The following is a 72,089-nucleotide window of genomic DNA, read 5'->3' on the forward strand; positions in this document are numbered from 1 at the left end:
AAAGTATAGAAAGAATTGTAAATAGCAATGAATGCATGCGAATAACTTGAATTGTGGCAAAAGGAATGATTAGGGATCAGAGAGAGATGAAAAAAGGTGACATTTCAACCAAGAACAGAAGATGTGTAGTGATGGGGAAGACCAGATGTCAGGAGGAATATTCTAGAATTAAGAAGCAAGAAGGGAAAAGCATGAAAGCGAGAGGGGGCACCGTGAGGATTAAGGACAATGAGCGGATGTAGATGTTGGCAATGTAGAGAATGAGAAGGACAGTAAGGAGATACTAAAGAGCAAACGTAGGGTGGGGCTTGGTCGTGAAAGCATTTAATAAAAATGGTTTAAAAGGTTATTTAATTTAATGGTTTGGTTCCCCAACTTTCAAACTGTATCCTGTGGAGACCCTATGGGCCTTTTGGACAACCTGCACACTGACCCCTGTATGTGTACATAGTTTTTGTACCCATTGCCTAAGGCAGTGATCCCCAACGTGTAACTCGGGAGCAACATGTTGTTCACTGCACCCTAAAATGTTGCTCGCCAGTTGCTCTGGGCGACGGAGTGGAGGCCAAGAAGGAGGAGGCACTGCACGAATGAGACTGAAATGGCAACGTAGGCTGTGCTAGGACTGAGCGGGAAAGCTAACCCCACACCCTCCTCTGGAAGACAAACCTGATGGTATGCCATTAGTTGTTGAAGCAACAGCAGCGTGGGCTAAGGGGCAGAGATGATAGATCGGTTTAAGGTGCACAAGAAGCATGGAGGAGGCTGACTGAGATGATTCTTAAGGCCGTCAGAAGAGAGGAGCCCCATGATGAAATGCCATTGCAGTTGAAACAGAAGTAAGTTTGTTGTTGCCCCTAAACATCTGGCACATGGATAATGAGCAAATAATGCAAATGCATGGCAAATTGCCCATCATAAAGTTATCTGCATAGCGTTCAATTGAAATCCAGCAAAGTTACAGTTAATCCATTGTAATGAACAGGACCGTAAGTGCTGCCAATTATCAATAACACCCTTTGTGCAAGGTGCTTTTCAAAAGCTCCAAGTTGTGACCAAAGTTATTGGCCCGATGTGCTTAAAAGTGCAACACTTCCACTGCATTTACTCTGAAGATACCTCATTACCCCAAATCCTTCAGTAAAATATTAGGTTATTCTTAATCATGTTTTGACCAATGTAATAGCCATGTGTGCTTTGTAAAAGCAGTACTTATTCCACAGGAAAGAATACAGGGAACCACCCTCCGCCGCGATGTAAACTTTAAATCCAACCACGTCTTACCAGTGTTATGGTTTTGTGGTGGTGTTATAAACACACCATCTGCCACAATAGATCTGAACATTCCTTAGGGGAGAACTATAAAATCCACATATAATTTCTGTTTTAAATGCTCTAACTCGTGGCCAAGTTTACTGCCCAAATGTGCATTTGACACTAATTGTCCTTAAGATTTTTTATGAGAGAACTCCAAGCACTCCGTCATGTTCCTTAAGCTCGACCATGTTTTTGTACAATTTTACTGGCTTCCAGTCTCTACAAATGTCCGGCTTGCCACTTCATTTCCTAAACATTCCTTGTAAACACCAACTTGGAGTCAAATGAAGTTAAATGGCATTGTAAATTGCCTGGATGTGAATGGCACTTGGTCTAGATTCTGTTAATTCCTGCACATTAACATAGCCTCTTAGCAGTATCAAGTTTCTTTAAGGTATAATTTGTGTTGCAATCGTTTTTCCACCAACAGATCGCTGATATGTTTCATCGAACTTCGGATGTTGCTCACCGCTCCATTTCGTAAACACATTTTGCTCCTTGTCCACAGCTGGTTGGGGAACCCTGACTAAGGTATTGGGAAATCACGGAACAACTGCAATGGATCGGGGGTCACGCAGCTGACACCCGCCTTTCCCATCAAGTGTCTTGCACCATTGCTTCTTAGCCACAGGTCCCACGCTCACCCCGCCTGGGTACAACACTAAATTGGTGTGGCAGCGAAAGACGCTCATAAAAACGTGTGTACATTCTGTTTGCAAGCTTCTTTTTCAGGTTGTCAGAATCATGTTTCAATAACATGATGGTCATCATGGCATTTCTGGTCATAAAAAAATCTCGTGGTGAATCTCTTCATTTACCACAGTAAAGCACGAGGGTTCTCTCTATATCACACTATCATTTGGACAGTCCTCACTATGTTTCTGAAGAAGCGGGGACCATAAATGGGAAGTAAAATGTATATTTCTTATATATATATATATAACTATTAGCTGTTAATAGGTAAGGTAGATATATTAGGGGACATGAACTGCAACATCTCTTCTCTCCTTCGTCTCTCCAACTGACTTCTCTACGTATTCCAAACTGGAACCCTTTCTTCTCGACCTCGCTCCCACTCCTCGTGCATTCCTCACGTGCTAGACAATGTACGTGCTGTGTAATGTAGATTAAGAACACTACAGTTTCCCAGAATACCATGTCAGGGCTACCCTTACCTCACAATAAACCTCATCACAAGTTGGGAGGTATCCCAGCTGTAATACCACCCAACTGTAATAGCGTTAGCGCCAACCGGTCTGGCAGTATTAGCACTGGATCACTGGTTGGGCGTTAACCGTAATCCCCATTGCCCATTGGGCACATGGGGAATTTTCGGTACACATACTGCACGTTAATACAGCCAGTGATAATTAAACAGAAAACAGGGCACTAAATGGGATTTTCACCTCCAGCAAAAAGCTGGAGGTAAAACAGCCCATTTAGCACCAAACTCATGATAAGACCAGCCCTTAAATGCGGTGATAATACTGTAACGACCGCATTTAAGGGCAACCGCCCAACTCCTGACGGGCCTCATCAGGAGTTGGGCGGTATCCTGGCTGTAATACCGCCCAACTGCAATAGCGTTAGCGCCCACTGGTCCGGTGGCATTATCGCCAGATCAAGGGTTGGTCATTAACTGTAATCATCATTTGCCATTGGGTCCTTTGGACCCAATGGGGAATTTTCGGCGCCAATACAGAATGCTAATACAACCAGTGGTAGTACGGGGTGCTAAATGGGATTTTCACCTCCAGAAAAAAGCTGGAGGTAAAACATCCCATTTAGCACCCAACTCGTGATAGGGCCAGCCCTTAAATGCGGCGGTAATAGCATTACCGCTGCATTTAAGGGCTACAGCCCAACTCGTGATGAGGCCCAATGTCTTTTGGATGATTTGTTATTTTCACTGTTTCCCAAAATGTAGCACCATGCGTCTCTTCTCACAATAAGACACTCTGATAATGATACTCTGTCTTTCCAAAAGTCCGTGTTTTTTCCAACTTCAATTGGTGGGCCCTGCCATTCACAACTTAACTTGATATGCTCCCCAGTGTGCATCTTCACTTGGTAGGACTTCAGTACACAACTCCCCTTGGGAGGCCGGTCAATTCACCACTTCATTTAGTAGAAGTCTACTCGCAGCACACGGCTCTGCTCTCTTCATCTCTGTCACGTTTTCAGCTCTCACGAGTACTCTCCATGCTCCTGGTGTGGGGACTCCAGCAGCTCTTACTCCTCGGAAGATGCTCTTTTTCTGAACTATTTGCTGTTTTCCCATCAAGACCTCTAACCCTGAGAGCCACGGAAACCACCTGGGAACTCGGGTACAATTCACAACCTGGGCCCACCTCGGCAAAGTCAGGACACTTCCAGCCCACAGCACTCCATAGTCTAAGCCATCTCTTCTCCAGACTTCTGCAGCTACCGCCTCTTTTTCTCCTCCTTAAGGTCTCCTTATCTTCACCCCATCTGCAGTGACCCTTTCTTACACTTCCCCTGTCTCCAACCCATTGGTGGGGAGTCATGTGACCTGTTCTCATTGGTCTGTGGCTCTCCCAACATTCTCTGTTGCTGACCTCTGGTCACATGGTCCAAGAAGGAGTCCTAAGTCCTCTGGGGACCATTTGGATTTCATTTCCACTTCCACCTGGAGCTATTTGGTAAGATGTCTGTGTTCTTTGTTCTCCAGGATCTGATTACGACAGTTAAGTGCACTTAAGTGCACTTTAAGTGTTTTATGCAACTAGAGGGAGGCACTGCACCATACAGGTTGCTTCTCATGGCGCTCATTATACCTTTACTGGTAACGGTTAAATAAACAGCTTTATTTCTCATAAAAAAAATAAAATAAAACCTCGAGCAGAATCAACACAAACATTTCATTCAGTTATGAATTATAGGAAAACATTTAAAAACAATATACATATTTACAAAATTACAGATTGTACCGAGCAAATCAGATTTCCCAATTGTTTGAATCCCCAAGTGCTAGTAATGTAACTAGACACTGCACAAACGAATTCTCAGAATTCAGCTGAATAGCACAAAAAATAAGGCTCATTTTCAGATCGTGTATAGTGTGTGTTTATCACTGTAACGAGCCCTTTCCTCCTAATATCCTCGTTTCCAGGGCCTAGGAAAAAAAAAGTGCATTTCATTTTCAGTAGCAGTTGGGCAAAAGGGGCAGTTTCCAGCAGGCTCCTTATTAGACCACCGAGATGTAAACTCAAAGACAGGAAGGATATTCAGCCTGAAATTGAGATATAAAATCATTTTCTTGCAGGGAAAGATCTTATCCACTATGATACTTTAGTCAACCGCTTCAACAGTCTGTCATCTCTATTCTCATTATTGTCCTTTTTTTCCTACTCCCTTTTGCCTTTTGGCTGTTGGAGTACTTCAGGGGTGTCAGGTACCGACATCTTAAATGACCAAAGATGGAGAGTCAGTTGTGGGCACAGGAGCACAGCTTTCAAGCTGCCATCCCTGGAGCCGATACTTCTAGAATCTTGTAGCTGCTTCTTAAGACATGAAGGGGTATTTGAGAGAATCACTCCATCTGCATATAATAAAACGCCAAGGTTTCTGATGGCAATCTTCTGTGTGTCTGCATTTAAATATGTGTTTAGCTGCTAGGTCGTTTAAGTATAAAAGGAATAGCAGGGGGCCAGGACACACCCCGGTCGTAACCCTCTTAAGATGGGAAATGTACCAGACGTCTCATCCTCCTGGACATAACGCACAACTGCAGAGTTATCCTCATAGATTCTCAGGAATTACACACTGGATGGGGTTTGTAATTTCTTTCGGTTCTTGCATATTGTCCAGGACTTCCCAAAGGGTTTTGTCACCATCTCTATCAAAAGGCGTTTTGAAATCGATAATAATATAGTTTCCTTTTTTTTAAAATAACATATTTGTTAAAAACAGCAAATAACACCAAGGCTTGGTCGATCATACTCCTTACTTTCCTAGATCATGCTTCTGCTAAAATAGTGTTTTCCTCCTTACAATTCTCCAAGTGCTTTAGCAAAATGTTGCCATGGACTTTAGACAAGCTGTCAAGTAGAGACATTGGTCTATAATTACTTACTTGCGATTTCCCATCTTTTTTTAAAGAAAGGAACCATCGTGCTTGCTTCCAACATTTTGGGACGAAATTGAGTTCATTCACATTATTATACAAAATACATAAAAACGGGAACCAAAATGTTGGTTCTTCCTTGAACATATCAATTGGTAGCTTATCTGCTCCTGGGGCCTTGCCCGATATCTGTGCAAACAGAGCTGTGTAAACATCCAATTTGGTTAGTGTTCTATATACACCCCAGGGTCAGTGGTAGCAATGCATACAGTGATGTTACTGCAATCAGTTTCATAAAGTGTGCTAAAAGGCTGGTACCAGGCTTCAATGGTTACATGAGCCTCTGGTTCATGACAATTGTCCCAAGCCGCACTCATACATTTTGCAAAAAGTCTCCAGCAGCTGCTCTGATCATTGCCCTTTGGAGCACACCTCCCATTTGTTTGATTCAATCTCCAGTTTCTTATTTCTAATTCAATTCTTGTAAGCTTAATGTAACCATATTAGTTGGTGTTCGTCTGACCCGGTTTTTATGGCCTTCAAAAGATATTTTTAAGCCCAACGGCATTCCTTGTCAAATCACGAATCCCTTAACAGTTTATTGACAAAGTTAGAGATTGAATCAACTACGCCTTGATACATTTATTCTGCTGCAAATGTCCTTTCCGGTTCTTCATATAGAAATGTTTCCAGAATTGGAAAAATTGTGTGAAACAACGATGGGGCAATTTCAAAATAGACTACAGTACATTCGTCCATTTGAGGCGTCTCCTGTAGCTGGAAAGCAAAACATCTGAGTTTGAAATATGGTTTGATTTAATTAATGGGGTCCCGCTACCTATCTTTAACATAAGGCAAATTGGGTTGTTGTCACTTTATCTGCTGTAGAACAGTTAATGACTCCAGTCAGCAAATGGGGTTACATTATGGTTGATAGGAGACTAAAACAATGATGCCAGTGATCATGTGTGAGGGATACGTGGCCAGAAGGGGGCACACTCGAAGTCAGGGATCTGCCTGCTTTTACCACCTGCCTGATTATGAGCCTGGTATTAACCTCCTGCAGTATTCCTTGGGGATATGAGGTAATTAATGGCAAATCATGAGTGAAATGCCTCCTAATATTCAGACAATGTTTGCATCCGCACAAAAGTGATTATGCCAACAACCTATTAAAAACTTGTTTCATGAGGGGGCGCTCGAGAGCCCGACAGAGATGTCCGCCTTCCCACACTGCTCCCGCCTCAGCGAGAAGACAGCACTGTGATGTGGCCACCTGTTCATGTTTATGTTGCTAGTGTAGACCCCCAGGCAGTGGAGGGGCGATTCTGGACCAGCTTCTGTTGGTGGGAGCCAAGAAATTGGGACAGTGAAGGAGGCCTGCGGCACTGCGTGGGTGCATGAACGCTCTGTGCCCGAGGTGCCTGTGCTCCGAAGAGGAGTTGGTCTTGCTGGCAGTGGTGGCGCAGGGAGTCCTACATTGGGGCTCACATGTCGCGCTGAAAACAGGGCACACAGGCACATCGTAGTGGCGTGGCAGCCTCGGGAGTGAAGACGCCCCGGCTCTGCAAGTCAGTGGGTTGTCTGGATTTCCGAGCGTAGGTGGCCTGGCCCGTAGGCAGGCAGGGGAACAGAGTGGACAGACAGTGGGAAGTGGACTCCTATCAGAGGGCTGAATCCGCCGGTACTTGAGTGCCGAGACCTTAGCATGTAAGAGCACATGGGTGAATAGGATCTGGCAGCTAGTGTTACACTGGAATAGAATGACATGTACATTGTAGAGGTGGATTTAACATACGATTGTGGTGTGCTGTAATGTGAGGAAAGGCACAGCATGCTGTGACGTGGAAGGGGAAAAGTGTATTGAAGCTGGCGAGGAGGTCGCTATCCCGCAGCCCTTTCTGGGTGTGAGGCGATCTGCTCCATCTGTGTGGGGTCGACCCAGGCCCTTGGAATCGCAGAGAAAGAGGATTATAGTATGCAAGGGGAGGACGGAGGATACGGATCTTGTGAGTAAACTGCGGTCATGCCAAGTGAGGCCCTTCCCAAAGAGAGAGTTCCCTGCCAGCCTGCTAGGAGGCACTAGGCAACGAGTTCTCATCAGGACAGGGGTTGACCGGTGAATGACTGCAGTACACCCTTTCTTCTACGTCATGTCTACCCAGCTGCCCTTGGTGAGGGGAAGCTAATGTCTTCAGGGAAGTCTCAAAAGAAAACAAAAGCTGAGGAAGCAGACTTTTTCTTGCCGTGTGGCAGACAACAGAGCCACGAGAGGGTGGTGCCTCGGGACCTTTATGATGGCCGTGTAGGGTAGAATAGAGAACTAAATGTCACGGTTGGAAATTAAATTTGAGAAAACGAGAGAGAGAGTGGCCCAGATGGAGACAAGGACCCCCACGTTAGAGCAGAGAACCGACGAAATGGATCAGCAATGTGCCCAAATGTTACTCTTGGTTCCACAGTGATGAAACAAAACCAGGCAATGGAGTCACAATTTTAATATTTAGAGAATGCAGCACAAGCTACGCAACTGCAGAACATTGGTCTCCCACCCGGAGCAAAAGGAGATGACTCCATTAGTTTTATTGCCAACTGGCTCCCGGAAGTGTTGGATTTGGAGGTGAAGGAGGACCCCATATACGTGGACAAATGTTATTGTATCAAGTCTCTCATGCCCAGGCCATCTTTAAATACATCTGCAGGCCTGACGCTGGTGGTCAGGTTCACCACCGATGCTCGGGATAGGTAAAGGGTCCTGAAGGCCACGATAGCCAAAAAGTCTTTGACATTCCAGGAACACAGGGTCCTCCTTTTTCCTGACTTGGCACCAGCGACAGAAAAGAAACATAAAACGTTAAACATCATAAAGAAATAATTTCTGGCAAGAGGGGTTAAGGCAGGACTGCTTGGAGTGGCTAAACTGAGGGTTTCATGGAACAAGATGAAAATAATTTGTTGGAATGTCAAGAGTGCTGAGAAATTGTTGCCAACTGTACCTGTGAAGTCATCACGCAGCCAGGACAAGGGATGAGGTGTCCCGTCCGGGCCTAGGGTGTTTCCCTCCGTACTGGTATCTCCTGGTTCTACCGTGCAGACATTCCATTTTTCCTATGGTATTATGTGCCTCTGATGAAGTGTGTATATTTCAACTTGTTGCGCGTTAGGTCGATAAGTGACTGTGGTTCTGTTGTGCCTTGCACTGCTATGCGGTTCTGGTACTATCCTGGTGGGGCCGCTAGAGGTGGGAGAGGGCAGCGGGGAGACAGGACTGAGCAGTGAGAACAGTTAACAATAGTCAATGCATGCGATAAGTTGTCCCCCCCCCCCATTGGAGAGAGGACTAACACAGGATTTCATCAGGATAAAGGATTGGGGCTTCATGAGGTTGTTTCTGTTCGGAGGCATGAGTCACCCACGTGGAGGGCTCCCCTCTTGTTATTTGCATATAAAACTTGCAATAAAAATGCATTTTAAATAAATGGCTAGGGCATCTCTGCACATAAGAAAAAGACATCTGCAAGGGGGATGGAGGAGTGAGAGAGCACAAAAGAGATTTGTGAAGATGGGTCATTGGAGGTCGTATACAAATGGTGCATTTCAGATGCTCACTGTTTCACCCCATTTAAGTGTAATGCACAGATGGGCCATTGCTGACCCTACTGTGCACTGATGTACATGAACCACTTCTGCCCCTAATCTATTTCCATCCCACAAATAGGAATGCAAATTAGGGATGTTCTAGGGACCCAACAATGACAAGTAGATTTTCTGAAATACTGCATGCATTATTTTAGAGAATCTGTATCTGTTACTGACGGCAGGGCAGTTAAGTCATAATGATTCAGTGTCTCAAAGATTTCTGCATGTGGTGATGTTGAGCAGTCCGAGAACCCAGCAATGTTAGAATGAGTGCTCCAGTCTTCAGCTTAGCCAGGCCTTGCTTGAACAGATCATATAAAGCTTTGCGATACTTTCCCTGAATATAAAACTTACATTCTCACAATTATATTTCAGGCTCGACACTACCAAAAGGTGGACCAATTATTTGTATCAACTATGAATGCGTCATTTGACTTTAGATGATGGATGGTTTGTGCTAGGGTATGAGGGGAATTAAGAATAGCTGTATGCTCTTTAATCTGGCAATTGCGCTGGGTAACCTTCCATTCCATTGTTTTTTGGCATGAGGGGGCAAACCAATATGGCAACATCACAAAAGCACCCAGCCGTACCACACTCGTGTCACTTGTGTGCCTAGGAGCCGAACGCTTGGGACCAGTGCCATACCGAGCGGGGGTGGCGGGGGCAAGCTGCCCCCGCACCGGCTCCTTTGAGAGCCTGATCAGGACTTTTGTCAGCGTGACCCCTCTCCCTTTCACCTCTCCCTTTCAGCACCTCAATGAGGGTGCCCAAAGGGAAAGGTATCCAGCTAGGAGGACAATGTGTGCTGAGCAATCTGTAGGGTATTTTGTGGAGATTTGGGGCCCGACGGTATTTTCTTACCGCCGAAAAATAACTTAGCAACAATCATTCCTTGTATTCAGATTGGGCCATGTACAACAATAATACAGTGGACATGCATTATTTCAGCACCCAGACATGCGTGGTTGGTATGCGTGGTTGGTGGTATTTTGGTGAGTATAATTCCCTTGTTTTATTTGTGGCCCCAATATCCAGAATCCCTTATTTTTGCTTAGATTTTTCGTGTAATCACTAGAGAGACCTCAGGCTTGCATTTCTGGAACACCACATTTTCATTTTTAGTGTGCCACCATGGGCAATTTCTCTCTGTCTTATCTACGGCAGTGAGCTATCATGTGGTATTTTCACTATCTTATATACGGTAGTGAACTATGTCCCGGGCCTCCCTTTTTGTCGACTCATAGACCTCCGACAAACTACAACACACACAGTTAGTTATAACTGCTTATACTAAATTACATTGTGCACACGGCTGCAACCAAATTTGATGTTTAGCTACCTTGAAAATGACAATTGCACTGTCTAAACATCTCCCCACATCATCAGCACTGCTTTGGTAAATATAAAACACACCACCCGTCTGCTTTCAAATATTTTTGTGTATTATAAAAGTTGCATTTAAACACGATCTCACTCTTTACAGAAATAAATAAAATAGCACAGTAACAGCATTGTCTGTGATACACTGAAAAGAGAGTGGCGGAGACGAGAACTTAATTTGCAACATTAACATGTGATTAAAGCACAGAAATCTCCTTTCCTACACTGAATATTCTCGTACACACTCAGCCCCCACACTTCTGTAATTACCTTATCTGTTCAGCCTGAGTTTTCTTCAGCTGTTCTCTTTCTGAATGTGGCTCCCTTGAAGATTAACCCCGGTGAAAACAAGCGTCTTTCGTTCTCAAACCGGGGTTATTGCCTGGAACTCTCAGCTTTTTCAGCAGAAATGCTCCAACCAGGAAAACAGGTCCTTCTCCCAGCTCTCCAAATCCCGACTGTCTTCCCCCTCTCTTCAAACTCCCCCCAGCAAAAACTCTCATCACTGCCTCTAGCATGATACTTGCTATGACGCTGCTCCAATCAGAAATGAATCATGCCACATCCTCCCTCTCTACACAATGGCTCCTTTTTACAGTAACCATTTGTAACCAACTGATTTCCTGTACCTTCGAGCCCTTGGCTTCCTGAGTTATGTGGACAGAGCAGCAGAGAAAAAAAAATGAATGTGCTTTTAAAAGTTCACTTTCAGAGTAGGCCTATTTCTGCAGTGGAGACACATTTTTATTAGTGGGTTATGTTAAATGCAGTTTTATTAGTCAGGTTAGTTATTAATAATGTTAGTTATTAATTTTCAAATGTGTCTCTTGCACCATAGGCATTTCAGGTGAAAAATAGTGTGCATTTTTGAATGTGCACGTGTGCTTTTAACTGTAAAAATAGATTTGCATCTTATATGTTAAACTCGTTTTTGACTGAATAGCCTGGCTTTACTTATATGTCATGTTAATCTGGTAACACATATAGCAATGCACCGCACCCATGTGCTGGCGCTGCATTAAAAAAAATTGCTACCTGTGCAGTAGTGCTGTACTCTGTGCTGTAACACGCCAAATATCCTTACATACCCTCCTTTTGTTTTTAGAACTTGGTTACAATCCAAGCCAATTCCTAAAAACAACTTGTTCTTTTTTTTTTTTTTAAATGCATGTGTATTGGGATATCTTTCTCTTCCTGACGTAGCTAGTAAAATCAGTAACATTTTCATTTTTACTGATAGCACAATCAACCATCCACCCATGATTAACTCCAGGACAGCCAAACCCACTATTGAGCGTTCCCCCCAGGTTCCCCAATTAAATCTTTCCACTTCTATTATCCCCAGATTACTAATTGTAATATTGTTTTTTCTCAAATTCATTTTTATAACATGTCTTTCTTTGTGATTCAATAAATATTCCACATCCGGATCTATTGGAAAAGTATCCCTTTGAAAAAAATCGATATTTTCCACTTGGCTTTCCCAAACATCATTTGTTACATGAAACAATGTTAACCCCCCAACTGACACAATTGTATCCTTTGGAACCTGTAAATAAAAACCATTATATTTCACCTGTTTAACCACGTATGTTCCATGGTTTAAATGTACTACCGTCATGTTCTTTAAACAGGTGCTGATCAACCATTTACCTCTGACCATCTTAGCCTGTGCCATTTCTTCACTCCCCATATTGCTAATAATCACTTCACATCCCTCTGATATACTTGGGTCAGATTTCAAACCACAAATAGCATCTGTGGCATCAGGAACAAACAGTTTACCTGGACACATATAATTTTGTTCTTTAAATTTTACACATGTTTCCAGGTTTGGTATTAAATAAACTTCAGGTTCCCATGACTGAAATGCCACCACTTCTGGAGTCTTAATCTTAATAAATTTGTCCTCTTGCCAAAATCCCACGTTGTGTACCCACTTCGTTTGATAAATAAGTTCAGGGGCTACATATGGGATGCATAGCAAAAATCCGATCTCTAGTCTTTCCAAGTCCACATATAATGGCATTGCATTACCCATTTCGAATGCAATTTTTACCTGTATTATATCAATTTCCCTCCTGGTCAATCTTTCTATCATTTGACGAATAATATCCTGCGAAACAAAATACAAGGGGATATGTCCTTGAATCAATTGTGAAACTGCAGTTTGAACTTCTCTCATATAATTCGTTAATAGTCTATCAACAGGACTCATTATGTTCAATATTTCATTTAAAGTTCTGTCATGCTTAAGTATTATTTTAGTCGCCCGTTGCATTACATCCGCTTGTTCATTTAGAATGATTGCAGTTTCATTTATGAATCTTACTTGTTCATCCAGTCCCCCTCTAATTCCATCTAATGTTTTTTGTATTATTTCTAGGTCAATACTCAGTTGTTGCGCTTTAGTACTCAGTGTTCCTACCGAAATAGAATTGGCTGTTGATATTGTGGTACCTATTATGGCTCCAACTATAGACATTACCAATGATATCGCGAGCATCACCGCACCTCTCTTTTCTCTCTTCTTCTTAATGTCTGCTGAATTCACGAATGTTTTTTTCAATTGCATTAATATATCTCTTATTGACTGCTTAGTGTCCTCTTTTCTTATTTCCAGCCACTCTTTAGTCTGTTCAATCTTAATTCCGGTATTGTTCAAGTGTTTTTCAATCAAAATCTCAGGATTCAATGGTATGTATATATTTTGGAAAATCATCCTTCTATCACTCATGATGAATCCTGGTGCCTCTTTCACCGCGATACCAGATGCTGGTCCAGGTTCAATGACAACCTGTGCTTCTGAATTCTTGAAGATCCCTCCAAATATCATCATCATTAACCATATCATCGGTATCATCTTCAATGCTGATCGCCCCTCTTTGGGGCTTTCCCGGAATCCGTCCACGTGGGCTCTCAGGACTCCATCGTCTCCCGTGGGCTCTGATCCCGGAACCTCCGACCAAATAATGTTAATTTTCTAAATCAAATAGAAAATAAACAAATTAAGTACATAGCACAATACTAACTTCACCCTTTTGCCAAAAAAAAAACATGCTTGGTAAAAATATTTCGTTTTTTTTTTGTTTTTCTGAAATTAAACACAAGTTAAAAGAAAACAAGCACATATAAAACAGCATTCAATATTTAATACATTTTCTCTCTGCACACCAACCATGAGCTTCCATTATATATTTTTATTTATGTATTTATTTATTTTTATATTATATATTTTTACATATATTACAGTGTTTATGTGCCATTATAACAATCAATTTTTTAACTTCTTTGTCACTGCCTCCTGATTGTACCCATTTATTTTCTCTTTTTGTGTTCAAGGGACTTTATCTGTTTCTACATGCTCAAGCCGCCTGATCTCATGTCTGGGATGGCATGGTTTGATTTGATTTACATGGACAAACTGCTCTATTGCCGTTTCACCTTCATTTTTCAAAATTTTATAAACTACAGGAGAGACCTTATCTATAATTCGAAATGGCCCCTGCCAGGCTGCTAGAAATTTAGAATTTTTCTGTTTACTTTTTCCAAAATGAAACTTGTACACCTGATCCCCTACACTGTATTCCTTTACTGATGTCTTTTTGTCATAATAAGACTTTGCACTGTCAGCAGCTCTTTCCAGATTTCTCTGCACAAAAGCAAATGCATGTTGCAAATGCCTCCTCAGTTCATCAATATATTCATGAACTGTGGATGCACTCACAAGTGTCTGCTCATGTGTTCTGTATAGTAGGTGTTGTGGTAACACCATTTTCCTACCTGTCAAGACCTCATGGGGGCTAACACCTGTTGCCTTGGCAGGAGTTGATCTGATTGCCATCAAAACCAACGGTAAACGTAAATCCCAGCTGGAACCTGCTTCTGCCACAAATTTCTTTAAAATATCCACAACAGACCTATTGCTTCTTTCAACTGTACCTGAAGACGCCGCCCGATATGCGATATGTAGTTTCCTTTTCACACCTAGTATTTGCCATACCTTACTCATTAGAGTACTTGTGAAATGACTTCCTCTGTCTGACTCAATTCTTTGTGGCAACCCAAACCTTGAGAACACATGGTTCACCAGCAATGTGGCTGCTGTTTGCGCACTACTATCTGGTGCAGGAATGCATTCAATCCACTTCGACATCAAACATACCACACTCAAAATATAACGGTGTCCCCTGCTCGACCTTTTTAAAGGACCTACATAGTCTATTTGCAAATCTGACCATGGGAGAGTTAGGCCTCTTTTCATCAATGGTGCTCTATGCATTGGTGAAGCAGGTTTAAATTGGGTGCATACTAGACATCCTCTAGTATATAATTCCACATCTTGGGACATATGTGGCCAGTAAGCATAATCTTTTAGTATTTCTAATGTTTTTTGTGAACCTCTATGGCCTGCAGTTATGGCATCATGTGCATGGTGTAGCATTAGTCCTCTGAATGAAAGGGGTACTACCCACTGTATTTGTCCTGTTATGGACTCTCTAATCATGAGTCCATCCTGTAATCTAATTTGTGTTTTGTTCTTTAATAACACCCTCAACTCTTCTTTTCCCATACAATCATTTTCTGTCAAAGAATTTTGTTCGGGATCTATCAAATGATTATAATAGATTCCCAAAATTTGATCATTCTTTTGTGCCTCAATCAAATCTTGGTCTGGCGTGTCATGACTCCACTGCACCACCGGTTGATCTACCTCCTTTGGTGCTTTAGAACTTGTGACTGCATCAATTTGTATTTCACCCATTAAATAATCAATAGGTAGCAATTCTCCCATCACAGCCCCAATCTTAGCCAGGTGGTCTGCCTTATCATTTCCCTCCTTATCCTCTCCTGGTGATTTTAAATGCCCACGAATTTTTCTCCAGTATATTGTTAACTTATTCTCTGACACCAATTTGTCTATGGCTTGTATCATTTTTCCATGCTTAAGTGGTTTTTTGTTGTATGTAACCATGCCTCTTGCTTTCCAACCAGGCAAATACTCCACAAAGCTATTCCGTGCATAGTCAGAATCAGTCACCAGGACAATTTCACTGAACTTTTTATCAACTGCAGTAGCAATTGCTTTATAAATGGCTGCCCATTCCGCCACCTGACTGCTCCTATCTCCAATCCTCATCCCTATACTGGGGACACCTTCACATTTCAACCAGACATTTCCCATTCCTGCCACTAACTGTTTATTACTGTCATTTTCAATGTGAAAAGCACAACCATCCACATATACAGTTGGCAAATCCTTGCATGTTTTTTCATCAAAAGCTTTGTGTGGTGATTGTTCAAATTCCTGCAAACTAGTTTCTACTTCCATTTCATTTGGTATTTGTTCAGCTGCACAGTTATGTAAGTCAGCTAACCCTTGAGCAATTGGGTTATTTTTATTTTGTCCATATCTCACTTCTACGGGAAAACCTTGTAATGGCAGCGTCCATGAAGTGATTCTGGATTGCGCTAGATTACCTGATCTAATTCTTTTACTCTCTAAAAATTGCAAAGGTTGGTGATTTGTTTCAATAATCACCTTTTCTCCCTGAACAATGGGGCGGAAATGTTGTAGCGCCCACACAGTGGTTAATAGGGCCTTTTCACATTCATTAAATTTCATTTCAACTTGGGAAAATGCCTTACTTGCATATGCAATGGTTTTGTGATTCAAATCGTGTTTTTGTGATAACACTGCTGACATACAATGTTCAGAAAAACCTATTTCTATAAAGAAATCCCTGTCGTTTATGGGGTATGCTAAACATGGTGCCTTTACAAGACATTCCTTTAATTTAGCCACTGCATCAGACTGCTCTTTTTCCCATTTCCAGGGAGTATTCAGTTTAAGCAGTTTAGTCAATGGTTGAGTGATTTCTGCATAATTTTCAATGAACGTTCTGTTATAGCCTGTCATCCCTAATAAACCTTTTACTCCTTTCACATTTTTAGGATCTTTTAATCTTTGTAAGGCCTCTATTTTCTTCTTTTGTGGATTTAGCCCATGTTCAGTCACTTCATGCCCTAGAAAGTTCACTTTTTTCTTGCACCATTGTGCTTTTTGTAAAGATACTTTGGCGCCTGCTTTCTGCAATTGGCCAAGTACATGTCTTATTTCATCAAAATGGCTTTTCAGGCTTTTATTTTTTATCAGGACATCGTCCACATAAACTATTGTTCCTCTTTCCGCTGCATCCTGCATGGCCTTTCTCAAAAATATGCCAAATTCACTCCCGGTATTGATGTACCCGAACGGAGCTCTAAGCCAGGCATATTGAGTCCTGTCAAATGTAAAGGAAAATAAATGTTGTATCTCCTCTGCCAATGGCACACACCAATATCAAGAGGTGAGATCTAATGTGGTAAATACATTTGAACCATGTATCTGAGCTAGGCCCTGATCAATGAATGGCAGTGGCCATCTAGATACTGGTACTCTTTTATTTAACTCTCTCAAGTCTGCACATAGCCGCCATTTACCATTTGGCTTTAACACACCTAAAATAGATGTATTGGATGTGCTATGAATGGGCCTGATGATTCCCCGCGATTCCAAAATTTTCATAATCTCTGCCAATGATTCTAAACATGCCAGCGGTAGTCTATACTGGCGTACAAACACTGGATTTCTGCTACACCCTTTGGTAGTGTGGCCACATGTAAATCAGTTAAACCACAATCATAAGCATCTTTTGCAAATACATCCTTAAACTCCATAAATATCTCCCTCAGATTGTCCCTCTCTTCATTGCTTTCACACGCATTCGCTAAGGAGATCTGTTCTTCTACCATTTTGGAAAATTCTGGAAAATCTTCTGGTAAGGGAATCTCAGCGCTTTCCTCTAACTGTGTGGCTGTGTCTTTTTGTAAAGCTGCCACTTTTAAATATTTTGGCATATCAGCTTCCACTTCAATGGGCTGATTTTCTGTTTCATTTTAATTTAAATTAAATATTATGCAATCCTCTTGATGACAGCACACTGTCTCATTTGAATCATAAGGATACACAGAATGAATTTTAAATATTCCTTTGGGCTGAGAGTCCAGGTGTTCTGGCAACTCACCCTTGGCATCTACATACTTTTCAGGAATATTTCCAATCACCATATTATTTAAATCTGCCGTATAATGTGATTTTTGTATGGCCATTCCTAATGGGGAGTTTTCCTCTAAATGAATATCCTGACAACCTTTATTATTTACCATAATTTTTACAGATCCTTCACCAATATCTACCAATGGAATGTATTCATAATCCAGGCCTTGCTGTTTTATGGATTCATTCAGGCATACAAATGCATCAGAGCCTTTCATCTGCTGTCCATTTTTGCATTTCAGTGTTATTGCAAACTGTTTTGTAAATGCAGGAATAATAGTATCTTTCCTCATTTGTAATTCGATTGCATAAGGAACCAGTTGTGCACAATGATAAGCCCTTCTTTTGTCTTCAAATTCAGGTGCCGGACCACCTAGGCGTGACCATATTTTTTGATTAAGGAAATCTAACACCATACACATTCTGTGCATGATGTCATTTCCCATGTAAAATTCATTTTGTGCTCCACTCACTATCCATACATTATGGTAAATTGTTTTCTGCCCAATGCTAATTTTAAGCATGCATCTGCCTGCAATTCGGTTTTCAAAGTCTGGACTGTCCAAGCCAGAAACATATTGGTTTTTAATCCTAAATCTCGGGATTTCTTCCCTCTCCATTATTTTTTGCAACAATTTCTCATTAATGAAACTCCTTTCATGTTCAAGCGCTAAAGTGGCTTTTATTGTTTTAAAATAGTCATTTATACCAACATGAACCCATGGTTGCTCATCTTCCATGTGTATTTCTGCCAGAGTGGTAATGTGTTTTTCTGAATCTGTTTTAGGAGTAATATTCTGTTTGCATGTTTTCTCTTTTAAATAAAAACGTAATGTGTGCTCATCTATGGCAATCTGCCAATTTTTCCTTGGGTCCAAGTATATTTGTACAGGTAGTTTTTCATTGTCGCTCTGCATTTTGTCTTGACACATTAATATAACAGTGACACTAGGTATGCAGCTATTCTGGAGATATACCTCCACAGCATCATTTGTTTTGGCAGCGGTGTGACATTCATTTATATTGCTGTTTTGTGATTTTAGTTTCTTAGGCCTCAATGGTTTTTTGGTTAAGGACCACAGCACTCCATTCACCCCATCTATTAGAGGAGACAATCTTTTCAGACAATCTGTCCCCATCAGAAATGGAATTTCACAAATAGATGTGATCAATACCTCTTGTTTCATTCTGTGCTTTCCTATTTTTATGTCAACCTCAGTTACACCTATGATGGGCACCTCCTCCCCATTAAAGTTATGCACTGGGCCTTGATTTTCCTTCACTGTGATCTGACTCCGTGGGGGTCTTCCTTCATTGATACTCTTTACCAGCTCCTTGGACATAATTGTGGCCTGTGCGCCAGTGTCAATCATAGCAAAGGTGTGGCATTTTTCTTCTACAGTGATGGGTGCATAATATCTGTCCTCAACTTCCTCTAATACACATAAGAAATGTGAATTCTTACTGATTTCAGGGCTCACGTTTCTCAGGTCTTTTTCACTTTTGGCTAAACACATTGGTAAATGGAAAGACATTTTTCCCTCCTTTTTACCCATTTCTGCGCGAGAGACTTTATTAATTTCTCCATGATCAGAGGTTTTTTGGAGTGTGGCCACTGTTCGCCAATCCATCTGGGTAACATCAGAGACCACATTACAACCTTCCAACTGAACATGTGTAACACATCATTCATCAATTTGTCATTTTTTAATTCTGTGCATTTGTGATCATTTAGTGTGATACCAGCCCTTTCAGCCTCTTCAAAAATATGTGGCTCAAAGAATTCTTCAGGTGATTGACTTGTACCCTCCTTGTGAGTATTTCCTTTTTCTGTCTGTGTTTGGTCATTGTTTTGCTTGCCCAGGGAAGGAGCTATAGCATCCCCACTTACTCCCTGTCCACTGGTATTCCCTATGCATGAGTAATTTTTCTTAAGTCTGTCCCTTTTTTCTTTTGGAATTCCTAATGTTTCTTTTTCATTTGTACAAATCTTTACTGTTTTATTTAGCTCTAGGTTAAACCGTACCTCTTTTTTAGAATTATTTGCACTTTCTGTCACAAGTTCATTTACTGGCACTTTCACATTGAATCCATTAGGCATCTCAGAGTCGTTATGCAAAATTATATCACAGCAATCTGTCATTTTGGCACTGCAGTTATCATGAGTACTTAGCAATGACCGGGGTGCTTCCGAAAAGTGACTATGGCCATCAGCCCCCTCTTTGGAAGGTTGTTTTTGCGCTGTACAGAGCTTTCCTATTTGCTCAGCTAACATTTTCACTTGGGCCTCAAGGCACTGGAACCTTTCCATCTCTCTAGGATCCTCTTTCTGTGGTCTAGGTCGATATTGGTTGTTTTCCCCCTGATTGGATCTATTCTGATACCTCTCAGGTGAATGATGTCGGTTGGGATGGTTTCTGAACTCTTGATTCATTTGTGGAGGGGAGTGGGTTGCACCCATCCTTTCATTATAATCCCCTGGTGGGGAATCATTGTACTGGCGTGGATTGTAGTTCACGTTTTGCCTCATGTCCTGTCTCTCAGATTGTGGGTACTGGCCCCTAGGTTGATTTCCATTATCAGTAAATCGATCCACATATCGGGGCCTATCCTGATTACCATATATCATGGTGTTGGGATAAAATCTGCTCTGTGTCCCCAATGACTGGTAGGGACCATCATTTCTTTGATCTTGATTTTGTCTCTGGTTATTGTTCATACCTGCCATGTCAGGCCGATATCCTACCCGGGGTCTGTCCCCTAAATACCTAGGGCTGATGTAGCTCTCTGTATTACTAGGATCATGTGATTGGAACATTGGTACAGGAAATGGCGATCTTTGTTGATTACCCCTTTGTTCAGGTGTCACATTATTTTTACCTTGGCTTTGAGCAGACTCAAGGGACATTTTGGCTGACCTGATTTCCATTACTGTGGCTGAGGGTTCTTTAGATTTAGGTCTAGTATCTTTCATTTTATCACTTTCTCTACCCTGACAATAGAGTACCTCATATAGTTTTGTGCTTTGATGTACAATCCATTCAAGGGACTTGTCACGGTCAAATTCATGGACCAATTGGGATATGATGTCTTTCTGTAGCCCATAGAAGTATGCAGTTTTAAACTCATTGGAATTCGAGTCAAAAGATACATCAAAGCGAGAAAATGCTCTTTTTAAGTCTTGTAAAAATTGGCGAGGGGATGTATTAGGTCCAGCAGTAATTGTGTAAGCGACTTTCTTTGCCTCCTGCAATGACTGAAAAGGAGAAAAATGACGCCTTATTTCTTTTTCAAACTCCAACCATGTCATATTCTGCTGTTCATTTAATCCCCTTATGATGCTGGCCGTTGGGGCATCTAAAGTTAAATGAAAATATTGTCTGTACTGTTCCTTAGGTATCTGGAGTGCTTTAAAAATGTCCTGCACCGCTTCTAAATGATCCTCAATGCAGCATTCACCTCCCTTTTTAAATGGTTTGATCAGGGCTTTAATGGATTTCATTATTTTTATGGGGCTATTTGTTGCAATGCATGGAATTGCACTAATTTGTGATTCAATCCTGTTTTCAGGTGTATGATATTGGTGGGTGCCCCCAATGGGAGTATCAAATCCCCCAAGGGCGCTGCAACAAAGTTCAGTCACCGGCCCAGTCACTGGAGCACTAGCTCTTTGGGCAGAGCTAGAATTCACCTCCACTCCATTGAATGTGGTACCCTGCCGCCTCTCCTGGGACCTAGGAATGCACATTTGCTGTTCTAAGTCCTTACACTTTTTAAGGAGTCTGTTGGCTTCATCTTGCAAATAGTTGTTTTCATCACTCATCTTATTAATCACCTCCTGCATGTCGCGCATTTGGCATTCATTGAACTCTTTATTTCTCTTGTCTCTTTCTTGAATCATTTTAATCATTTCTTGTTCTGCGCTCTGGAAATCACATTCTTTTTCACAATGTTCTTTTTGTAAAATCTGCATTTCTGAAACAACCTCATCTTTATCCTGTCTAATGTGATCCACTAAGGCTTTTAAGTGTGCCAATTCTTGCTCACTATCCTCAAATTGTTTCTTGCTTTTGGATAACTGAGTATCAAAGTCTCTGCATTTTAATTGCATGTCTTTTTGGCATACATCCAATTCTGCTCTCAACATTTCCTGATTTTTACTTGCCCCATCTAATTCAGTCTTTAACCTGTTAATTAGCTGAGTATCATTCTCTTGCATTCGCAGGGACTTGTTTAAAATAAACCATATTTTGACGCATAGCCGTATTAAACAGTCTTTCTCTGCACTTTTATCAGCTGCATTCAATAATCTTGTAAGGCAGACCTGAATTATGCTGCCTTCTGCAAAAATATTGTCTAGTTTTTCTTTCTGCACCTCACCCTGAATGCGTTCACGCCATTCTAACGTGCTATTCGACGACCAATTTCCATGTGCAAACAACTTTGCCTCTAAATATTGCACTAGATCTGAGAATGTGGTTTCCCTTTGTGACATTCTGAAATTCGTTTTTAGTGGCACACTGCTATTATAAAATGGCTTCCCTTTAATGTGCAAATGGCAGTGTGAGACACGCTTGCCACGCCCAGTAGGTACTCTATGATCACTTTCCCGGCCTGCAACGCACCATAAATATGTAGGGTATTTTGTGGAGATTTGGGGCCTGACGGTATTTTCTTACCGCCGAAAAATAACTTAGCAACAATCACTCCTTGTATTCAGATTGGGCCATGTACAACAATAATACAGTGGACATGCATTATTTCAGCACCCAGACATGCGTGGTTGGTGGTATTTTGGTGAGCATAATTCCCTTGTTTTATTTGTGGCCCCAATATCCAGAATCCCTTATTTTTGCTTAGATTTTTCGTGTAATCACTAGAGAGACCTCAGGCTTGCATTTCTGGAACACCACATTTTCATTTTTAGTGTGCCACCATGGGCAATTTCTCTCTGTCTTATCTACGGCAGCGAGCTATCATGTGGTATTTTCACTATCTTATATACGGTAGTGAACTATGTCCCGGGCCTCCCTTTTTGTCGACTCATAGACCTCCGACAAACTACAACACACACAGTTAGTTATAACTGCTCATACTAAATTACATTGTGCACACGGCTGCAACCAAATTTGATGTTTAGCTACCTTGAAAATGACAATTGCACTGCCTAAACATCTCCCCACATAATCAGCACTGCTTTGGTAAATATAAAACACACCACCCGTCTGCTTTCAAATATTTTCGTGTATTATAAAAGTTGCATTTAAACACGATCTCACTCTTTACAGAAATAAATAAAATAGCACAGTAACAGCATTGTCTGTGATACACTGAAAAGAGAGTGGCGGAGACAAGAACTCAATTTGCAACATTAACATGTGATTAAAGCACAGGAATCTCCTTTCCTACACTGACTGAATATTCTCGTACACACTCAGCCCCCACACTTCTGTAATTACCTTATCTGTTCAGCCTGAGTTTTCTTCAGCTGTTCTCTTTCTGAATGTGGCTCCCTTGAAGATTAACCCCGGTGAAAACAAGCGTCTTTCGTTCTCAAACCGGGGTTATTGCCTGGAACTCTCAGCTTTTTCAGCAGAAATGCTCCAACCAGGAAAACAGGTCCTTCTCCCAGCTCTCCAAATCCCGACTGTCTTCCCCCTCTCTTCAAACTCCCCCCAGCAAAAACTCTCATCACTGCCTCTAGCATGATACTTGCTATGACGCTGCTCCAATCAGAAATGAATCATGCCACATCCTCCCTCTCTACACAATGGCTCCTTTTTACAGTAACCATTTGTAACCAACTGATTTCCTGTACCTTCGAGCCCTTGGCTTCCTGAGTTATGTGGACAGAGCAGCAGAGAAAAAAAAATGAATGTGCTTTTAAAAGTTCACTTTCAGAGTAGGCCTATTTCTGCAGTGGAGACACATTTTTATTAGTGGGTTATGTTAAATGCAGTTTTATTAGTCGGGTTAGTTATTAATAATGTTAGTTATTAATTTTCAAATGTGTCTCTTGCACCATAGGCATTTCAGGTGAAAAATAGTGTGCATTTTTGAATGTGCACGTGTGCTTTTAACTGTAAAAATAGATTTGCATCTTATATGTTAAACTCGTTTTTGACTGAATAGCCTGGCTTTACTTATATGTCATGTTAATCTGGTAACACATATAGCAATGCACCGCACCCATGTGGTGGCGCTGCATTAAAAAAAAAATTGCTACCTGTGCAGTAGTGCTGTACTCTGTGCTGTAACACGCCAAATATCCTTACAAATCCCTGCTCAGCATGCTCAATGCCCTGGCAGCAGGACAGCCTACCCTTTCCGAACGGGAGACCTGTCCTACTGCCAGGACAATGTCCCAAGGAGCTCCAGGAAGCAGAGGGGCTCTCACGTTGCTCTGTATCAACAAAGCATTACAATGTGAGCCATTAGGCACTGATGGGAGGGACGGGGACTATTAGCAGGGACAGTTGTCCTTTTTGAAATGTGCAAGGGGGGTGATCAGCAGTGAGAAGGAAAGGGTGCATAATGTTGCATGCTTTATTTATTTAAATAATGCGCTTAATACCCGAGTGAAATAATGACTATGGCTTTACCCAATGGGGGAGTGGTTAGGCTCACAATAACCTGCATGATGCTATTGTGACTTTGCATGCATGATGGGGAGAATACAACTAGAGCCATACTCTTATTGCTCAACCTATTTCTATGATGATGTATATAATGTAAAGCTAATTATGAAAGGATAGTTTATTATGTAATTTGCTTTACTTCCAAGGCATTGCTACAAATAAAATATTATTTAAGCACATGAAATGCAAAGGGAAACCTAAATAAATATGTATATCAACTAAACCTGTGAAGATCTGGTCAGTTGCTTAAATTGTCCACATCTCAATTCCACCATTTAACCAAAGTGTGTGATCCTGGGCAGATCTGTAGCGCTGTAAGTGTTTTACTTCAGAGCGTATGTTAATATATCATGCTGTTCTTTAAAAAAAAAGCCTGACTATAGAGTTGCTCCATATATAATAATCGTGCAATTTAGGTATTTTGAACCACAAGGTTATTTGCCACTTGGCTTACTTATGGCAACTTATTCTAAAGTCACTTCCATGGTGCCTCCAAGTCTCAACTACTGATGTAATGTTCTTTTTCTGTGAAGTCACTTCTGTTGGTGCAATCCATATGCAAATTAGGAGGTTTGTATGCATTTTGCCCTAGAGTGCATGGAGAGAGTTCTAACAGAGTAGTTCCCAGCATCTGTAATTATTTGCGTTTTTTTATTTTTTTTGTTATGTGTTAAAATGCCATCTGCCACTAATGTTACCAAAAAGGTAGATTGGCGCAGGGGTGGGCGGTTTGTGGGCACGAATTAGACCATATGGAATTGTTTGCACTGCACCTGTGGGGAAAGTACCAGGACTTTTTTCGTGTTTCATCCCACCCTTCCACCCCCACCCCAACTCTTGCAATGCTGGATACTTCCCTGCTCGGGACCCACATCTGGAAAAAGACAAACAGGGTAATTCATAGAAATTCGCACAAAAATGGCGCACGCGGCTGGCGCACAGTGTCCCTGTGCGATACACTGCGCCAGCCGCGTGCGAAAAAATCCTTTTCATCGCACAGCGTATTCATGGATTTTAGCCTCCGAAACCAGCCGTGGTGCAGAGTGGCGCAGCGACCCTGCAGCAGCGCCAGTTACGCCCCCAAGAACGCCCTCGCGCAAGGAAAAGCCTTCAAAATCCCCAAATCATTGCAAAGGGCAGCGCTAACCCTGTACCAGTTCACAGGGCTGCCAAACAGCAAACGCCAAGCGGGGAACGTGTATTTCAGTGGTTCGCGGGAAGTTCCACACGCGATTGTCCTGGGTACATGTACATCAGGGGTGCGTGGGAAGAAACACGCAATTCCATCAGGGCACATGTATTCCAGGGGTGCGTGGGAAGTATCACACGCAAAAACAGCAGGGTACGTGTATTCCAGGGGTGCGCGGGAAGTATCACACGCAAAAGCAGCAGGGTACGTGTATTTCTGGGGTGCGCGGGAAGTATCACACGCGATTCCATCAGGGTACGTGTATTCCAGGGGTGCGCGGGGAGCACCACACGTGAATTGCACGTGTGGGTCCTCCCAGGTGTTCCCTCTACACCCCCACGGCCCCTGCAGGTGGCCCACACCACAGGGGCCTACCCTGCACATGTCCCGCAGGCACCCCATCCACCATGGCCATGCCCCCCAGCCAACCCACATGTCACCTTGCACTAATGCCCACCAACGCATGTCCCCCTGCACCCCCAGCCACCAGGGGCAGCCTCCACCAGGCCCCCACTCATGTCTCCCACCACCCCCACCCCCCAGCATCCAGGGGCACCCGCCACCAGGCCCCTCACTCATGTCTACCATCACCCCCACCCCCCAGCAGTGCAGGGGCAGCCTCCACCAGGCCCCCACTCATGTCCCCCTGCACCCCCACCCCCAGCATCCAGGGGCACCCTCCACCAGGCCCCCACTCATGTCTACCATCACCCCCACCCCCCAGCAGTACAGGGGCACCCTCCACCAGGCCCCCACTCATGTCTACCACCACCCCCACCCCCCAGCATCCAGGGGCACCCTCCACCAGGCCCCCACTCATGTCTCCCACCACCCCCATCCCCCAGCATCCAGGGGCAGCCTCCACCAGTCCCCCACTCATGTCCCCCATCACCCCCACCCCCAGCACTGCAGGGGCAGCCTCCACCAGGCCCCCACTCATGTCCCCCTGCACCCCCACCCCCCAGCATCCAGGGGCACCCTCCAACAGGCCCCCACTCATGTCCCCCTGCACCCCTGCACCCCCAGCAGTGCAAGGCCAGCCTCCACCAGGCCCCCACTCATGTCTCCCACCACCCCCAGCATCCAGGGGCACCCTCCACCAGGCCCCCACTCATGTCTACCATCACCCCCACCACCCAGCATCCAGGGGCACCCTCCACCAGGCCCCCACTCATGTCTCCCACCACCCCCAGCATCCAGGGGCACCCTCCACCAGGCCCCCACTCATGTCTACCATCACCCCCACCCCCCAACATCCAGCGGCACCCTCCACCAGGCCCCCACTCATGTCTACCATCACCCCACCCCCCAGCAGTGCAGGGGCAGCCTCCACCAGGTCCCCACTCATGTCCCCCTGCACCCCCACCCCCCAGCATCCAGGGGCACCCTCCACCAGGCCCCCACTCATGTCTACCATCACCCCCACCCCCCAGCAGTGCAGGGGCAGCCTCCACCAGGCCCCTACTCATGTCTCCCATCACCCCCACCCCCCAGCAGTGCAGGGGCAGCCTCCACCAGGCCCCCACTCATGTCTACCACCGCCCCCACCCCCAGCCACCAGGGGCACCCTCCACCAGGCCCCCACTCATGTCCCCCTGCACCCGCACCACCCAGCATCCAGGGGCACCCTCCACCAGGCCCCCACTCATGTCTCCCACCACCCCCACCCCCCAGCATCCAGGGGCACCCTCCACCAGGCCCCCACTCATGTCTCCCACCACCCCCACCCCCCAGGGGCACCCTCCACCAGGCCCCCACTCATGTCTCCCACCACCCCCACCCCTCAGCAGTGCAGGGGCAGCCTCCACCAGGCCCCACTCATGTCCCCCAGCCAACATGTCACCACAATCTAGATCCCTGGCCCTTATGGTCAGCCTCCAAATGCCAAACACCCACCTGAGTTTCGCATCCACCCACTTAGAAATGGCAAAAACATGATAGAACCCCAATTGCAGGTTTGGAAATGAACACATGTCCCTCACATACACCCAATGGGTGTCAGTGAATGTCAAAACCCATATCATGATAAGCATGAAACCAATGAGATGATACTACACATTGAAGTTTGAAGAAAAAATATGTATTAAAAGCAACATAAATTGAATCAAAAATAAACAAACAATAATGGAAATTAAAAAAAAAAAAAAAACAGCAGGTACGTGAAATAATGCAAAACCACAAATCATAATGCAAAGGAAAGGTGTCCAAAGTCACAGTCCACAAAAGTAAATCCAATGGAAAATTAAAATCGAAAACCATTGCTCCATGGGGAAATCATAAAAAAAAATGAAAATCCAAAAGTCAACTATATACAGATAAACAATCCAGGGTCCATGATCCCAACCGAAGAAATGAAACCTATCTAATAACGCTACCTAAAAAAAAGAAAATATATACAAAAATGTGGCCCATTGTCCAAAAGGTCCAAAAAAAGTGCAAAACCAAAGGAAACCTAACACTAACTACAGAACTATTTACAAGGGCAGCAGGCTAGTCCGACGCCTCACTTCGGGATGTTCCGGGCCAGGGCATTATCGAACTCCTGCTCAATGTCCCGGAGGCTTTCCTCCTCCATGGCCCCGAGGGTCTGCAGGGCCGTCCACATGTTCACCCCAAACTCCCTGCGGATTGCCTCGAGGCACTCGGCCCGTCTCAGGGACCTCCGCATGGAGTTCTCCGCCCTGACCATTCTGAGCCGTGCCTCTTCCGCCCGCTGCCGCTCCGCATCTATGGCGTGGCCCAACCGCTGCCACACGGAAGACACTTCCCGTCCTGGGTCCTCCTGCCCTCCGGCCGATGCCTGCCCCTCCGATGTCGAAGGCCCCGAGCCATCAATGCTCCCACCACATTGCTGCTGCTGCGGCTGCGCCTCTGCCCGTGCACTGCCTCCTGCTGCCTGCACATCCTCCGCTGGCTGCGGTGCAGTCGTTGATGCGGCCACCCCTGCTGGACGTCCGACTCCCGACTGTGGCAGGGATGCCTCCTCCACCAGCCTGGCCGCACCGTCAGAGGCAGCTCCACAGGGCACCCAGGTGACTGATGGGTGGGAAGATGGCACGGAGGACGACTGGCGCATAGGGGGGTTTCAGTTGAGGAGGGGGTCTGAGCAAGCCCTATCAAACGGGGGAATCCGGCCTGGGTGACCTGTCCCAGTAGGCCGACGCGGTCAACGAGCCATTCGAGATGACGTGCAGTCTCCTCATGAAAAGGCTGCAGGTCACCTCGCATGGCCCGTTGACGCAACGCCACACCAGTCAGGACAGGCTCAACCCGGACCCGGATAGCCACGTCCGCAGGCAGAGGAAGGCCAGTTGTCGTGAGCTCATCCCCTGCCTGAAAACGGGTCTGGACATAGGCATCCCTGCTGGTGCAAGATGATGCAGTGACAGGATCAGGGACAGGATTGCACACAGGCACCTCCGCGGCGACCTGTGCTGCCTCCTGTCCCTGGACCTGCACTGCACCACTAGCACCAGTGGAATCCCCACCTCCAGACCCAGTCTCTGTTGCTTGCACGGCCTCCTCCTCCACCAAACCCCTCACCAACCTGGATGACTCTGTGCCATCTTCCCCGGTTGGGCCCTGTGGGGTCCCAGCTGCCCCTTCTGCTGCCGAGGAGTCCAACTCCGACCTCCGCCTCTTGGACCTCCCCCCGGCAGCTGTGGCCTGGGACACGGCACCGGACTCCTCACTCCCCGACGAGATCACAACCTGGGAGGGGATCCGGGCCTTGCGTCTCCGGCTGGCGGTGCGATCCCCGCCGCTGTGCTCCACAGCACCTTCTCTGCCCTCTTCATCAGTTGACGCTGCAGACAAGGAGAAATAAAACACAGGCATCAGGGCACTGTACAATGGACACATACACACATGACAGTTGCACATGAGTGGCATTGGCAAACCTCAGACATGGCATCACAATTGGCAACACACGTCATTTCAACATGCACACATGAGCCATACCACAGCCACATCGCAACTGCCAGCACCATCCATACACATACAACAGCATAAACAGGCAAAGGTGAGCCAGACATCACATGCAACACAGGGAGTGCACTACATATGCACGCACACCACCACACTTGCATGCATGTGTACACCTCTGCCAACTGTCGCAGTGTTCCGATGGGCATCCATGTCACATCTGCCAATCAGACTTCCACATCCCGCTGTCACATGCATCCATGTTGCATCACTGTTGCACCCTTGTCAAATACACACACATGCACATGTACACAGTGCCGATACATGCAGCTGAGAACAACATACATGCGTGACATCACGAACATGCCTACTTACATACACATTCATCTAAACATGTGTGCCCACACAACTGCATTTGGCATGCAAGCCTACACACACAAGCACCATCCATGTCTCACACATGACAGCCCTTGCATGTGTTAGCCTCATGGTCCTGTACACCCCCACCCATACTAGGCCCCATACAAACAGATGTGCAACCGGCACACTACTGGCACATCACCACACGCACAGCTTACAATCATGATGCATGTACATTTACCGCTCGACTCCAGACGGGTCTGCCTCTCAAGGACCTGGACGTGGAGCGCTAGGGATATGCGTTCCAGGACCCTCATCTTGTCTTCCGACAAGTGGCCCCGGCGCTCCTTAGCATCCGCTGCCTTCAAGAGGCGCCGGGCCTTGTTCAGGGGCCTGGACCTGAAGTCCTCCCAGCGCTTCTTGACATGTTGGAAGTCGCGGACTGCCACCCCCTCCGCGTTGATGGCAGTCACGATGTCCGTCCAGATCCGAGTCCGTCCTTTCTTGTCGGCGCGCACACTTCCGTAGAGGGCATCCTACTGCCCCAGGACTTGCTCCACCAGGACACCAACTTCCCTGGCACTGAAGCTGGTGCCCCTCTGCCTCTCTGGCCGGGGGTTGTCAGTGGTGCCAGATGTTGCAGTGCCCGACATGACAACCCCAGAGGCAAGAGTGGGTGGGCAACTGGGTCCTGGGGCTGGGCTGTGTAGCAATGGAATCCCAGTCGGGAGTCTTCGGTTCCAGCAGGGGTGGTCAAAGCAACTGCACCCCTGGCTGATGTGCAGGCAGCAAATGGCAGGGCACGTGGGCAGCAGGCAGTCAGGCAGCAGCAGATGGCAGGTGGGAGCGTGCTCGGGGCTCTGGTGGGCAGTAAATCGGCTTTCTGGGCAGGAGCGTGGTCTTCCGTGTGCTTATGCGTGGCCAGCTTGATACAGAGTGATTTGGCACGTGAAAAGTCCTGCACGTCTGCCTGTAATTCGAGGAAAGGCCCTTAGCGCGTAAGCACGTCTGCACGCATACACGATTTCATTGGCCCAAAGGCCCCCATGCGCAGCTATGACGTCACACGCATGGCTGTAGAGAATGGCGCGTGTAAAAAAAAAAGATACACGTCCGAGTGTCAAAGCGTGCAATTGGTGGAAATGGCCTCATCGCATATGCGCGTCTGTGAAGTGTGTATAAAAGGTACGTGTAGAACGCCATTTCCTTGTACGTGCTTTTCGTGGACAGCAAGTGGGTGAAATCAGTACTTCTTGTCGGTTCACACGCGATTTACTTCACAGCGTTTCAAGTTTGTACTCCCTGTTACCTCTGACAGCTTTTTCTCTTTTCCTCTTTTTCCTGGGCCTATTTCCTCAAACAGCGCTCCCTTCTACTGTTGTCCTGTCTCCTCAGACAGCGTACAATTCTTCTTTTGGCGGGGGTGTTGCCAACGTGTACACGCGCATATTTTTCACGCTTTTGTTCCTGGCAGACTGTGAGTCGCGCACGTATTTAACATCTGTGCTTGCCCCGTGTGTCGCGTACCCCTTCAGAGGTCATTCTAGGCTGCGTGTGACACGCATACATTCATTCTTGTGTTTCTGGGTGCCACAGCGTAGTGCAGGTTTATTTTTCCACGCACGTGGTCTAGGAGGGGTTGCATGCACCTTACTTCCCTTTTTTGGGGTGCCTGTGCGTTGCGTGACCCGTCATCTTTCCCCAGGGGTGACATACAGCCTTGCTAGAGCACTAGGGTACGATTACCATCTGGTACCCAACCCCTTTGACCCCCAATTGCCCAGGAAAATAGTTCACATCGACTCCCATACGCACAATAACATCAGTGCCATGGCTGGGAGGCGAATAAGCCGTAAGGGTGGCGAAGGTGGCCGAGCCCCAAGTGGTGGCCGTGGTGGATCCGGTAGGGGACATGGCCGTGACTTGCAGGGTGCCCCTAGCCCCCCCATGTGTGGAGGAGCAGTCAGGGACACCCATGCCCCCCCCCCCTGGTTGAGGTTAACGTGGCTGACACCATCCATGCTCAGCCCATGTTGGACCAGCCCACTGTAGAACCAGACCTGGCACAGGGTGACTCCATGGCTGACTTCCAGGTCAGCAGGTCTAGGCCACGTGCGCCGGTAAACGTTGGTGTCATCAGGCCACGTGGATCAGGGGCAGCTAGGTCATCTGCTGCCCCGCGTAGGCAGGCTGGGGAGGCTGCAGGGGCAGCTGCGGCTCCATCCACCCCACCTCTGACACACCCAGCCAGGACAGTGTCGGTCCAAGTCCATCATGCTGACATTCCCCCTGACACCATCACACTTGAGCTAATGCCTGCACCAACTCCCATGTTGAGTGTGCAATCCCACACTCCTAGTACAGAGTCCACCGGGGCTCCTGCCCCTAGTGTCCAGAGCGGCGTAGGACACTCAGGATCCCCACCACCTTCCAAGCGGAAGAGGAAGAGTGCTCGTCCAGTAGAGGCTGATGCCCCAGACACGGCTACAAAGTCCGGCCCGTCAAGGAAGCCCAGCTTCAATGAGGCCGAACTGAATGCACTTGTAGAGTATGTGTCCGCACATGACCACGAAATGGTGATTGTTGCAGGATCCAAGACCACACCTGCACAACGTCAGGCACACTGGCAGACCATTCGGGCATCATAAGTGCCCTTGGAATCGTGAGGCGCACAGCTACTGAATGCTACAAGCGCTGGAATGACCTGAAGCGCAGGGCCAAGAATAAGCTGGCCTCAAGTCATGCCGCAGCTCTAGTGACTGGAGGTGGGTCTCCAGCAGAGGACATAGAACTCACTCCACATGAGCAGGTTGCTGGGACCTACGTCACGGAGGAACAGATCCAAGGCATGGGAGAACTGGCAGATTACGAGGCATTGTCTGGTGAGTGCACATGCATGTGTGTGTCATCCATGTGCATGGTGTGTGTGGGAGGGCTTCTGTTTGGGTGCCTGGTGAGGGTGTGTGTGCCTGAGTGGTTTGGGTCACCCATGTGCCTCATCCTATATATTCTGCGCACCAGCATTTGGGTATAGCAGCATCCCTTCTGCCAACATTAGACATCCAGCCCAACACCTCGCCAGTTGCCCTTGAAGTGTCATCTTGCCACAACATTGTTGCTCATTTACCTCTGTTTATTCAGGCAGATTGTTTGCATACCACCACTTTTACTCAGAATTTCTCAGTCCTATTGTCACATGTCTGACATGGCTATGGTACAGTGGACTGGCTTTGTTTCCTGGACATGATTTGTTTAGACATGTCCCTGTGCTATAGGACCATTTTGGACTGGCAGCTCCAGGTTAAACATTTGAACCATTTCAATGAAAAAATCAATTTCATGATCAAACTGGACTGAATGAACAATTGGTGCCCTCCTCTCCCTCTTCACTTCATGGCTAGGGTACATGCCATCTGTGTGATGGCATGTGTATTTGACCTGCCAATCACTGGCCAAGGTGTGATGCCACTGCTAGGCAGCATGCAGCAAATGTGTTCATCCTCCATCTTGGTGTCATCAATGTGTGCCATCTGCCTACCCTTCACACGCAGTGACGTGCATGCATGGGAGGGTTTTAGTCATGTGGGACATGTGTTAATCAAGTACTGTTTCTGTAGCCTCTCAGTCCTAATTGTGTGCCATAGTGCTAATGACTGTTTCCATTTGTTTTCTTTTATGTCTTTGCAGGGGATGACGCACTTGATACTGCTGGGGTTGTGGAGATGGTGCAGACCCAGGAGGGGTCTGAGGCCCGACCGACCAACAGTGAGGGACGTGGTGTGGTGGTGGGTGAGAACCCACAACTGCTGCAGGTCTGTGCTCTCAAGGGGTGTCTCTGGCTGCACCTCACCCGAGCTGTATTCAGGTGTCGATTCGGATGATGAGACCTATGTGCCGTCGCAGGTGAGTGTTCCTGGGAGGGATCCTGTTCTGTCCGACCCACCTGCACCAGGGTTAGAACCCTCAATGGGGATGTCAGTGTTGGCAGGTACGCCTTTGGTGGTTACGGATGCAGGGTCACACTCCGTGACATCTGATCCTGTTCCTGGGCCAGCAGATCAGAGTGGGAATGCAGTCCTGCAGCCTCAGGGAGTGCCGGCACAGCAAGGCGCAGTTCGCCTTGCCCTAGCAGGTGTGGTGCCCGCCGACGTGGTGGCCGTCCACCACCTGGTAATACCGCATGGGAGCAATCCATATACGGTATGGCAACCCAACAGGCAGCATCATCAGAGATGTTGGCCCAGGCCATGGTTTGGGTGGCCACTTCCATTGTCCCCCCCCCCGAAAGGCTGATGGAGCGACTACAGCAGGCAACAGACTCCATCTGCCAGTCACACAGGGAGGACATGTTGGCGTCCGACAGGGACAGGCGGGCGGCACTGGCGACTCTGCGGGAAGCCATTTCCATAGAGTCCCAGGGCCACAGGGAAGCCCTGAGGGTGGAACTCCTTCATCTCAGGACGACTCTTGTTGCGCTTGAGGCTTCAACAAACAGAAGGACAGAACAGCAGCTGGAGCGTCTCACACGTACGCTCTCAGCTGAGATGCAGGCAACTAGGGCGGAGGTCCGGGCATCCCGTGAGTTGTTGCATGGGGACCTCCGCACAATTATCCTCCAGAACGAGACCTACCACACCTGCATGCTTGCTGCCATGGAGGAACAGACTAGGGCTTTGCGTGGGCTGCCTCCCATAGTGCCACCACCTCCTGATGCAGCTGCAGAGGGTGAGGAGAGCGACAGCAGTGATTCTCCCGCAATAGGGTAGCCGCGTAGGCCATGAGCCCATGGAGGTGTTTTTTTTCTGCAAGATCCACACAGGTGGGTTTTGGTGTGCACCCTTTCCTCGGACCTCCTGGGTGGCCTCCCCCACACCCGCGGGCCATTTTTGATTTTTTTTAAATTTATTTATTTATTTATTTTTTTTTGGGACAGTGTTGCCTTGTGTGGCTCCCGTGGGCATACGCTGCATTGTGGCTGGGCACATGCAGGCTTGTCATGAATTTGGTTCAGATGCTTGGGTTTTTGTGGCACACACCCCTCCTGCTTCCCGTTTCCATGGGCTTGCAAAGGGTGTGCCCAAGTGACATTGACGTACATGGTGACATTGGACTCCCATTCGATGTGTGGGCAGTCTGTAGTGAATATTGTGTATACATTCATAGTGCATATTGTTGTTGTATTGTACACTGCATGGTGTATTAGTATGTGCCTCTGCATCCATCTCATCCTCCTAATTTGCAGGTCCATTTCTCATGTCTTCACAAGGCGGTCCACCTTGGAACTGGAGTCCATGTTGTAAGCAGTGCACCTACACTCTTGCGTGGCGCTAACACTGTGTAGTTGGAAGTGTTCGAAGTGCTGGCATCATCAGGTAGTGAGGCTAGCAAATTTATAAGTCTGTAATGTCATGTTTAAGGTAGGTTGGAGGTTGTGTAGGTGATTGGTATTCTTGGTAAGTATTTGGTAATGTGTGTTGTAGGTCCTGCATTACTGTGAGCATTTCATGTGTGGCTATGTTTCCATTAGGGACACTGTAGCTGGTGACACTTGGGGCATGTTGTGGGGATTAATTTGTTTGCTCTCACATTGCATGACATGCCATGGTGTGTTGTGTGGCTGTGGCAGGGAGGGGTTGGGTGACATGGCACTGTTTTCATGTAGTATTTTGCAAGTGGGTATTCATTTCTGCAGCATGGAAGTGTGTATTTTGATGACACTGCATTGGTGGTGTTTGTGTAGGTAGGGATGCACACATTGTGACACTTCCACATGAACAATCTCAGGCTGCTATGGTTCTGACAGTTGACTGTCCCTTTGTTCGTCATAATTGTCAGGTCGAGTTGCTTATCAGATGGTATGTGCCAGGGCTGTGTGCACTCCACAGGGGTGTGATTTCTATGTGAAGTAATTAGTCACCAGCTGCGTACGGGCTGCTTCACCCCGTGCCCTCTCCCCTCCCATGCGCAGCAGGCGTGGATGTGGGGGCACCACCATGTCCACAGCCAGGCCCCGGCGTGTTGCAACATTGTGCAGGACACATGCTGCCACTATGATCCTGCACACTACTGGGGGCGCATATAACAGCTGCCCGCCAGAACGGTCAAGGGAGCGAAAGCGTGACTTGAGCACTCCGAATGTGCGCTCCACTATGCCCCGGGTTGCAATATGGGCTGTGTTGCATCTTACCTCGGGAGGCTTGATGGGGTTCCGAATTGGCGTCATCATGTGGGTGCTCAGAGGGTAGGCACTGTCCCCTGGTGAGGAGGTGATGGGTATCATTAGTGGGGTAGTGACATAACTCTGCATCTGACATGCATGCATGTGCAGTGGCATTCATACTCACCAAGCAGCCATGTATCGCCATGCCGCCCAGCTTCTAGGTCCCGGCTTAGGGTAGACATTCGGTAAATGAAGCGGTCGTGGGTGGACCCTGGATAGTTGGCATATACTGAGGTGATGATTCCCTTGGCATTACATACTACCTGCACGGTGATGGAATGCCAGTGCTTGCGGTTCCTATAGATGTGCTCAGATGCCCTGGGGGGACGTAGTGCCACATGGGTGCAGTCAATGGCACCTAGCACTTTGGGGAATTGTGCCACACCATAGGAATCGAGGGCGGCAGCCTGCCTTTCTGCAGGTGTCCTGGGCAGGTATATGTGCCTACGGACTGATGGGCGTGCAGTGATGATGTTCAAGACCTGGTATAGGCAGCGTGACTGCATGGCCTGTGACACCTCACCCACTATGGCACTTGTCCACTGAAATGATCCTATGGCCAAGAAGTGCAGTACATTGAGGACCTTCTCCAGGGGGCTGAGTGCTTGGGAGCACAGGGTGGGTATTGTGAGGTCATCCTCCCACTCACTGACCAGGTCCAGTATTATGTGTGGTGGAAACCTGTACCTCCCATACACCTGGTCATCAGGCATCCCAAAAAGGCTGGTTCTGGGATTGAAAATTCGAGCCCTCACTATCCTCCTCCTTCTCCTTCTCCTTTGGTAACCCACGGCCACTGCTGCTAGGAACGGTATATTCATCCTGGCGTCTGAGCTTGTTTGTTGTTTGCACGCACTTTTATGCTGCGCGGGTCGACGTACCCCTGCTTCATGCTGGCGTACGTGTTTCAGGATTGGACCATTTATTTTTCGGCGCGTTGTAGGCGAACGTGTGAATCTTCCCGCCCACCCCAGGAATACACGTAACACGCTCTCCCAGGCCCAGTCGCGAGTAAATATTCCCGCCCACCCCTGGAGTACACATACCCCACTCTCACAGGCCCAGTCGCGTGTGGAAGTTCACGCGCACCCCGAAATACACGTAGCCTGCTGGTATTGCGTGTGGAAGTTCACGCGGACCCATAATGCACGTACCCTGATGGTATCGCATGGGAGACTACCCGCGCACCCCAGGAATACACGTACCCAGGCAAATCGCACAGCTGGGGGGTGGTGGTGCAGGGGGACATGAGTGGGGGCCTGGTGGAGGCTGCCCCTGCACTGCTGGGGGGTGGGGGTGATAGGGGACATGAGTGGGGGCCTGGTGGAGGCTGCCCCTGCACTGCTGGGGGGTGGGGGTGATGGTAGACATGAGTGGGGGCCTGGTGGAGAGTGCCCCTGGTGGCTGGGGGTGGTGGTAGACATGAGTGGGGGCCTGGTGGAGGCTGCCCCTGCACTGCTGGGGGTGGGGTGGTGGGAGACATGAGTGGGGGCCTGGTGGAGGGTGCCCCTGGATGCGGGGGGGTGGGGGTGATAGGGGACATGAGTGGGGGCCTGGTGGAGGCTGCCCCTGCACTGCTGGGGGGTGGGGTGGTGGTAGACATGAGTGGGGGCCTGGTGGAGGGTGCCCCTGCACTGCTGGGGGGTGGGGGTGGTGGGAGACATGAGTGGGGGCCTGGTGGAGGCTGCCCCTGGATGCTGGGGGGTGGGGTGATAGGGGACATGGGTGGGGGCCTGGTGGAGGCTGCCCCTGCACTGCTGGGGGGTGGTGGTGGTGGGAGACATGAGTGGGGGTCTGGTGGAGGGTGCCCCTGGATGCTGGGGGGTGGGGGTGATAGGGGACATGAGTGGGGGCCTGGTGGAGGCTGCCCCTGCATTGCTGGGGGGTGGGGTGGTGGTAGACATGAGTGGGGGCCTGGTGGAGGGTGGCCCTGGATGCTGGGGGGTGGGGGTGGTGGGAGACATGAGTGGGGGCCTGGTGGAGGCTGCCCCTGGATGCTGGGGGGTGGGGGTGCAGGGAGACATGAGTGGGGGCCTGGTGGAGGCTGCCCCTGCACTGCTGGGGGATGGGGTGGTGGGAGACATGAGCGGGGGCCTGGTGGAGGCTGCCCCTGCACTGCTGGGGGGTGGGGGTGGTGGGAGACATGAGTGGGGGCCTGGTGGAGGGTGCCCCTGGTGACTGGGGGGTGGGGGTGGTGGTAGACATGAGTGGGGGCCTGGTGGAGGCTGCCCCTGCACTGGTGGGGGATGGGTGTGCAGGGGGACATGTGTGGGGGCCTGGTGGAGGCTGCCCCTGCGCTGCTGGGGGGTGGGAGTGGTGGGAGACATGAGTGGGGGCCTGGTGGAGGCTGCCCCTGGATGCTGGGGGGTGGGGGTGCTGGGAGACATGTGTTGGTGATCAGTAGTGCAAGGTGACATGTGGGTTGGCTGGTGGGCATGGCCATGGTGGATGGGTTGCCTGTGAGACATGAGCAGGGGTGCAGGGTAGTCCCCTGTGGTGTGGGCTGCCTGCAGGGGCCGTGGGGGGTGTAGAGGGAACGCCTGGGAGGACCCACACGGCCAAATCACGTGTAGCATTCCCCAGCACCACCGAAATACACGTACCCTGCTGAAATCGCGTGTGAATCTTCCCGCGCACCTCGGAATACACGTACCCAGGCCAATCGCGTGTGGAACTTTCCGTGCACCCGAAGTACACGTACCCAGGACAATCGCATGTGGAACTTCCCGCGCACCCCGAAGTACACGTACCCAGGCCAATCACGTGTGGAACTTCCCGCGCACCCCGAAGTACATGTACCCAGGCCAATCGCGTGTGGAACTTCCCGTGCACCCCGAAACACACGTACCCAGGCTAATCCCGTGTGGAACTTCCCGCACACCCAGGAACACACGCACGCTATTTTTCACACAGCGGGTGTCCGTGTTTGTCGGTACCCCTTTGCACCTCATTTGTCCTAGAGGGCCACTGTATGGACCATTCATCATGGCTGTATATGGGTGCTTTTTGTTTGCGCACATTTTGGCACACATTTTTTTCAGGCGCAGGGGGGCTACCGCCTGCTTTCTTGTGGCGTACTTGTTTGGCCCTGTGCGCGTCTTTGACCGTGCGCTGGTTTGCCCTATTCGATTTCATGAATAAGGGTTGTAGGCGAGCGTGTGGGCGTTCCGCGCACTTGCCTCCTGTACTTCCCCCGTGACGCCCATATTTTCACGCGTTGTTCCCCATTACGAGTGTTACGCCCCGTGTTCCGCCTACTTTTGTGATGTGCGCCGCGCTATGTGTGATTTCGCAGTGGCCGTGGCGCACGCTGTTGGATGACCTGTGCGCCGGCATGCGCGGCGCACATTTTTAGCGCACATCCAATGTTTTTCTCACGCACGGACTTCCATGAATCGATGTGCGCTGGTTTCCCTGCGGTTTTCGCACTTGCACTGCGATTTTCGCACTTTTACTGCAAATCGCATGTTTTGGCACCTCTGCGCGGGAATTTTCGGCGCACATTAATTTCATGAATCGACCCCAAAGTCGGATGGCCTTGCAACACTAAATGAACAGTGATGCAAGGGCCTTACCAATTTTCTCTGATCATAAACACCAACTTCCAGAGTCATAAGTTGAACTCTTTGACACACAGTGGATGCACTTAACATCTGGATTTCGCCCACTTTCCCTGGCACCAAAGATACCATTTTCGAGCAGTGATTCACAGCCTCTGCTCTGACGCTTCTTCCCATGTACTCTCAAAAGTGGGTGAGACAGACCTCAACGTATTCCTGTTCTTTCACCAACGATTTCAACACTTCAATGTCTGGAACAATTGACATGAATAAAAGGTAGAGGGTGTGGCCCATTTAAGAACACGAGTCATGACTTTGTCAAGACTCGAGGTAATAAAAAGGGACTTCTACGTGCACATGCGGGCACTACAGCAGAGACCCAGAAAGCGGCAACCCTGTGTCTGTGTCATTTACTATTGTGTGACTGCCGTGGAATCACGGACTGTGTTGGATCCTTGGCCTGTGTGACCACAAAGCCAAGGAGTCCTTACGCTGGGTGATCCCAGTATTGGGATCCTGTCGGGTGATCCGGACCATGCAGGGTGACCCTGCCGAGTGATACGCTCCGTGTCTGCAGCACTTCTGTCCAGCCGGGTGATCGCAGACTGCTGCAAGTCTGGACCCTGTGCCCCTTCGGTGTGTAGTTTGTAGCCTGCAGGCCACCCAGTGCCCGCGGAGGAGGCGGGGAAGAAGCGTCGGCCGCAAAACAAACAAAGGCACGGGTGGCGTGGTCTCGAAGCTCCCGGGCCCCCCAGCAGTGACGGTGAGAGGAGCTCTGTGGCAGGACTGGGCAGCCACCGGCCTTTCCCTGCGCAGCGGGTGAGGAGCCACCGCGTGTTTGCTTGCGCCCACCATGCCTGGGCCGTGTTGCATATTGTATACTCTACCACATGCATGCGCGAGCGGGATCAAGGCTCGCGCATGCGCCGTTAAGAATAAAGGCGGTCCCACGGCAGTTCGCGCCGGGGGCCAGAGCAATCGCACGTCTCCAGCGTGAGTTCCTGTATGCGTGTGTGGATGCCTGTGTGGCTGTCAGTGTGGGGCCCCTGCCAGCCCCCACGCACATAACACTGGCGACGAGGGCGGCCATGGAGCTGTTCTCTGCTCCGACGGCATCGGAGAAGCAGAATGTTGCTCCGTATTAACACGGACCCACACGCTCGGCCGGCGGCCATTTTCTTTTTCTCCTTTCACACGCAGATTGCAGTGGTTGCGGCCTATGAGAGTGCTTGTGCGCCATCTCCTTTCTGTACTGTTTTGCACCAATTTTTTGGAACCTCCACAGCCCAGCTGCTGCAGGGTTGTGGCAAAGAAGGAAAGAGGACAGCCAGAGGGTCTTCAGTATCAAGTGGACTCTTCCACCCTGCCCACAAAGATGCCTGCTAAGCACAGCTTCCTGTGAGTACCACTCATCACAATGGGGGAGGAAGAGGAGCTGGAGGGTTCTGTTGCCCCAATACCACGCAGGATGCACAGTACTCTAGCCCACATGCCCGAATTTGATACCACAGGCGCCCCATCCAAGCTGGGACCGAAGTGGCTCCTATGGGTCAAAAAATTAGAAAGGTTCTTCAGAGCCTCGGGGGAGATGGATGATGAGGCGAAGATAGCCATCATGGTGTATTCTGCAGGGACAGAGGTCCACCGAATATATGACTCTCTCACCATCCCAGTGGTCACATATGACGCAGTTAAACAAGCACTCCGAGACCATTTCCTCCCCATGGCGAATGTTGACTTTGACAGGTTTGTCATGTGCACCGAAAAACAACTGGAAGAGTAGTCACTGGACCAGTTTTGTGCTTGACTTAGGCACCTAGCAAGCTCCTGCAGATGGGTAAACGAGGAAGAAATGGTTCGCAACCAGCTGCTGCAAGGGTGTAGCTCAGCTAAACTGAGGAGACAAGTCCTGAGGGAACCTGGACTAACTCTGCAACAAATTTTGGACACGGGGAGAGCCTACGAACTGGCTGAGGCCAGGGAGCAAAGATGGACGCAGCGACGCACTCCAGAAAGGAGGAAGATGCTTTTGCAGTCGGACGCTCTGCCCCAGGGAGGGCGAGATGGACACCGAGGAAAGGAGACGGCCCCACAGTGCCAGGTAATGCTCCGTCATGCCCCTACTGTGGGTATGACCTGCCGCATGTGGGTGAGTGCCCGGCGAAATCGAGAGTCTGCAGCCGGTGTGGCACACCGGGACACTATGCGAGAGTGTGCAGGGCAACAGCACCGGTAGCAGCCTCGAGAGGGCCAGAGAGTTGGCAGACGCAACGCCCGGAGAGTGAGGGGTGTCGACTGTCGAACAGGGAATGCAAGACCTCAACTTCGCGGAGGAGGAAGAGGATGATGAAGAGATCTTTTTCATTTCGAGCATTGCTAAGGGCCCGGGCAGAAGTCGTCAACCTACATGTACAGTCAACATTGGAGAGGTCCCCACTCCGGTCCTCTTAGACACTGGGGCGTCAGTCTGCGTGTTGGCAACTGAACACTACAATGCGCTCCCAGGCCCACCAGGCTTGACAAAGTCCACAGCGCGGATATACGCATTTGGAGCGAATGCACCACTTCCCATCCAAGGAGTGTTTGTGGCTCCAGTAACTCATGGACAGAGCAAAATCAAAGCGCGCTTTTTTGTCACCAGTGTAAGCCCACACTCCCTTCTGAGCTGTGCTGCATCGGAGGCACTGAACATTGTGCATTTCACTTTTTCGGTATACCACGTGGATCTGGACCGTCTGTTACAACATTGTGAGGTAATTTTCAAAGGCATTGGAAAACTAAAGGCCGACCCCATACGGTTGCACATTGATGGGTCAGTGAGACCGACGGCACTCAAACATCGCTGCATCCCTTTCCATCTGAGGGCGCAGGTGGAAAAAGATCTACAGTCACTGGTGGACCGAGACATCATTGAAAGGGTGGAAGGGCCCACCCCGTGGGTCTCTCCAATTGTGGTGGCCCCAAAGCCCAAACAGTCGGGTGCAGTGCGCATCTGCGTGGATATGAGGCTGCCCAATGTAGCGATTAAAAGAGAACGTCACCTCACACCCACCCTGGATGACATTGTTGCGGAACTCCAGAGAGCGAGAGTTTTCTCAAAACTGGACTTGAGATCAGGCTACCACCAGTTCGAGCTCCACCCCGAGTCTAGATACATCACCACCTTCACGACTCACGAGGGGTTATACCAGTACAAAAGGCTCAGCTTCGGGGTCTCGTCCGCAGCGGAGGTCTTCCAAAATGCCATCAGGGGGCCCTGTCAGGACTCAGGGGGTCATCAACATGTCGGATGACATCTTGGTCTTCGCCAGATCAGAAGCTGAACATCTGAAGCGCCTAGAAAACACCCTTGAGAGACTATGCAGCCTCGGACTGACCCTGCACAAGGAAAAGTGCGAATTCTTGAAAGACAGGCTGGAGTTCTTTGGATTCATATTCCATGCTGGAGGCATTTCCCCGGATCCTGAGAAGGTGAAAGATATCCGAGAAGCATCCCCGCCAGCATCCCCGGCAGAAATAAGAAGCTTCTTGGGGATGGTCAATTATTGCGGACGCTTCATCCGAGACTTGGCCTCTTTGTCGGAACCCATGAGGGGGCTCACCAGAAACGACGTGGCGTGGACCTGGACTGGGAAAGAGCAAAGGGTATTCACTGCCATCAAGAATGCCCTATCTGGGCAAGAAACCATGGCCTATTTCAACCCTGACCGCAAATCTGAGATTGTGGTCGAAGCCAGCCCGGTGGGACAGGGAGCAGTCCTTATGCAGGCAGACCATCAAGGGACCATGCGACCCATCGCCTACGCCAGCAAAGCTCTCACCGATACGGAGCAGCGCTATTCCCAGATTGAGCGAGAGGCCCTGGCCATATTATGGAGGTGCAAACACTTCAGAATCTACATTTTAGGGAAGCCAGTTGTCGTCGTGACTGATCACAAGCCCCCCATCCCGATTTTGTCAGGAGCCTCGTCCAAACCACCACCTCGCATAGAAAGATGGATGCTGTCGCTTACGGAATATGGCGTCAAGCTACTATCACCCAGGAACACACAACCCTGCAGACTATTTATCTCGACATCCGGGTACTTGGCGGCCCAGGGACTCAATGGAGGTAGCAGACTGCATGGAAGCCATTCACCTAGTAATCGAGTCAGCACTGCCTGTCGCCCTAGCGCCCCAGGAAATCGCGGACGAATCCAACATTAATGAAGCGTTCCTGAGAATTAAATGTGCGGTTACCACTGGAGAGTGGCGTGAAGTCCTCTTGAACAACTCCTGCAGGAATGAGGGGGCGCAAAAAGATCTGCAAGTGCTCTGGAAGGCGCGCCATGAACTATCGGTGACAGATGATGACCTCCAGCTAAGGGGGCACCAGATTGTGATCCCAAGGTCACTGGTGGAGAAGGTTCTACAGCTCGCCCACAAAGGGCACCAGGGGATGGCTAAGACAAAAGCATGTCTAAGGTTGAAGGTCTGGTTTCCCGATCTGGAAAGCAGGGTTGAAGAATTTGTGAGAGCCTGCATCCCCTGCCAAGCTGCAAGCCCTGTGGAGAAGAGGCCGCCCATTCAGGCCATGGAAAGAAGTGACCGACCATGGGGGACAGTTCATGCGGACTTCGGGTCCACAGGCCGAGGCCTATACTTCCTGGTGGTGACCGACCAGTGGTCGCGCTACCCGGAGGTAGAGCTAGTCGAATCCACAGCCTGTGACCACGCCACCCTAGCTTTGGACAAGATGTTCGCCACACATGGGGGGTGGGGGAGGAAGACCTCCGGCTCAACCTGTTCGACTTCCTCAGAGAATATCGTACTACACCACAATCGTCCACAGGGGTCGCCCCCGCGGAGGCCCTCTTCAAACGGATACCAAGGGGACTGTTACCTGAAGCTGAAGGGAGACAGCCGGGAGAGATCGACAACAGCCACGTGCGAACAGAGAACCGCTCGGAACGAGAGAGAAACGATACGGCGAGGACTACCAGAGAAAGAGATCGCAGTAGGAGACACCATGCTGGTGCGCAATAGGAGACCGGAAGGAAAGTTGTCATTGCCATATGAAACACAACCACTGGGAGTGACGCACGTCAAAGGATCTATGGTCACCGCCGCCAATGCACGAGGGACAGTCACCAGAAATGTCTCGTTCTTCAAGCGTATAGGGACAGCGGACTCCGAGGAAGCCGTCAGGCAAGGCCCAGATTACGACACAGAAGTGACACTGGAAAACGATAGACTGCCAGAGACTCCTGGGACACCAGAGGTACCCGATGTTGGGGCACGCAGGTACCCGAGCCAGGCGGGGCGCAAGCTGCCGCAGAGGTTCAAAGACTTTATTATGGACCCTGCCTCGTAAACCAGTGGCACGCTGGTCGTCACAGTTTGAATAGAGCCCTGTTGGTTCTAAGGTTTGGTAATGTTTATTGTTTGGGGGGAAAAGGAGGGATGTTGCGTATTGTATACGCTACCACACGCATGCGCGAGCGGGATCGAGGCTTGCGCATGTGCAGTTAAGAATAAAGGTGGTCCCACGGCAGTTCGCGCCGGGGACCGGAGCAATCACAACTCTCCGCCTGAGTTCCTGTATGCGTGTGTGGATGCCTGTGTGGCTGTGAGCGTGGGGGCCCTGCCAGCCCCCACGCACATAACAGGCCGGTTGCCAAAGGAGTGTGTGTGTGTGTGTTGTGCTGGAGCGTTTGGCCTGCGGCTGCCAGCAGTACCCGGAATAAGGGGAAGGCAAGAATCGGGTGGGTGCCCGTGGTACCTGGAGCAGGAAAACAGGAAAAAGGACACCCCAACAGCCACATAACCAGGCCGCCCAGCTTTCAGTTCCACTGTGCTACGTGTTGGAGCAACCCTGAGGCAGAGAGCGCCCCCACCCCTGCAGCCCCGGATCTGGGGGGGGGGGATTTTTCCTTCCTGGTGGGGATGCGGTCATAAAGACACATGGAGGCCTGATCGTGGTGCAGGGGTGCTGTTGAAGACTACGCTCCGCCGGCTCAAGCTCGAGCAGCAGAGGACCTCAGGGAAATCCAATTGAAGTGGTCACATGTGAGGAGCCTGGGGATCCTGAAGGCTGCAGCGAATGAGGGGATACTCGTACGTGGGCGAGTGGACACCACATGCTAGCAGCTCTCAGTGAGTGCTTGTGCACCCTCGTGACAGGACACAGTGCAACGTCAGACACCCATCATGGGGAATGAGGAGAATGACGCTCAAGGGGCGTTTTACGCCTTTGATGTGGTAGCAACACCTGCCAGTCTAGGACCCCATTGGACGGCGTGGGAGGAGAACCTCAGTGTATTCTTAGGCAGTTGAGCTCAAGGAAAGGGCGAAACGGCCAATGTTGCTGTACTCTGCAGGTCCCGCAGTACAGAAACTGTTCCAAGACTTTGCGGCCCAGGGACCAAACATATGCCGCAGCCATTGCTACACTGAATGAATAGTTTATGCCCATGATCAACCAAGACTATGAACGGTTCAGGATGAGATATGCGAGACAAGTGGAAGGGGAGAGCTTAGATGCATTTCATGGCAAGCTTCGGAGCATAGCAGTTTCATGCGCCTTGGGCTACTTTGAGGATGACAAGATCAGGACTCCGATCATTTATAGCTGCAGCTCTGACAAGCTGCGGAAGCAGGTCCTCGGGGAGCCAGGGTTGATCTTGAACAGAATCCTAGATATGTACGCGCCCAGGAGTTGGCAGAGGTGCGTGCCTCTGCCATGGACATCTCCAGGCAGCAGCTCAAGCTAGAAGCCCCCATGCAACGGGTGAAACTGGAGGTGGTGTGTGTCGTGGGCAAATGGCAGGGAAGTAAACCGGCAAGAAAAGGGGAGTGGCCAGGAAAGGAGACGGGCGCAATGTTATGCCCGCAGTGCGGAACGCACACAAGTTCCCAGTCAAAGGACAAACGTGCGGGAGGTGCAGGAAAGAAGATCATTTTGCAAGGGTCTGGCCAGCCCAAACACCAACTCGCCCAGTGGGGCCAGCAGCAGGGAGTGCCTCAAAGGCAGAGTTGATACAAACAAGAGGAAGGAAACCACCCAAGACAGCCATGTTCCAGCTGGCAGAGCAAAAAAGAAGGCAGTTTCACTATGCTGAGGATGGCGAGGACGAGGAGGTGTTCTTCCTGTCCTGCAACCATACAAGTGGCCAGCGGCGTCTCCAGCACATGCAGGAAGAACTGAGCATGATCCCCCAAGACAGTTTGATCCAGAAATATAGGGTCTCTGTGATCCAAGTGGGTCGGGGATCTCTTGAAGATATTAACCATGTGTGTGCACAGACTGGAAAAGCACCAAAGTTTGCTGTGCTTAGGTAAATTGTTAATAGTACGGTTGGTCGGACTGGAATGCACCAAAGTTGTGGGCTTGGTTACAGGGCCAGTGTTGTTGTTTAATTTTCTTTGGTTTAACTCGGGCGTGTTGCCCCTTTAAGAGCACGAGTCATGACTCGAGATAATAAAAAAGGGGCCTTTGCGTGCGCATGCGGGTACTGCAGCAGAGACCCAGAAAGCGGTAACCCTGGGTCTGTGTCATTTACTATTGTGTGCCTGCTGTGTGATCACGGACTGTGTTGGATCCTCAGCCTTATGCTGGGTGATCCTAGTGTTTGGATACAGTTGGGTGATCCTTACCCCGCAAGGTGACCCCTGCCGAGTGATACGCTGCGTAACTGCAGCACTTCTGTCCAGAGAGAGGGTAGTAGACAGTGGGGGTCATTACGACCCTGGCGTTAAGGGTTTAATGGCGCTGTAAAAGGTGTCGGCGCCGTTAAACCCTTAATGCCTGATTATGAGGTCCCTTTGCGGGACCCGACCTTAACGGCTGGTTTTACCAGCCGTTAAAGTAGGGTGCCACAAAGGGACCTCAGTGCTAATTGCGGTACCGCAATTTGCGGTACCGTACTTGGCGCCTTCCCCAGTCCCATTGAGCCCTATGGGGCGAAAATGGGAATGGGGAAGGGCCATGGTGGAATGGGGAAATACCGCCCCGCCAACCTTGGAATGGGGCGGTATTTCCCCATTCCACCATGGCGGACTCGTTACAACACCGGCACCAACCATGGTGCTAATAGCGCCATGGTTTAGCGCCAGGGTTGTAATGAGGGCCAGTACATGTTCAGACTATGTGGGCCTTCAGTTCCATCTTACCTGCGCTACTATTCTATGATGGATATGTAAATTCACTGACTGCCCTAGTTGCCATCTGTCCATCATTGTACACAGAATCATAGACCCACACACACTTCCTTCTTTCATCCTACAAAGACCCTAATCTTCCACATTTTCTCTCACTCCTGTCACTCCTTCTCCTCGTCCTCCTTTTTCCCTGCTCTTTCACTCCCGTCTCCGTGCTTACATATCTATTTTGCTCTAGCCTTCCCTCTCCCCACACCGCCGGCCTCTCAGCTTCCTTTTTTCCTCGCGTAACCCTCTGTTATTGGCGTTCAGTGCTATGAAAAACTGCACGTGCTCACGTTGCTCATTCCTGAAATTTCAGGGGCGGTCACTGAAGAGGCAGACGCTCCTAGGGGCATTGGCTGTGTAAAATAAATAAATGCGCCTTCGATTCCTACTGTATGCAGGATCCACCCCCTTCTTAGCTCATAACATGAAGACTGGCTATCAACGAACCGTCTGATTGGTTACTAGCGTACCATACCCCTTTCCCAGGCTACACCTCAAGCCCCCGGTCACGTCATCTCTCCGTTGGATACTTGGAGGTCGGCTACTTTACTTTGTGTTCCCGACGTAATGGCGCCTGACTACTAGAACATTCTAGCGGATTCGCCACGCCGGTGCCAGCTGGCTGCCATTCTTCATTATAAAGTTAGGACTTTCCCCAAGAGAGCCGGCGCCTGTTAGATTCAGAAGACCGCGTCCCACCCCAAACACCACCCCCACCCATCATTATCAATTGCTTTTCCATCCTGAGCACTGCACCACACTTGTGTAGTGTCGTCTGTGTTCCTGCTGTCATCGGAAAACCACGTATGTGTATGGACACAGAAATGCAATACATTATTGTAAAGGAACTCTAAGCAACTAACAAGACCCGCACTATGCACAATTGTATGTTCATTTTAGGCGAATGAGTTCCATTATTCGATGTAGATTGTAATATATCCGACATTCTCACTTAAGTATACATAACCAGCAACGTGTGCGTACCTTTTTTTGCACACCATCTCAAAACATATCACTTCTGTTGATACTTCTAATGAACCATTCCTTTTATATACCCAGAAAAGTAAATCCACTATCCTATATTTGCCAAAAAATAACACAGCAAAATGTTGCTCTAAGCCATGCGAATGAATGTTGTAGAAGGAAATCAACTTCCAATTTAAAAAAACCTGCACCAACAGAGTTCAATCATGTCCCGGCTTTCTATCCTCTTGCTATTTCTTGACATGTGATAGATACCATGCAGGCACATGTGCGATTCCAGTATTTAGTATGGCGCTTACCATTGTATTCATTTGTGATTTCATCTACAACCGTATGCATGGAGATTCACTTCCGGGCGAATCATTCGCTCTTTCTCTGGGACCATATCATCTGTCCAAATCTAATGCCCCAGGCCCCGGGCCGTGCAAAGTACGGCCCGATAGAGGGCCTGGGGGGTTAGGCGCGGGGTGGGGGCGAGATGGCGCGAAGAAACATGGGGAGGGGCAGCCAGTTGGCGCCACTGCCCCAGCGTTGCCAGGCAACAGCCCCTAACAACAGGCAAGGTGTGAGGGGAAACCTGCAGGGGCAGGGCCCAGCCCCCAGGATAATAACAAAAGGACAGAGGGGGTATAAGTATGGCCAAAGGACAAGGGAGAAAAACAAACCAGGCAAGACGCTCACCTCGTACGGGTAGGCGTCTTGGGACCTGGGCAAAGGAGAAGGAAGCCAACCTCACTCGGGTAGGTTTTCTTTTGCTGGATTTCGTTTGGCTGGTTCGGGTTGCTCCTGCTGCTGTTCCAGGATGGAAGAGCTCCAGGGCAGCGTTTGAGGTGAAGGCGGTTTTCGTTCGGGATCACAGAAAAGGAGGCACGGGAAGATAGCAACGTGGTAGCGAGGAGCAAGGCACAAATTTGCCTATTCAAGGTAAGGAGCGGCTGGCAGTACTCTGGGGCCGTAATGGTTTCAAATCCGCTTGCCGCTTCGCGAGGCCGCGCAATGCGTTTCGAGTTAAGAATAAGCATTCACGGGAGCGCCCACCCATTGCATAGGGTATACCTCTTAGGCAGATATAATATGCATGAATTGTAATTGTACTGTTTTTTCAGGAGGGGAACCGGCGGTGGACATAATGATGGTCAGCCGGGGAAATTATGTTCTCAGGCTCGCATTCGGTGCCCGTGCTAATGCTGCGATGAGGAACGATGTCAGGTGTTATGGCCACCTGACAACGGTAGAGACTTGGTAGAGACCTGCTTTACATTGTTTAAGTAGGACATTCTGATAAATTACAATTGGGACGGATGGTGCGTTTACTTTTGGTTAAATGATTTATTGCGCCATGCTGGTGGTGGTGGCTGTAGGCAAAAAAGCAGCTCCATGTGGCACAGCAGCCAAGCTCCCTGCCTCCAAATGGGATGACAAGGGTTCGCATCCTGATGAAGGAAAATAGCCGCAAAACACAGCATTGAAGAATTTCACTTTAAATAAGTGTTTATTTCCGTGGGTATGTAAATGTGCTATACTGGCTATAGATATACACTTTAAAGGTACAGGCCGGTTATAAGTCATGTTCCGTGGGTCGTTTATCAGAGGGTTGTCTGACCATAGCGGGTGCGGTTCTGTTAACGCCATTTTTGCACGCAAGTTGTGGGAGCTGCACGAGATGCAGCATACGATTAAGACGCTATGCTTTCTGGTATGAGGATACGAGATGGTATGGATTTGAAGGGAGCGGGCGCCGTCCCACAAGTCGGCTGTGTTGCTCATGTGCTGAGTTGATAAGGGCAGGTTCAACGCAGATGACCATGCAAATTGATGTGCGGTTGTCACAGCAGGAAATGATAAGCAAGTACAGAGGGTATAGTCATTATGGGCATTGGATGGTGTTTATGAGCGGCGGCATTTAACACGCAAATGTATAGCTGCAGCTAATTACAGATAGGTGCTGGGGTAGAGGCGACCCCATTACGATTTAATGTACACACACAATGGTTCACCACGTTGAGGGAGTGAAAGGGCAAAGCGTTACAATCAAGGTAGTTGCTTCTGTGGGTACGATGTTAGATTCACTTTGAAAGGGAAGGGCCAACAGCTGGTCCGGTAGCGCAGCGAGCAGCGGGCTCACGTTGACATCTGGGCAGAGCCTGCTGGCGCAGGTTTGGATCCCAGCAGGGTCAAACTAAACCATGCATCCTCCCAAAGTCGATAAATGGCCACCACACATCATGGGAAATAAGCAGCGCCAAGAAGTCTGAGGGTTCGCAGCGCTATATAAATGCTAAAGTATTGGCACTTTGGTCTGTGAACACAGGCTGTGTCTGAACTGGTCTGTGGCACAGTCAGTAAATGTTGTGTGACTTGTACCTGAGAGGTTGGGGGTGCGAGCCAAACCTCCAACTTCAAAATTTTGTAAGCATTGTGGAAAATAATTACGATTTTAAAGCATGCAACAACTTAATTAGTCTGTCTATACAAAATACTGGTGTTATTATTACTGGTACAACGAAGGAGGTATTGGCCAGGGTTTGGTTGCACCAGGGATAGCAGGGGTCTCAACAGAGAGTTTGGTGGGATGTCCAGCGAGATGAATGGGGCTGTGGTGTACAGTACGCCATGCGCATCAGTCAGCACTCTCTTGCAGGTAACTTCAGGCAAGCATCTGTGGCACAGTCATTAAGAGTTGTGACTTGTATCTGAACGGTTGGGGGTTCAACTTCCTTAGACGTGCAGGTAACCACAAAAGAAGGGCAGTAAACAACAGAGCAGCACAGCGGTGCAAAGCAGGAGAGGGGATACAGCAGCAGAATTTAACAAACCCAGAGAAGCACAAGGAAAACAAGGAGGAAGAGAGCTGTGACAAGAAATAAACTAGGCAAGGAGAAAAGAAAGTGGCTGAGCTAAGAGCAAAGAGGGCAAAAGGAAATGCAGCGGTTGGGTCAAGAAGGCAGAAAAAGGTTTGGGGCTAAAGGGGTACTGGACATCCTGCGGAAGGAGGACAGGGCAAGGGAAAATGTCGCCTTTACTGAGTGAGGAGTACAGCGGCAGGTGAGGGCACTGCCACCAGGACAGAAGAAAAAATGGAAGCAAATCGTAAAGAGGTTAAGCGCAGGCATCACTGGTACGGGTAAGTCGCCCAGAACCATTGACAGGAGGGGGAGAAAGCCGAAAAAATACAGGGAGGAAGGGGTTTCCACAACCAAGGTAGCGAGCAGCAAGAAGGAAGAGAGGGACCCCTTGGAACCATGGGTAAAATGGGAAGGGGTACTAGGTAAGGAGAGAGAGAAGGGCTCTGGTATAGAAGGGGCAGGCAAGAGTGCAGGGGCAGGTCCAACTCCACAACCAAAGTTGAGAGCAGCAGGGGGAACAGTGGAACCCCTTGGAAGCATGGGAAAAATGGAAAGGAGTAATAGTTAAGAAGAGAGTTAAGGGCTCTGGCGTAGAACGGGCAGGCAAGAGTGCAGGGGCAGGTCCATTTCCACTAGGTGACCCAGGGGATCCGGGACACAGCCCTCAATAGGCACCGACGGTATTGCAACAATACCCAGAGAATGGAGTGGCATTGTAAACTTAGCAACAAGGGTCTTGAAGGTATGCAAAGCATTGGGGGGGGGGTGCATGAAAGGAATACGAGCGGGAGTGAGAAGGAAATGAAAGGTCACCCGGACAGAGGGTGGGACGAGGAGAGTTTCAATCGGTACATGTTTAACGGATTAAAAGATAAAGGGGACCACAGGGTCCACAGTTCAGGAGGGCAACAGGAATAATGGGAAAATAATGATAAAAGCAAAGACAGGGACAACAACAGGGGATACGTTAACAACGACAAGGAATCGTTGGAGGTCAGGGGAACAGAACCTTTGGGGCAGTCAATAGGGGACACAGAGAGGACGGCAGAGTAGCAAAGTAACACACCACCCACCAACGGCACAAGGGGGTGGCAGGGGAGATATCGGAAAAACATAGCTGGGAGCATGGAGCATAAGCAGAAGGGCAGAAAAGGGGGAATTCCAAAGTGTTCAATAAGAACAGTCATATGGCAATCGCCTATCAACCAGGAAGAAAAGATGGCTCTGGGGCAACAGTAGGCAACCGTACAGCAGAGAACGCCCATACCTGGAAAGGCATGGGTTCCACATAGAAGCACCGGAAAGAATGAAAAGGTTAGCCATAAAGGCTGACTGGAAAAGAAAACATGGCCACCTGTATGGCAGGAAAATAACACCCATACCGAAAAAGGCATGGGTCCCAAGAGTAAGCACCGGAAAAAATGAAAAGGTTAGCCATAAAGGCTGACTGGAAAAGGAAAAGATGGCCACGTGTATGGCAGGAAAATAACGCCCATACCGGAAAAGGCATGGGTCCCAAGAGTAAGAACCGGAAAGAATGAAAAGGTTAGCCATAAAGGCTGACTGGAAAAGGAAAACATGGCCACGTGTATGGCAGGAAAATAACGCCCATACCGGAAAAGGCATGGGTCCCAAGAGGAAGCACCGGAAAGAATGAAAAGGTTAGCCATAAAGGCTGCTGGGAAAGGAAAACATGGCCACGTGTATGGCAGAGGGAAAGAACGCCCATACCGGGAAAGGCATGGGTTCCAAGTAGAAGCACCGGAAAGAATGAAAAGGTTAGCCAGAAAGGCTGACTGGAAAAGAAAATATGGCCACGTGTATGGCAGGAAAATAAACACCCATACCAGGAAAATCATGGGTTCCACGAATAAGCACCGGAATTAATGAAAAGGTTAGCCATAAGGCTGACTGAAAAAGGAGATTATGGCCATAGGTATGGCAGGAAAATAAACACCCACACCGGTAAAGGCATGGGTTCCACTGGAGGAGAAGGGAAGGTTAACAACAAAAAGATATCCGAGAAATAAGTAAAACTAAAGGAAACGGTGCGAGTCAAAGGAAACCTGGGCAGGAACGCCCAAAAAAGTTACGAAATGGGTAAGCAACGCAGAAAGCATGTGCAGATGTAATTTTTTAGACGGGTGTAAAAAATGAAGGGAAGGGTCAACAACAAAAAAAATATGTGAATCCTTGGAAGGGGCTTTTGGCCAAAGGGAAAAAGTAAAAATTGGGAGGCAGCACATCTAGACACAGCTACATACACCGCGAAAATAGCAGGAGTAATAGACCCAACAAACAGCCCGCTAATAAAGTATGAGTTGAAGGATTGGGGCTAGGCTGAAGGGGCAGTTAAAAAAGATGCAATAGCATATTAAAGGGCCTGTAGAATAAGGGAGCCAGTAGACCGGAATACTGTAGCAGGGGATGGCCTGGAAAGAGGGAATGTTAACAGGGGATCTAAAGGGATCTCAGGCTGAGGGAGAAAGAGATTTTCATGTCAACAATAATACCACATAGAACATAGGATGGGGCATTTTGCAGACACTAATTTCAAGGCATTAGAGGAGAGGGGACGCAGACACAGGTACTTTTGGGGGGAACCTGAGCGGCCGAGGCAACGCCCACTCAGGTGTGGCGGCACGTGTCCAGGAACGGATGCCCGAGGGTAACCGAGACTGACCAAGGAGAAGGCTGGCATCGCTAACCCTGGACACGGTGTGCCCAAAAGCACAGACACATGTTGTTATCATGATTCTTGTTTGTGTTATTTTCTGTAGAAAATAAATGCCTACGGCCAATCATTTTTTCCACAACAAATCTGTCTGTAAGTCATTCCATAGTATAGGAGGTAGGAAACAAGAGCAAGGAGAAGCCCACACTACACAGCCTATGCCCCAGGCCCCGGGCCGTGCAAAGTACGGCCCGATAGAGGGCCTGGGGGGTTAGGCGCGGGGTGGGGGCGAGATGGCGCGAAGAAACATGGGGAGGGGCAGCCAGTTGGCGCCACTGCCCCAGCGTTGCCAGGCAACAGCCCCTAACAACAGGCAAGGTGTGAGGGGAAACCTGCAGGGGGGCTGGGCAGGGCCCGGCCCCCAGGATAATAACAAAAGGACAGAGGGGGTATAAGTATGGCCAAAGGACAAGGGAGAAAAACAAACCAGGCAAGACGCTCACCTCGTACGGGTAGGCGTCTTGGGACCTGGGCAAAGGAGAAGGAAGCGTTTTGCCACCCAACCCACCCTGCAAAACTTCAGGAAGAAGGAAACGAGCGGAGAGAGGAGCAGGAACGCCGAGTACTTTCTTCGGTACACGGTAGAAGAAAGTCGTAGGCGGCACGTGTCCAGGAACGGATGCCCGAGGGTAACCGAGACTGACCAAGGAGAAGGCTGGCATCGCTAACCCTGGACACGGTGTGCCCAAAAGCACAGACACTTGTTGTTATCATGATTCTTGTTTGTGTTATTTTCTGTAGAAAATAAATGCCTACGGCCAATCATTTTTTCCACAACAAATCTGTCTGTAAGTCATTCCATAGTATAGGAGGTAGGAAACAAGAGCAAGGAGAAGCCCACACTACACAGCCTACCTGCCCCCTCCTATAGCATCAGGAGCGCCCCCTACTCTCTGATTTGGCATTGCTGACCCATCACATTCCCGAGTCCTGTCCTACTGGCCCAGCAGTCCTACTGGCCCAGCAACCTTTCTACGACCCTTGTCACACCTTTCACAAATCGGGAACCATGAGCCAGTTTATTCTCTGCCTCGTTGGAATGAATGATGGACAATGTCTTATAGAATTGGCAGCACGACTCTTATTCTTATGCTTGCTGTTGAATTGTATTGAAAGTTTGTTGGGGGCAAATGCTTCCCTTTGACAAGGAAGTAGCTCGACTTTGGGGCATGAATCTGTTTGAGTCGTTTGTAGTAGAGAGGTGTGTTTTGAGGATTGCTGGTGGCGAGGGAAGGAGAGACCAGAGGCCATAGATGTTGTTTAGATGTTCCAGTGGGCTGCTGGAGTTTTATTGTTGCATCATCGGTGTAGCAGAGAATACCTTTTGGTTTCATTGTGGGTTACTGTAACTATTTTATGAAGGAATGTGGGTTGCAGTGGTGGTACAGTAGATCGGATCTGCTGGTGGAGGAGCTGTATTAGCTGGAAAGAGGGCTGAGCAGGGTGTCAGTGCCCATGTGGTTTTTGAGAGCAGATACGCAATGCCATTGTGTGCTGTTAAAGGGTCATGTGTTGGTGGCCTGTTAGAATGATTTGATAGGGCGTCCATCAGCTTTGTTGGTCAATGGTTCCAAACGGAGGGACTCTAGATGTTTACGTTTATTTTTTTTTTATAGCAAATAACGACGGTGTAGGTGCGTTAATGCATTCCTGCCAAGCATGGCAATAATTAAACACTAGTAGTGGAAAGAGCCTTTTCTTTAGATAGCCTGGGCTCGTCAGAAAGTATGTGTGCCTCCTGTACTTTTCTGGTAAATGTATTAAAATGGCGTCTCCCAATAGTCGTTTCTGTCATTCATACATTCAGCAGTGTCGTTTGAATTGGCAAAGTGGCGTGTAGCTGTTTTAATGCCGTCTACTTAAAAGATTACCATAATGGTAACTTGCATGTCTCATACTGTAATCCCACAATAATTGTATAGTTTCAGGAGACCCATTTCTGTGTTCAGTTGTATTTTACAGCCTTTTCATTTCCGGAATGTGTCTATGTGGAGACCTTTCAGTGTCTTTGGTGCAATACTGTTCTAGGAGCCATGACAAAAGCATCAAGAGCAAAATATGGTCTCACACACTGTCAATTCCCAGATCAGAACACACTAGTGTATCCCCAATTACTTTTAAACTGGCAACAGGAAAACTGGGGAACAGGATAGCGTCCCCGTAGACTTCATTTGTGAGAATGCCTCTCATAAAAGCAGTACAGTATATTTTGTCCCATATGTGTCAAGGCAAAGTATAATGGTGCAAGCTCTTCATTCATAAGCAGTGGAAGCTTTTCAGAGAATACTGTAGCAGCAACATCTTGAAAAGGCGATGTTGCACATCCATCAAGTGTAGAATGGCAGAGAGCAGATCACAATATGCATCTGGGCGAGCACTAGATCACACACTCTAATGTTGTTTGTATACATTTGTACTAGACATGTTTACAGTTTGAGCACCTGCAGATAAAGTGAATGGCCATGAATCAACATAGTGTCGGTCAAGGGCAGAAGCTGGGATTGGAACGCAGTTGTCTGTGTCCATTGATCAGTAGCTAACCCAATAGACCTCCCTTGTCGCTTGACATTGTGATGTTCTATATGCTGAAAAGGGCGCTCAGGCGACTGGGGTAGCTCGAGTTCTGGGTCCATGTGGGAATTAAATTATTTCAAAGATACTTGGGATTCTATGTCAAGACCGGAGGCGAGCATTGTGCTTCAATTTCTTCTATTACTATTCTTGACTTCAACTACTCATTTTCTCTCTTTTGAAAAAAAAAAATCAAAATAAATTTCCCTCTACTCTCTGTGCTTCTGTAGTCCTTGCCAATTCCTGCCCTGCCTACATGTCACTTACTGCTCTTCACTTCTGTAATCAACGCTGTGACTAAACCTGCGCTTCTCTCTATTATCTTGGTGCTGCTTCCTTATACTGATACATATTCCCTTTCCAGGTGCTGCTTCAAGAATAGTGTCCTTTTATAATGTGCTTCACCAACCAGTGGTTTTGATTTATTTGTGAGTGAATTCTCACGTTCTCACTTGTACGCGGATTTTTGATTTTTACTGGCTCTGTGCTGGCTTTATTGCCGTTCGCACACGCCGTTCACTGAACTGCCGTTCTCCGCACCGCCGCGCCCAAGTTCGCTCTGCATTTCCCTCTGTGTATGCAGCGGGCACTTCATCGCTTGTGCAAGGACTACAGAAGCACAGAGAGCAGAGGGAAATGTAGTTTGATTAAAAAAAAAGTTTAAAAAAATTAGTAGTTGAAGTAATTTTCTGTTATTTTGTTAAACCTGCTGAGGAGTAGTAATAATGAAGTTGACGCATAATTTAATAGAAGCAAGACTCCCTCTGCAACCTGCAAGGGTAATCTTCATTGTAAGGGTTGATGCTGTAATGAGATATCTTCCTTGATTAGAGATGGCCCTGCTGTTGATGGTGTTTGTACAATTGATATAGTGGGGCAAAGTGTGTTATCTGTTGAGTTAGGAGCTTTGATGGTTTGGATGTGTTTGACTGACAGAGAACGTGTTGGTGGGTGAATTGGGGGCGACCGCTGGTCATTTGAATGTAGTGACGGCTACTTGATGGCAGATGCTTGCTAGGTCTCTACCGGAGAGTCTGCCAGAAAGGTTGGCTAGGAGCTGTTGGAGCCCTTTAGCTTAGTTGTGGAGTGTGGGCATACTGTAGTCTGGTGCTGGCGAGAGATCAGAGGGCATAAATATTGTTCAGGTGCTCTGTTGGACTGCTGGAGTTTTATCGCTGCATTATCGGTGTAGTAGAGAGAATGAGTCCTGTTGGGGTGGCATGGAGGCTTTGTTAAGATATTGTTGGCATTGGAAACATTGTCGAGGCTAAGGCAAATGCCTTATTTACTTTGGTGTCGTTTATCACAGTGTTGCCTGTGATATTGTTGCTGCAATAAAAAATGACCAGATGCTTTATATTGGTGCCGTTTGCTGCAGTACTGTCAGGGTGTGGACTGCAGTCTTGGTACTCCATCTGTTGGCATGGTGTAGTCCGGGCAGAGTACCATCTGAGTGGCATTAGCTACATTGGCTGGAGTGTTGCTGCAAGGAAGACTGGTATCATTACGTTGGGTTAAAGGCTCCCTGTTGAAAGGGTTAGGGGTGTATTGGTGGGGTTCACTGGAGCGCAGTTGAGGGGCTACTGCCGACAGGGTTTGTTGGTTGGGTTTTCTGATGTAACGTACTAGATATGTGTTTCTAAATGGTCTGGTTTCAGGGGAGCCTTGTACTAAGTGTAAAATAGCCTGTATACAATTGCTTCTAATTTTCGCTGGTATCCCTACTGCCTTCCACAGGTGAGGGCTGACGGGATCTACCTGGGGCGCTCTTTCTTCCAGCCATATTTCCAGGCCCCTTGCGCTTTCAGTAACATCAGCTTGTGTTCTAGCCAAATATTTGCCCTGTCTGTTGCCTCTGATGTTCACCTCTCCCCTTCAGAGTCATGACCAAACAGGACAGTACAGACGTCAGCAAAACGTTGACGCCCCCCCCTTCATCATAGTTGCGTCTGTCCTGCAGCGCAGCGCCATGCACTCTCTGCAAAACATGAGGGCCGGACACTCCACACCTATTAGTGTTCTGTTTGTCTAAGGCTTCAAGGCCATGGGTGGGGATGAGAGGCATTGTGGCTGATGCAATAAGCAAGCTGGCCAGAATGCACTGCCGCCAGAGTTGAGACGGGTGCCAAGCATCGCCGCCAAGGGACACATGGAGTGGAAATGAGAGACAAACATGGGTTGCACCAGCCTGGGAAAGGTCACTGCCTCGCTGGTCTTAACATTAAAGAAATACGTGAAATAAACTCTGTGTGCAAGGTCCTTTGAATAGTGATAACTGATAAATCACAGGTGAAGCCATCGCCAGCAGCTATAAAACGATATCTTGTGTATTCTTGAAAGTTGCAGCAGGTACATCAAGGTTGTCAGGTAGACAGGGAGCACCCACCAGACGCACCCTCGCCCCAGCATCTATGCCTCCAGTTGACACTGAAAGACCATTCATACCACTTACATTCCATGCATGTGTCACTCACTCCACATTTGACCTTCATGGAGGAAGGGATGGCACCCCAGAAACCGATATGACCAAGGCCATACCTTAACTACAAAATAATGTATGTGGCCCTCGTGCCTACAATATATGGAGGAGCCTAAAGTTAAATTAGAGCAGTCTTTTTAGCTTCATGTGCGATCGCTCTTGAGGTAGAGCCACGGCTTTACTATCGCCCTCATATCAAATTATCTATAACATGAAACTGAATATTTTTTATTTTTGAAGAAACTGGCCTACAGGTCGCATAAACTACCGAGTGAAGCAAAACGATAGGCCCTGTTTTTCAGAGGGATCATGATGGCCTGATGAGGAGATGAAGAAGTGCTCGTGTATTTTGAAGGCTGTCCCACCCACTGCATACCCATAGCCATGGCAATAGGTCTGGGTTGCCCTGTCCACCATCATCCTCTCCCCACCCAAACCACTAGAGACGTTGCTAGGTGGAGGCTGAGGGGGCTATAGCCCCGGTCTTTTGGTTGTAGCCCCAGATAGAAGCTCAGGGGCCACAACCAAAAGGCTAGCTGTCCCTGCGTCCCGACAGTGCTGACATTACAATAGACCCAGATCTTTTACAGACCTACCAACATCCCTGAAAACCACAGCAAACTCCTCGTTTCCGGTGTTATTCATTTGCAAATCACATGGGCTCCTACTGATCAGTAAGCCTGCGTCAAGTGCAGATTGTTGGCACCGGGGATACCTCGTCCAGTGTGTGGAATGGCTCTCTACTTTTTTAGATATGCACTTCTGTAACCCACCTTTGGGGGTTGTACCAAGTTTAAAAGGCTTAACGAGTTCTGGGTACACTCATGACGGATTCCTTGAGATTGAACTGTCTTCCTCGTAATGTGAATTTCCTTGGGGCATGCCAGTGTTACTGGCACAGCTGCCATGTGTCTGCGCCCATTCCGGGAAGGTGCTACCCAGTCGCAGCGGGTCTCTGCCGGCTAGCACCGGCATCGCGGGTCATAATGCACCGGTCTGGTAGACGATGCTGGTATTCCCATACCGGCATCGTTATTACCAGACCGCCAACCTTGTAATGAGGCCAATTCTCTTTGTCGTTCTCTCTCGGGACGTATGTACTCCTCATATAATTTCCAGTCTCTCCCCTTGCCTTTGGGCACCCTTCACTGATCAGACTACTGAATCTGGTCCACACCCCCAAACCCTCACCTCTCACTACTTGACCCTTCTCCCATTCCCCATCACACTTGCCTTCCAGGCCCCACCTAGGTTGTGGTTAACCGTGTCAAAGGCAGAGGAGAGGTTAAGCAGTATGAGGGCCGAGGGAGCGTTAATGTTAAGGTTTGAGAACAGGTCTTCACAGGTGTTCAGAAGAGCAGTGTCTGTGCCTCTGGATGCTCTAAAGCCAGACCGATGGTCACAGAAGCAAGAAATAGATTCAGTGTAGAGGGTCAGCTGAGAGATGGGCAACTTCTCCAGGAGTTCACCCAGGAAAGGAGTGATAGAGATAGGGCGGTAGTTTGCCAGAATGGAGGGGACGGCAGAGGGTTTCTTGAGCAGAGGGTGCACAAGGGAGTGCTAGAGAGCAGTTGGGAAAACTCCAGTGGAAAAGGAAAGATTGCAGATATCAGCCACGGCTGGAGCGTGGGAGTCAATATTGTCCTTAATGGTTTTAGAGGGGCAAGGGTCCACTTGTTTGGATGAAGCCTTCATAGACCGGACTTGTCTGGTGAACTCATCGTGTGTGACGGGTGAGAGAGAAGAGAAGGTGAGTGGAGGGGGGGCAAAGGGAGGCTCCGGTGTTGCTGTATGCTGTGGTGTGGAAGAGAGGGAGGAAATTATGTCTTGGGTTTTTGTGATGAAATGTGCAGACAGGGCCGAGCAAAGGTACTGGGTGGGTGTGACAGAAGAAGAGGCTGCTGCAGGATTAGGCAGTTCCTTGAAGACTTTGAAAACTCTGTCTGTTTTGTTGGATGCTGCGAAGATGCAGGCTTCAATAAAGAGTCTTTTCTTGGAACGGATGCCTTTGAAGGAGGCGGCAGGCTAGTTTCAGATGGTTCACCCAACGAGTTCCATTTCCGCTCAGCAGCCCTACACTTACATTTAAGGGCAGCCAGATCGGAGTCATACCAAAAGTTGCACTTTTTGGGAGGCTTCAGTCGGACCCTCATGACAGGGGCAAGAGTAACAAGAGTGTTTGAGATAGAGAGATTGAGGTTAGAGAGGCCTGTGTCAGGGTGGGAGTCAGCCGCAGCAATGTGAAGAGGAGAGTAGGTGGAGGCAAAGGCAGCCACTGTCACTTTTATCATGGTCTGGTGACTTTGAAGCCGAGTGGCCATGCCAGGTGTGTTGCTGCAAGCGGAGAGGAGAGCTTCAGGTGTGTTGAGAGAAGAGAGTGATCGGTCCAAGAGAAAGAGGTAGTGATAGAGAGAGGGATGTCAGTAGGGATGAGAGCATCCAAAGTGTGGGCTGTGGTGTGCATGGTCAAGAGGGAAGGCTAGAGAGGGAGACAGAGAGTCGCATAGGTTGCGGAAAGGCCCTGAGGAGTCAGGATAGTCCAGATGGATGTTGAGATCACCCATCAGGAGCAGATGAGAGGAGGAGGAAAGTAGAGAGGAGACAGGGTCTGCCCATTCTGAGAGGAAGAGTGGACTGTCCTGGTGGCCGATAGATGGTGGCCATAAGGAAAGAAGATGTAGGAGAGAGTGAGAGCCTGTAGACTAGGCACTCGAAGGAGGAGTAGACCTGAGTAGGGATGATGGACGCAGGTATCCATTCTGGGAAGATCAGCCCCACTACCCCCCCTGTCTTCTTTGGCATGTGTGCACAGAGGATTTTGTAGCCTTCGGGGAGGAGTGTGTCAAAAACCAGGTCTCTGTGATGGCGAGCACATCAAGATCCATGAGTTCAAGGAGGTTGCAGATGGCAAACGAGTGTTGAGCGTGGCAATTTGGAGAAGCTTGCCATCTTTGAAGGTCTTACGTGCGGGGGGCAAAGGGGACATTGGTCCCCTCCGCCGTAGGTGGCAAGAGGGCCAGAGGGATAGTGGAGGATGGCGGGGCACCCAAAGCCGACAAGGGGGCTGGGATAGTATGGCAAGGCCCGGGCATCGGTGCAGAAGTGGAGGAAGGCACAGTGGGCAAGGGAGCCTGTGCAGTGGAGGAGGAAGGCACAATGGGCAAGGGAGCCTGTGCATTGGAGGAGGAAGGCACAATGGGCAATGGAACTTGTGCAGCGGAGGAGGAAGGCACAGTGGGCAAGGGAGCCTGTGCATAGAAGGAAGTAGGCACCGAAGGCAGGGGGGCCTAGCCATGGGGAGAGGCAAGGTTAGAGAGGCGAGGGAAGTGCCCGTCAAAGAGGAGAAGTTTGGGTTGAGGACCCTGAACCATGATGGTTCCCTTGAAATAGATATTAATGACGACTCTGGAAATGTCGAAAATATCAAGTAGAACCTCCCAGCGAGTGCCACCATTAATGGGAGAAGAGGCGATAGGAGAGAGGAAGCTGACCATGTAGGGAGTCCATAGGTCAGGTGTGTTGATGAAGAAAAGGATGTCGGTGAGCGTCTCTTTGGCTGAAGCCGTGGCATAGGTGTCTGCAATGGGAAGGCCAGGGTTGGAGCCAAGTATCTCCTTCTTAAGTTTCCTTTGGCTAGATTTAGTGATAGGAGAAGGATATGAGATAACAAAGCAGTTAGAGAAGATAGGAGAGATAGATAGTAGGGAAAACAAGGGAGGGGAGGGAGACAAAGGGTAGTGCGCACAGGTAAGTTCGATTTTAGCAGGACAAGATGAACACAATGCAGCCACTGGGCACAGCTAAGTGTGGTTTTAGCAGGACAAGATGAACAACACAATGCAGCCACTGGGCACGGCTAAGTTTGGTTTTAGCAGGACAAGATGAACAACACAACGCAGCCACTGGGCACAGCTAAGTTTGATTATTTGAGGTAAGAGTGGAAGTCCAGATGAGATGTAGTGAGGGGTGAGACTCTAAACAGGTGAGGAGGTAGAGGATGGATGAATTTGGTTGAGGAAACTAACCTTCAGAGAAGTGATAAATGTCCCGTTAAGGGTAGTGCAGGATCATCTCCATATGTACATGAGGGGCAAAGGGGGGACCCCCAGACACGGCCAGGCAGCGGACAGGGCCTTAGATGTGGGACTTTGAGGAATGGGCCAGCTCCCGCCTCCCGGTGCCAATGATTGTCCAAAGTAGGGGAGCGCAGCCGCTGCTACTGGTGCAGTCCATGGCTGCCCCCAGCCCCCACGGGACCCCAACACCGGTATCCTGAAAATGTTGGGCAATCCAGCTGGGACGTTTTGTGGGCACAGTCTCTCTCCGCTTACAGCACAAGGAGGCTTGTTGTCTAACCCTGGGTACCCATGCGAGTACATAATACCTTCTCCCTTCATCTAGCCACACGGCAGCCGGGCGCACACGTTTCCCTGTGTGAAGGGGAAGAGACTGTAGTGAGCCCTGCTATAATACATTGACTCTTGGGCTCCCTGTTGGCTGCTGCAAACTACACACATCCAGCGTCCTGGTAAAGAAGGGACTGTAGACAAGTTCACAAAATCCTGGTGAGGTGGGAGGCCTCGCAGGGGGTCCCTGATGCATGGTGCAGTTTTTTCATTACGGGGAGACCACAATCCATCCTGAATCTTCGCATGGCTAAATGTGAAAGTCACGAATAAATGGAAGCAAGACTTGATTTTTGCATAGAGTGTCAATACATCGATGCTCCTATAAATATTGTATGAGTGTGTCTCCAACCAGTATGATTCACTCAGTTACAGGGCCCTCAGTGTTACATGTACGCATTGGAGGCTGTGGACCAGCCACCATCGGCCCTCAAGTCCCTAGTACAGTGTTAAACCCAATGGATCACACAGTGTGGGGAAAGAGCCCTCTGAGCATGAAGTTATGACACTCAGCTGTACTAGTCAATAAGTTATTGTCATATAGGGAGAACTTTTCCATTCTGTGACTTTGCCCTGCAGCTGGCTAAACACTTCCTTTTGCAGATGGAGAGATGACCTGATCCTTATCTGGCCTCCCGATTTGGAATTTAATGTGGGGCGGTATATGGGCAACTGCATGGGTGTAGCCAGCAATGCAACGGATTTGTGAGACTGCCAAGTACTGGATCTTGTAAGGAAGGGGCCCGGCTGTTCTACTGCAAATTCCAATATAATCTGCTTCTACTGGGGGGGAACAACTGTAGAGATGCAATTGGTTGGTGGGGGTCATCCTCTTTACAAACTTTTCATGAAAATGACAAAGGGTGCAGGTGGGAAGAAGAAAGGTCAGATGGATTCCTTCACCAACTCCCAAACTCCAGGGGTAAGCTCCTCGGCACTCCCGGCAACTGATGCACCATCAATGTCAACTGGCAATCCTAGAGAAGACCAGAGAAGACCACTTACTAACAACGGTGCAGTCGGGTTTCTTATCCATAAATGTCAAACACGATGACATAGTGGCAACAATTGGGTCACTCAAATCAAAGCTGGAGAAGGAAAGCACACAGATAACTGACACTGAAGCCAGAATAAATGTGACTGAGGACAAGGTCGATCAGCACGACCGGGACATAACGCAACTAAAGGTGGAGCTATTCAAGAGAAGAGGCAAATGTGAAGATTTGGAATCGAGATCTAGGAGAAACAACATACGTATTGTCGGAGTCGTGGATGCCGCCTGCAAGGGCCAAATGGAAGTTTTTGTGGAAACGCTATTCAAATCCCCATTTGCTACAGCCTCATTCTCTGAAAATTTACTGGTGGAACGTGCACATCACACCCTGGCCCTGACACCTAACCCAGGCGTCCCCCCCCCGCACCATTATAGCGAGGTTATTAAACTATAGAGACAGAGACTTAATCCTGAGACTGTTCAGAGAACTGGGAACTCTGAGATATGAGGAAAGCAATATTCACATCTACCCAGACTTTGTAGCAGGGGTGCAAGCCCAGAGGAGGGCTTATGACCCGGTGAAGAGACAACTTACACTACGCCAGATTCCATACGCATTGATCTTCCCAGCAAAACCTCACGGAGGCAGAGCGAGCGCACTTTCAAAAATCCCACTGACGCTATGAACTCCGTAGAATCCTCTATTCCGCTCCCTCCTCGGTGCCGGGATGCAGACCAGAGCAGAAGCCTGAGGCCCGACTATGAAAGAAGGGACCCTGCATACTGAAAGATGAAACCTATTATATCTTTATATCTGGCACAATAAGCTTGAGTAGTTAGTTAGCACCAACATATCAGTTTTAGAGTGCCCGGCCGGAGGGGTGCGCTTCATGGCTGCCATGGGTTGCTGCAGCTTAAGCACCGGGGAAAGTTCCATGAGTTATAGGGGGACACATCATCCAGTTGGGATCGATGGTGCGGATGGAGGGTTGGGTCCAAGTATTAACCAGTCCAAGGTTAAACCTGAGTTGGAAGTTGATATACCAGGTAAATTGCGGGGGAGAAGCGATGTGAACAAGCTTCCCACAAAGGTTGTGGATATGTTTGGGGGGTGGGGGGGAAGAGTTGGGGTTGCTAGAAGGAGTTGAATGTTTCGAAAATAATGGTCATGTTGAAAGCAATGATATGAGTAAGAAGTGTGCACACATTGTATTAGTTGTCAGAGATTGTCGCATATGGCAGCTAAAGGATCCAAAGGTGGAGGGCTGCAAATTAAGCCGCTTACCTATAATGTCTGCAGTCTTAATAACCCGGTTAAGGCTAGGAAAGTCAGTGCATATGTGTCATGGCAGGGGCCCCAGTATTGATGCTGCAGGAGACACACACTCTACAGAAAGTAAATATCTCCTTTGCTCATAACTGGGGTCCTTTGAGATACTATACAGAATATTCCACGAAGGCCAGATGTGTCCACACTCTTGTCCAACCCTTGTTGGGTTTCTGGTTTCCTAGAAGCAGGGTGGAACCCCTGGGTCAGTAAGTGCTGGTGTGGGGTGAGGTTGCTGGCCATCAAATGGTATTGGTCAATACCTACGGACCCAATCTGGATGATCTGGAGTTCTACCATACAATCACTGACATGCTGATCCCACTAGATAGGACGCAGGTTATATGGGAGGAGTGATTTTAATACCATCCTAAACACAAAATTGGAACGGTCCTCTGATGCTCCACGGGTGCTTACGAAAGCAGCACACACACTACATAATATTTTACTACAGCTCCCTCTCACAGATACATGGCGAACACTTCACCCACACAGCAAGGAGTTCACGTAGTATTCTTCAGTCCATGACTCTGAGTCCCTTATAGACTATTGTTTATCAACTCCCCTGATCGCCAATATGGTTCAGAATTGTGTTATCCTCCCACACACGTTGTCCAACCACTCTCTGGTATCTTTGACCCTTGAACTGTCCGATTCTCCACCACAAGCACCCCGATGGAGGATACCTTCCGCTCTCCTAAGAGACCCCTGCGTGACCAAGGACCTACATGTTGAAATTACTGAATTCCTTGCTATTAATGCAGGATCAGTCCGTACCAGTACGGTCCGCTGGGAGACATGCAAGGCTTTGGTGAGGGGCATTATTATGGCCAAAACCTCTGGATCACTCAAAAGCATTAGAAGGGAACTGGGCTAAGTTGAAACCCAACCCAGGGAACAGGAAAATATATATAGTGAGGTACACAAGGAGGAGATCCTTGCACGGATACAGGAGTTACTGGTGAATTCCACAAATTAGCGGATAGGGAGGTCTTGTATATGGTTACCCCTATCAGGGCTCAAAGATATGGAGAAGGGGATAAAGCCGGTAGATCACTGGTGAACCTCTTAAAAGCCAAGCACTATTGTAACTCTATCACTGGGATTCAGACTGCAGATGGCACAGTTACGACTGATGACAAAGACATCAATGATCCTTTCACACAATTCTACTCTGTAGTCCAATCGAGACGAAGTTACAGAAGAAGAACTCATGGCATTGGGACTCCCTGTGCTTTCACCCAAACCAAACTCATGTTAGATCAACCTATAACACAAGGCGAAATTGTCAGTGCCATTCGGGCATTGGCGTTTGGGAGGGCATCAGGTTCAGATGGTCTGGTGATTGAGCTGTACAAGTTATTTCCATCCTATTGGGGGTGTGGGAGGAATCCATGGAACAAGGTACACTCCCGCAGTCAAAGCACAAAGCCATCATCACAGAGTTATTTAAACCACACCAACCTCATCATGATGTGGCCTCATATAGGCCCTTGTCATTGATTAAGACGGACGCTAAAATATTTGCGAACATCCTGGCTTCAAGGCTTCTCCCGAGTATGCCCCATTTGGTACATCCGGATCAGTCGGGCTTTATCCCGACGCGATGGACCACATTGAATCTTCATGAACTATTCGGTGTGATGGCATAGGTGACTCATTGTGCGACAGCTGTGGTGGCCGTCCTGGATGCCAAAAAAGGCATTTGACACTTTGTTGTCGAGAGATCTGTTCATGGTGTTGCACTGTTTTGGGGTCAGCCCATACTTCCTGTGCTCCCTATGACTCCTGTATTCCAACCCAGGAGCAAAAGTCTTAACAAACTCAGCATTATTCTCTCTCGGAAGGGGCACCAGACAGGGTTGCCCCTTCTATCCATTACTGTTTGCCCTTACTATCCAGCCCATGGCTGCATTGGTTAGGAGGTAACATGGACACAGGGGGATTAGAATAAATGGTCCTCCTCATATAATATCGTTATACGCTGAAGATACCCTCCTATACGTTCGATAGCCTGGACACAATCTCGCACCCATAATGACTGACATTCATACCTTTTTCCGCTATTCAGGCTACAGAATAAATGACTCCAAATCAGAACTGTTCCCCAATACACCTATCACCACGCAACCACCCAACATGGGGGGATTAAATGGGCACCTAAACACTTAAGGTACTTGGTCATCACGGTGTCGGGCGACCGACAAACATTATACACAGACAACTATGAGACATACTTGCAACTAGTATCTACCAAGCTACTGCTATGGGCAAAACTCTCAATATCACTCTGTGGGCGGGTGGCGCTTTTGAAAATGGTGGTCCTCCCGAAATGGTTATATTTCATTTGTAATATCCCCTTGTGGCCAGGACGTGCCTTCTTCACCAGGCTTACATCATTAGCCTCTGTGTTTGTCTGGGGACCTGGAGTGGCGAGAATAAACTGGCATAAGTTGTCTGAACCTTACACAAATGGTGGTCTCGCGGCACCCAATTTTGAACTTTACTGTTTGGCGTCAAAACCCCAATTTGCAAGATACTGGCATAACCCTGAAGACACAGCTACACACATTCCACTGGAGAGACATGCAGCATCCCCCACACGAACCTCAGCTCAGTTATATTTAGCGAAAGGCATTGGGACTCCTGTGCATTTGACCCTGTAAGTACTACTGTAAGCCCATGGATGAACATTTCTGGTAAGATTGGCATAGAGGTGCCCTATGACAGTGGAGCTCCATTATGGTGTTTTCCGGGTATCTCCTCCATGTTCGATGAGATGCTTCAAAGAGCTTGGGATCCTGCAAAGCAATTGAAGATAAGCGACATGTACCCTGGGGGTGAATTTGTCGCTCAAAATGACTTTGTGGCTACTATAGGGGTGGACAGTTGAAGTTGCCGCAATACCACCAAAGCGAGCTGCATTATGCAAGAGATGGCCATCATTCCTGATGGAACCACAGTCACACTAATGTATACAAGCCATCAGGTCTACTGATAGTACAAAAATGGAGTGTCCAGACTAAATGGGCTAATACAGTCTCATATTCCCCCTCAGAATTCCAAGTGTGGGAGGGTTGCGTGGGGGCCAGTATTGGAGACAATAAATGGTGCAAATACTGCCAACAGTCAATATCTTTGTATACTGTGTTGTGGCTGATTCAGAGATCCTGAACAAATTGCACTACACCCCTGCTAGAATGGCTAGGTTTGTACCGGACTGTACTGGTTAATGTGTAAAGTGTGGGAGTCTGCATGCAGACGCTTTCCATATGTATTGGTCGTGTCCCCTGATTGCGACATTCTGGGGCAGGGTTTCCGAGGCTATAGAAGACATAGTACATATTCCACCTTCACTCGCTACACTCAAGTACCTGTTTGGGGTCATTGGTAAGGTCTCAGAGTACAAGACGGCTTTTTAATGTTGCATGCGTATGACGGGCTACATGAGTTAACCCATTTGTTTGTTTGTTTATTAATTTGATAATGCGCACCAAGCCCTTGGGCAGCTGAGCGCAGCAGTACAAGGATTCTCAAAGCTTAGTTACATTGCCTGTCGCAGGCTTGTGCATACATGTGGATACAGTGTGTAGTACAGTAAATGAAACAGTACAGACATTTGTCATACGTGGATACAAGTGATTACAATATAAATACAGTAGATGACGCAGTATAAACATTACCATTCGTGGAGCACGGAGAGATATAGTTAGATACAAGACGCCGGTCCAGCTTAACATTGTGTAAGTTAGTGAGTACCTACGGCTGTAGTTGTGGACAGGCAGGGCCGACGTGTGAGTTGCAGTAGTATTGTCAGGTGCAGTGATTGTCCGGGTGCAGTAGTTAAGGGTCATTAGAGCGAAGCCATTTGAAAGCATTGGTTCTGAATCTGACGTAAGGTAAGGGACGTCTAAGGTCTGTTGGGAGTGTATTCCATGCTTGTGCAGCTTTGACAGGGAAGCTGGTTCCTCCAGCTGTGGTAAGTTTAAATCTAGGGACATCGAGCAAGAATTTGTTGGCGGATCTCAAAGGTCGGGTTGTGGATTTCCTGGCGATTTTTTCCGATAGGTAAGGAGGTGCTAAGTTGTTGAGACATTTGGACGTAATGGATATGGTTTTAAGGAAGATTCTGTCTTTTACTTTTAGCCAATGGGCCTCTTTCCGGAATTCAGAGATGTGCTCTCTGTGTGGAATGTTCAACGCTGCTCTTAAGGCGTTGTTTTGCAATCTTTGGAGTTTGTCAGTGACATACTTGTTAGCTCCTGAATACAGGGTGTTGCAATAGTCTAGTCTAGACATAAGAGCGTTCGCCAAGGTGATGCAGCTGGCACTAGAGAGGAAGGGTCTGGAAGCTCGGATTAATTTACAGGTGCAGGCTGTTGTAGAGGAGAGAGAGTTGACTTGCTTTTTCAGGGTGAAGGAGGAGTCCAGATAGAATCCTAGAGTTTTTACCTGCGGCATAACCTTAATGACATTGTTGTCAATGTTGAAGGATGCGTAGTTTGAGGTTAGTTTTTTTAGGTTGGGGTCAGACGAACGTGAAGAGCAATTTGTTCTCTCTGTACCAATAGCATGCCGCCCTAAGTACATTTGGGCCCCATTCAGAATGTACTTGTGTGAGATTAGTTCTGATGTTGACAGCACTTGAAGCCAAACTGGTATACATTTGGAAATGTTAAACGCGTTGATTAATTATGTAAGTGTTGCACACTGTATCTATATAATTGTGAATTATACTGCTTGTAATATGACCATTGACTAAACAAATAAAAAAACAACCTCAATTGACTCAACAATAGTACACTATGACAAGATATTAAAAACCATTATAATAAACTCAGTTGAGTGCCCAGAATGACTGATCTCGGGTGTTACCTATAATTTTCCTCTAATGCCCCAAATTAACGGCAAAATCAACAATAAAATAAACACAATTAATGGTAAATCACATTGATAAAACCTTCAGGCGGAGTACGATAAATTCCCCTGGGTATGTTCTTCAAAATCTTTCATCTATTGAGCCACACTCTTGTGTATACCTTGTGGTAGCAAAAACACGGGATTGAAGAGATTGTCTTAAAAACATTGTGGCATCACCTGTGCAGCAGATACCAACTTCCTTCAGTAGAGGTTTCAAATAATGATATCTCAAATTAAGGGTGCTAGGGTATATCATTAGGTAATGAGTTATTGGTATAGTGGCTGATCTACACGTGGGGCATAACCCCACACCGTTTTCATACTATCTTCTGGTAAAGGAAGCAGTCTGCAAGATTCCCAATCTCAAACAAACATACAGTGAACATTAAAAGGCGGGGGAGATTGAATCCAGGCAAGTAAAATCACCAGCTGTTGGCTGCAAAGGTAAATATTCCATACCCAACTGGAGAGATGCAAATTTGCACACCAACATCTCCCTTGCTTTTATTTGTATTGCTTCCTTTAAATTTGAATTAGTAGAACCTAAATGGGTCATTGGATGTTCCAATTAATCAAAAGCTCCTAGGACACGGAGCATGGACAGCATCCTGATAAAACTCTAGAGCATCCGATTCCTATAAACGTTCCCAATATAGGGCAGGTTTAAACGTAACCTGATCACCTATTGGGATTACACTAGGCTCAAGTTTAACCAAAGAAGGGGGGGTGGGGAGGACCAATTTGTTCAGAAACGTATACGCCAACATAGCTAATTTCCCATTGTTGTAATAGCCCCATAGTTCAAAGCCATATATACCTTTGGGTAAAGCCTGTTTCTTGTATAGATTCACACCCGGGGATAGTGAGCCAATACCGGGTCTGATAAACGATTGAACTGCCCCACTGTACTTCTCGAAATTGGATCCTGTTTTAAATCGAGAATACCAGCGAAGTCGGGATCTAGATGGTCCCTGTGGTGTGCTGGTCTTCCAGCATGTGAAAGCGGGGTCGGATGAGCCAATAGTCCAGGTAAGGGTAGACATGAATTCCTTTGAGGTGCAAATGCGCTGCCACCGGGGCCAAGCACTTCGTGAACACCCTCGGGGCTGATTTCAGGCTAAGGGGCAGGGCCCTGAACTGGTATTGCCGCCCCTGTATAACAAAAAGCAGGAACCTGTGTGTTTGCGATGAATGGGGATGTGAATGTAAGCATCCTTCAAGTCAA

Source organism: Ambystoma mexicanum, chromosome 1q, assembly GCF_040938575.1.
Source record: "Ambystoma mexicanum isolate Mex_15411 chromosome 1q, UKY_AmexF1_1, whole genome shotgun sequence".
NCBI classification, from domain to species: Eukaryota; Metazoa; Chordata; class Amphibia; order Caudata; family Ambystomatidae; genus Ambystoma; species Ambystoma mexicanum.